Source organism: Manacus candei, unplaced genomic scaffold, assembly GCF_025592945.1.
Source record: "Manacus candei isolate 608988 ecotype Guabito, Panama unplaced genomic scaffold, ASM2559294v1 h1tg000126l, whole genome shotgun sequence".
NCBI lineage: Eukaryota > Metazoa > Chordata > Aves > Passeriformes > Pipridae > Manacus > Manacus candei.
In genome coordinates, this window is record NW_026138174.1 from 599,073 (window position 1) to 660,020 (window position 60,948).

Consider the following 60,948-nt stretch of genomic DNA (forward strand, 5'->3'; position numbering starts at 1 on the left):
GAGTTAAAAATCAGATTGAGACATAAGAACTTCCCCCATAATACTGCCCCAATCTCGGCCTTGCCATGTCGTTTTAGCAGTGACCTGAGTCCACTGCTGCACCCAGTAAGGCAGATGCTCCATTGAGGCCATTCAAAGTCTCTGGTCTAGAAGGGATTTGTGAATGAGCAACAGGTGTGATGGAAATTACTAACACATTTTATACTGTCTGTTGCTTTGGAGTTTTGATCTGTTTTACTGTGGAGCTTCAACAGATACTTTTTCCTATTAAAAAAAAATCAAAATAGAACATTTCATAATTATTTCACTTTGAGAGAATACACAAAATGACACATTTTCATACGATATGTTCTTTCTTGCCATAACTGCAAAATGTATTTTCAGAATGTATTTATTCAGAAACATGGTTATATATTATATTTTTATTGATACATCATTTCTATTTTTTGATCTTGGCTGTTTATGAATGTTCTGCAGGCCAAATGAGATTTAAAAATGACCACTGAAAATTTAAAAGCCAGACCAAACACCATTTTACAAAAGATTGTTTTGTAGGAAATTGTGGAATAAAGCATTTGTAATTCCTGACTTTTCTGTGGAATTGCAATTCCAAGTTTGGGCAAGCATACCTCTTTCATCTGGGAAGGAGAGGCTGATGCTATCAGAGATCCCTGGTAAACTGAGCTGAGTTTGAGCTGATGCCATAGTGTCATTTTCTCTTAATGTGCCTGTCAAGTGACATCACAATTCATTTTCATTTCAGCCTTCATGTAATCTTCCACTTTGCACTCATGAAGTTGTGAGAACAAGTTCAGAGATACTCACACAATCACAATGATTTGCAATCACTTCTCAGTTCCTTTGAAGAGAGAAACTTTCCTGGAGTACTGCTGTGCCTTACTGACTCAGACTGCTCAGCTGTGGGCATCTGAGAATAACAAGCAAGTGAAATGGTGCTTCAGTCTAGAAAATATCACCTCCTTGTCACAGAAGCATTCCCTAAGGTGCCACCATCTCCAGTTTCAGCTGGTTTTCTCATAAAGTTGCAACCACTTCTAAGTTCTAAGATGCTGAACTAGACAATTATGGCTCATGGTTAGGCTGTGATATTTGGTTGCTTTAAGGTAACATGTGCTTTAACTATTTTACCTTGTCCCGAGATTACTCAGGCATTTCTTCAGTATAAACACTAACTTCAGTATTTCTTCACCTCTTCTCTTACATGAAACAAGACAATATCCTCACGCCTCACTGGTTTCAAGTTAAGATCAAGACAAGCACATCACAAAATAGCTGACTCAGTCCTGCAAAGATTTCACTGTACACGTGGAGGCTGCCCCACTGACATCCACAACAACTACTCATACATCAGGCATATGTGTGTGCTTTTGTAGGATAGAGAGGCACAGGTTACTTGATTGCCAAAGAAGTTCAATGCATCAATACATCCCTTTCTCTCAGTGTTTCTGGCCTCGGGGCTACTTGTGCAGGTACCAGCCTGAAAAGTTGAGTCTTAACTCAAAAAGTTAAATTAATTTTAAGTTAAAGCTGGGATTTTGCAGCTACACTGAAATATACTGCTACACTGACCTGGAAAGGCAGCATTCTGCACTCTGGAAGATGATATGCCCCCTCGCTCTACCTCTCTTTGTTTAGTGGAAATTAGATATCAGTGGTGGGGAATTATTTTCCACCTAATCACAGTCTCACGTAGGAGCTGTAAGGGAACTCAGAGTTCAGCAACTACAGCTGACTGCTGGCTTTTCCAAAGAGGAGAAACAGGCATTCTTTCAATTATTCCCTTCAGTCAGACGCACGATATCATTGGAGATGTAGTAGCTTAACACGAAGCATTTATTACTATACATCTACATTTACAACTAATGTGATGTAGTCAAGGAGACAATGATTTTCTTTCCTTTTCACCCTTGGTTAAAACCACTGGGAAACTGATTAATTTCTACTTACATGTCTCATGATTCACCTTTAATATGAATATGATCACATGTCTATGTGTTCATGTTTTCTTACATGTGAGTATAAACCACACAACCATCAGCAGGAGGATGTTTTGATTCAGTCCATCAGATGATAAAAAAATGTGAGGACTTAAGTGGACACGGTGAAAGTGCAGCCTTGCAGAAAAAGTGTGGAGAGTTTCTCTGTTTCTCAAAAATCAATAGTAGTAATAATAATAATAACTGCCAAAAGATCCCTCTACACAATGGGACAAAGCTGTCCACGTAAAGGGCAGTTTGGCTGCAGAAACATGCAGGTCAACTTGTGCCTGTTGCTGTAAGGGGTGTTACCAGGGAAGAGACAAGGCCTGATTCCAGCCTCAGGACACAGAGGAGTGTCAGGAGGTGACCAAACCCCATCAGATTTCCCTGGCATTCAGAGTATGTTGAAGAGTCTGATGTCAGATACCATAGCAGGAGAAACATGTCATTATTGTAGCTCAGAAAAATATAAAAAAAAAAGTAGGACACTGCAATACGATGGTTGGAATGGAGCAATTCCACATTACATTTTTCTTTTGAGAGAGTATTAGCAAGTGATTTGTTTCATTGGTCTTCTTTAACCATGAGTTTTTCTAAAGGAAATAATGTCTGTCCACACCTACTCAAAAAGCATGTAAGACTTCTCACCTCAGGGGAGCAGGACCTACGTGTTGTATGCATGAAATCCTGAATTTGTCTGGCTTTCCTAGATATTCTGAAGTGAAAATCAGTTTATCAGTCTAATTGCATGGTTTGAAAAGTATCATGAAACAATCCTATATCATCTTAACTTACTTGTCAAATAGCTTATGGGAAAGTCTTTTAGTCTGAATATATTGTTTCCAGATACCCCTGTCCAAGATTCCCCTACTTCTCGGTGACTGCAAGTGCAATTTTTTGCTTTATGGATGTCCAAAGCCTTTCAATTTTCCACAACTATCCATGTGGATAGATTATTCAAGAGTATATATGAACCTTCTTTATTTATTGACTTTTCTCTGAACCCTACTTTGTGGTTCATAAAGAGTTCATAGACAAAATGCTGAATAACCATGGCACTAGAGAAAAGAGTCATAGCTTAAGAAATCTTCCATTAAAAAAATGAATAAAGCAAAAGACTCTTTTTTCAGGAATGAAAGTGGAGATTTTCCACATTCGAGTTTTGTGGTTTAAGAAAATTGCCTCCTTCTTTATTATTTACATTAGATTAGCACTTACATTCCTACTGACATTGGCAAAGTCAAAGAGATGATGAATATTTCTTCTTATTTAATATAGGGTTAAATACAACCAATGTCCAGAGCATTTCACCAGCTGAGAACTGGACTTACCACACCGTTATCTTATCCACTCTCGCCACCAGAATCCAATTAATTAAGAAAATCCTCCCTTGAGAGAGTAACACAGATAAACATAAAGTGACTTTTCACAGACAAGGAAAGAATCAGCATCTCTGAACTCCTCACTTGGCTTTGGAAGGCAGAAACCAATGGCTAGTAGATAACTTTTGTTTTTTCCAATGACAGTAGAAATGGGCAGACGAACAATAAGCTACATTTTAGCCTCTGGCCTTACTTGCTGGGTCTCATCAGGAAACTATCTAAAACCTACAACTACATATTTTCAAAGACCCACTCTCTCCTCTCTTGGAAGGGGAAAGCATTGATTAACAGACAAGTTACCATGCTGTATATACACTGTTAAAGAAACAGTGTATTGTATCTTTCTTCTTCTCTTTTTCTTTTTTTTGTTTTTCTTTTTCTTTTTCTTCTTCTTTTCCTTTTTCTTTTTCTTTTTCTTTTTCTTTTTCTTTTTCTTTTTCTTTTTCTTTTTCTTTTTCTTTTTCTTTTTCTTTTTCTTTTTCTTTTTCTTTTTCTTTTTCTTTTTCTTTTTCTTTTTCTTTTTCTTTTTCTTTTTCTTTTTCTTTTTCTTTTTCTTTTTCTTTTTCTTTCTTTTTCTTTTTCTTTTTCTTTTTCTTTTTCTTTTTCTTTTTCTTCTTCTTTTTCTTTTTCTTTTTCTTTTTCTTTTTTTTTCCTTTTCTTTTTCTTTTTCTTTTTCCTTTTCTTTTTCTTTTTCTTTTTCTTTTTCTTTTTCTTTTTCTTTTTCTTTTTCTTTTTCTTTTTCTTTTTCTTTTTCTTTTTCTTTTTCTTTTTCTTTTTCTTTTCCTTTTCCTTTTCCTTTTCCTTTTCCTTTTCCTTTTCCTTTTCCTTTTCCTTTTCCTTTTTCTTTTTCTTTTTCTTTTTCTTTTTCTTTTTCTTTTTCTTTTTCTTTTTCTTTTTCTTTTTCTTTTTCTTTTTCTTTTTCTTTTTCTTTTTCTTTTTCTTTTTCTTTTTCTTTTTCTTCCCTCCTTCCCTTCTTCTCTCACTTCCTTTTTGCCACAGTCCTTTTTGTAAGATCACAACTGGTGGCTGTGGAAAATGACTCCAAGATCACTGGAGAGTTATTAGGACATCCTAAATGGAATATTCCAAATAGTCAGTTCTTCCCCTTCTCCTCTTTGTAAAGAATTGTATACACAGAAAATCAGAAGGACATTCAAAACACATTAACAAAATTTGTCTCCAACAGCTTCAACAGATGTATTTTCCTATGAATAAAAGATCAAAATAGGACCTTTCATAATTATTTCCCTTTGATAAAATAACCAAAATGACACATTATTATAGAATGTCCTTTCTTGCCCATAACTGTAATAGGTATTTTCAGGATGTATTTCTTAAGAAAAATTGTTATTTATTATATTTAATTGTTACAGCACTTTACTTTTTGGAGTATTTTTAATCTTGGCTGTTTATGAATGTTCTGCAGGCCAAATGAAATTTAAAAATGACCACTGAACATTTAAAAGCCAGACCAAACACCATTTTCCAAAATGTTGATTTGTAGGAAATCATGGAATGAAACATTTGTAATTCCTGACTTTTCTGTGGAATTGCAATTCCAAGTTTGGACAAGCATACCTGCTTCACCTGGGAAGGATAGACTGATGCTATCAGGGATCCCTGGTAAACTGAGTTGACTTTGAACTGATGACATAGTAATGAAGGTTTTAAATTCCTAAACCATCCAACTGTCTATTAACAGCTCTTTAAACTTACTACAGACACACTGATACTGATCTGCTTATTACTGCAGAAATTCTAAACATAAACATTATTATGAAATCTTGTTTTAGCCACCAACAAAGGAGAGAGACTGAAACACTAGACAGTTTTTCTTCGTCTTGTGTTCCATGTGTGAGATTGGAGTTAGACATAACAGCCTGGTAACCTACTCTGAGAGAAAAATAAGTCCTTATAGGACAAAATGACCAGCATTATTCAAACAATTTAGACTGAAAAGGCTTAGGAAAAGGTACCTGAGACAGAGGGAAGGAGAAACATCGCAGCTGAGGAATATAGAGTACAGAAAAGTGTGGTAAGGACACAGATGTGTGCTTTTGTCAAGAAGTGGTTTCTTTTTGAGAAGGTTAATTAACAGGATAATGCTTTTATGATGTGTGTTTGGTGCTATCAGCCAGAAAAGGGTTGCCAAAATGGACAACCCCTTCATACTATGGGAAAGAAGACAAACCCTTCTGACTATAAGCAATTTTGTACCATTAAGTGTTCCTATAAGGCTCTTTTTCCTACTTTGAAGCAAAGAACAATTACACTGTCTGTGTGGAATACATGCCCGCTTTCCCTGGTGTGTTTAAATTGCTAAATGTGACTGCCTTCCCTCTTTCAGTTTTTGTTTCTGGAGTGATTGTACTCTGCAGCCTGATTTCCAGTTGAGTCCACTCAGAAATACAGTGCTGAAACCTGATTTTTTCCACTATTGGAGGCCGTCTTTTTTTAATGCCTCACACTGCCCTAATGAGCTTCACCCCGAGTGCACGACTCAGCTGGCAGTGAAAAACAGGAAGCATTTTGGCACACATTTTCCCTTTGTGGGGTGAGAGAGGAAGCAGACACGAGCCCTGGCTAACAGTAACACAATTAAAATGGAAACAGGGAGCTGCCTTGCCCTTGGTGCAGCCTGAGATCAAACCTGGGTCACCCCTCTAGGTTGTCTCGCTGCCAAGTCCCCCGGTTTGGATTGGAGATCTACGAGAAACATCCACGATAAAACTCACATGCACATGGTCTCCAGGGGCCTGGGCCAGCAAAGCTGAAGGGAAGTCTGTCTGCAGTCAAAAAAATCTGGAACCAAAAGATTTTCCACAAGATCTGGATCAAGCCCTATCTCCTCTCTTCTAGTGAGCAAGGAACCTTTCAGTTAAAGAGGTAGAAAAGTTTGTCAGGTGAAGATTGCTGCCATAGGTAGTCCTACAAGAGTCTTTAAATACCTATAGCATTAAAGAAACTGTGGTGTCTGTATTGACACTGAGCCACCTGTATCGTGCAATTTGCAAGTGCAGGTATTCAGGATTTGACAAAGCAAAGTGTCTTTTGGTGGTAATTCCTGTCAGTGGGCCCATTTCAGCTGTTGACAAACTTAGGATCTAATTCTCCCAGCTGTCTTCATAGACTTCAAGGACTTTGGAGTCCTTCTCATAATTGTGTCTGAGAGCCCCTACTGTTAATTCATCTTCATCCTTGCTCTCTGACAGTCAGTTAGGCTAAGCTATACCTAGTGATGATGTGGGACATAAAACTGATTGTATTCATAAGGAGCAGAGGGGTTGACTGGTCTAACTGACCAAATTAATCCTTTAGGAAAATATCCAGGAAAATACCATGTAAGTGGACCACTGGACCCAAAAAGTTCCTTTCAAGGTTGTATTCCACTAGAGACCAACAAAAAGAGAAAGAGGTGTGTCCCACTGGGCTGCACACAGATTTCACTGACTGTCCTGATCTACACATGGTCACGTACAGCCTGCTGGAAAACCCTGCTCCTTTATCCAAATGGGACCACTCAGGTATGTGTATGTTTGCAAAGGCCTCTCCGGCAGTGCCTGAGTACCTGGATGAAGGAACAATCTTCCTCTGTGACCTACTTTATTAATAGTTCATAAAATATCCCCCTGCTCTCTCACAGATATCATACCTGCTGCTCTGACCGCCTCTCCAAAGAAGGGAAAGTTGATGCTCAGTGTCAGGAACTGCTGTGCACAAGGAATGGAAGCTTCTGCTCATGCTGCTCCCAGATGCCTACTGCAGGCAGCCCGAGAACAGCTGCTTTTTCTCCTTTTAGCTTACAACAGATAACACTTTCCCCTCTATAGCCACTAAGGGCCTAAGTGGCTGTTGGGAATTTTTGGTTATTAGATTTATTTCTTCATCTGGGGTATTTTGCAATAGCAGGAAGCATGGGGGCAAGGGGGTGGGAACAACATTAACCTTCCTTTCTTTCATTGGTAAATAACACTAAAAGCAGTTTGGAAGTTATGCAGTTGTAAGAACAAAATGTAATCCCATTCTACACCTTGAGACATTTTTTCTTAATGCACACTTAGCGAAGGTGCATGAGAGAACGTTTTAGCATGACAGTATTAATCTATGTTTCATTATGTCTGTCAGAACAGGATTCATGAGGATAAAATCTGTGCTGAGCAGGAGCATTCTCCTGAAACCTCAAGTATGATGTTTCTGCAAGATGGCAAGGTGAAATTTGTACCATGTTCATCAAAAGCCAAATCCTACAGTCCTCACCACTGGCCAAACAAAATTTCTGAGCTAGTGCTAAAGGGACCCTTAAAAAAAGATAGAAAAATGCAGACTGATATTGGTGTTCAGCACAGTCAAGATGTCATCTCTTTCTAACAAAGGGATATACTTTCTGTCATAGTATCATGGACAGTGCCTATATAAAGCAGTGTCATTCCAGTAGCCAATTATTCCCACTTAGTGAGCAGAAACTGTGTAACGAGATGTGATGGCATTTCCTGAGATACAGAGGAAGAAGTAATTAAAAACATCCCACCGGGTAATGCTCATCAGCTTCTGCATAGTGTTCAGGTGAACTGCTAAATTTTATGGAAAACTTCATCTCTCTCATCCCAGTAGTCAGCCTTCATCTGCTCTTCGTGCAAGAACTGAACACTCATCAAGAACTGTTTAGGGCTTTCTCAGTGTAAGTAAAAGAATAAAGCAGTTTTTTACAATAAAGACCTTTGTCATCTGTAGAACTCCAAGTAATTTACAAATAACTCAATATCTCCATCTTGCAGATGGGGAAGCAGGTGACCAAGGATGATCTGGTCAACCCACGGTCACCTGGAAGCAAAGCCTGGAGATCCCTAAAATCTTGACCCCTAACAGAGGGGCTGCATTCACAAACCCAGATGCAGAAAGGACATTTCAGGGAATAAAACCCAGCTCTGTTTTCCATATTGTAACAACCATCTCCTTAAAAACAAAACTGACACAAAATAAGACAGTTGGATGACTGGTGGAAAGATGACATTTGATCACCTTAAATGGAAAATCCAAGCAATGTAGACAGTCTGCTCATATGTCATTCACAGGTATGAGTCTCTACAAGCCAGTTTTGCAAGAGTTTGTAGATCTTCTTTTATGATTGTGTTTCAGCTTCAAATCTTATTGGCATCTGCCCACAAACTTGTCATCTCTGGAAACCCCAGCTTATGCTAAGTGAAGGCCCTTTGAGGTCTCTGAAAACACATGGAATATGAAAAAAGGCAGAAAGGAACTGGGAAGGGAAATGAAGCAGAAGACAAAGCATAAAACGTAAAGTAAAAAATAATAAATTTGAGAGAAAGGAAGCAGGAGAATGAAGAAGATAAAGAGAAGGGAAGAGTCACGAGAAGAAATATAGGAGGAGAGATAGGGAAATTTGGTTTTAATTATGTTTGTTGTAGTTCTTCATGCATAGAATTACAGAGTGAAAACAACATAAACAGTTCTGCTGCAGGCATGCTAGGAAACAATCCATAAAGCAAGAAAACGTTACACAGGAGCTTGGAGTGACTTGCTGCATTATTCACTACGTAGTAATTGCCCTAAAGAAATTAATGAGACTTTTTTCAATTAGTTCGGCTGATAACTGGAAAGACGTGTAGGATTCTTTGCTGTAGATTCTTTACCCAAGTAACAGATAAAAGATAACCAAGACCTTTAGAAGCTGATTGTAAAAATAAAAATTAGATATGCTCTGTGCAAGAGAGGCACCCCTGCCCCAGTGCAGGACCTCTCATACCAAAAGGAGGATATGTTAATACAGCAGGAGACAATTCCTGCTCGTAGAACTTGCAGAAAACATTGGAATGAAGAAACAAACTGTGCTGAAAAACATTTGAATAAAAGATTTTAAAAGCCCAAACCCTGAGCCCCAACAAATTCACAAATCCACCTGTAAAGCTGGCCCATCTTTCAGCTACTTGCATGGTACAAGGGAGAAGTGTAACAGGAACAATCAATAATTTAGGTATGATGAGTTTTGACATGGTAAAGTCATTCTGCCCAAAGCACTGTATTCTCTTCCCCACTGATTAAGGCCATCAAGGTCCCAGATGCCACATTTAGGGCTTCCCCCCTTATTTCTAAACCTCTACTAATTTTATTTACCCTCTTGAATGTAGGAAACTTCAGAAAACTCTTTGACCTGAAGGGCTGAATGGAGAGAACCTGCTACCCACAGCAGTTTTCTTTATTTCCCCCTGGAGTTTGGATGATGATCACAAAGATTTTTCTTTTCATTCCTTATTACCCATTTCTACCTTTGAACTTTTCTAATTTAGAAATCCATGATTCTTCATCTTCTTCATCTCAGGTCTCTAGCTGCTGGATCTTCCCTCGTAGCAGCTAACAAGGCTGGGATCATTAAGCAAACAATCAAGGAGAAAATCTAGATATGTTTTCATAGGAGGATATTCTTTCTTGTTATAACACTGACAACGTATCTTAAAGTTTCCTGTCAAAATGTCCTTGAAATCTGCTGAGTGTTATCCTTGCCAAACACATTGTCACAAGAATTCTGCTCGTTTCTAGCAAAATCCTCTGAACTGGTTGGTACAACTTCTGGCTAAAAAAAAAAAAGATAAAATCAGCGAACTACATACCCAGCAACAATGCAAAATTATAACAAAGTGTCCACACTCCCAAAGGATTTATGTGTACGGGTCTACCTGTGTGTGCACATGTTCTGCACGGTGTGACTTGGCACCTGGGCTCTGAGCATCTGGCACACCTGCAATGTCAAGGGAGCAGCTCTTGTCACAGGAGGAGTTTTGTGAGTCATCCCACCGATGGTGATTCATTGGCACAGCACGTCGGCAAAGCTCGGACCAGCCTCGGACTGCGTGGACGGGCATCCTGCACAGCTTTTGTCCTGCCAGCTGCCTCCAGCACTCATTAAACACTCCTGCCCCACTGGCCAGTTGAACATGACTGATGCATGCTACTCTCTGGAACAGTCTGTCTTCTCTTATGCCCTTAACCCACCACACTCATGCTGTATTTCTCTCTTAAAACCTCCCAACAGAGCAAAAGTGTGTCCATGGAAACCTTTCTTGCTTTACACGAGCTATGCAGTCTGTTGCTACACTTTTGCATCGGATTTGTTACTGGTGCTTATTCACTTGGAATGAAACTGTAAACTTGTCTGGAGATGTCCTGAATTATTCATAGGCAACATGTACAAAGATAAGTCGGGGCATGAGATATACAACATCTCATGTTGAAAGCAACATGGTGTGTAAGAGGGAATGATGCTTTGTGGGAGAGCTGCATCCCGACCACTGGGAATGACTTGGAATTGAGTAATGGCCATTAGGACCTGAAATCCAGTTTGCCTTTGACAATGGAAGTCGGGGGAAGTTTTGACACAGCAGTTGCCTTTGCCTCACTCTGGTTGTGAACACAGCATTGAGGCCTGAAGTCACTTCCACGTCCGTATTTAGAATTTCATAGGAGCACATAGAGGCAAATATGTCTGATAGAGCTTAGGTGGCTAATTACTTCTTTACACCTATCAAGGAAGTAATTAGATGACCACACACTGACTATGGCTCCAGAGCTGAAGTCGGAAAACTATACATGCAAGTTGGATAAATAAGTCAATTTCAGATTTGTCATCCAGCATGTTTTGAGCTCTTTTTTCACACAGTGAAGGTATATTCACAATAAAGTATTTGTACCTTACAAATAATTTCTACCTTCCTCCAAAGTCTGGTACTGAAACAGCCAGAAGCCACTGTTTGTGAACTATTAGTGGACCCTCTTTAAAAATATTGGGTCCAGTTCTGGTTGCACGCCACTCCAGTATATGTTGTACAACTTTCATTTCTACTCTGAGTCTGCAGGATAAGAAATGGGTCCATCTATAAAACCATCACCTAATCAGGCAGTCATGCTTTTCTAAAAAAAAAAAAAAAAAAAAAAAAAAGACATATATCTATTACTCTGAGAAAAACTAAATGAATTTTCCAATTGGCAATCTCCATCTGGGAATATGTGTACTGGGTTGCACAGAAAGCTGACACCAGCCTTCACAAGCCACCCTTGTCCATCAGGGTCTCATCAGCACTGCAGTGACAGTCTGAATTGTGGAAAGACGTATTTCCACAGTAGCAAAACTTGGGAGATGAAGTGATTCCATGCTGAAAACACTTCTGTAGGCCTTGGATTAAATAATCAGTTGAGCTCTTGTGCTCATCCTTGTCCAAAATCGGAAAATTTATTTGAAAACACAAAATCTTTGAGAGAAGATAAACTTGGTTCTGACGCAGATATAGCCATTAGCAGACTTGGGGAATCATCCAGATTTGAAGATGTTAGTCACCAAAGCAAGGTGCCACATGCCACAGCACAGGCTAACGGATTTAAAAATAAGAAAGCTACCTCCCTAAGCCACCGCTGGTTGACCAATTTGACCACTGGGAAGAGACATGTTCCTATTTAAATTAACTCAAACTTCCCTCTGTGCTATCTTTATTTTAAAATCAGATTTGTACCAGTTAGCAATTTTTCCCTAAAGCACTTTACAGATCTGTGCCATCACAGTTGGTGTCTGACTTTCAGCTGTCAGTAATGTAGTACTGCAAGATGTTTTTAACTTAAATTATATATATATATATATCTTATATTTAAATTACTTCAGAACTGTGTATAGAGCCTTGTTTTTAAACATTTGTTCTCTTTCTGGAGATTGTGTACACGTGCAGAGTTTGTTAGGAATCCAAGAATTTTCTGATTCTAATACTCCTACGGAATATGACTAAATATTCAGCAATGCTTCAAATTAAGTTAATGCCCCACCCTAGCAGATCAGTTCTTCAAACAGCCTACATTCCTTCACCTGGGAGTGGAAGGAAATAATGAAAAAAAAAAAGTAAATAAAGGAGTGAGATGGAAAGCATTTTTGCTGTGCAATTATCCTGATTCTCAGCTTGCACTCCCTGAGAAATAAGATGGAAGAGCAACCCTTGAAATGCCCCTTGGTCATGGCAGGGAAAAATTTCTTGTGGATCAGTACTACCATCCATACTCACCTTGACCAGCATCTTACTCTGACAGACCACTGAATTTAGAGAGAGATCTCAATGCCTTATGTTTTAAAAGCATAATAGATATGAGTGAGACATCCCTCGCAGCACTGTTTCTGCCCAGCTCTCACTGTGGGCTGGAGCAGAGAGGAGGAAGAGTGTTCAGGACACCTCCTCTCCCGTTGTGCAGGATACCGTTCTTTTTACTCAGCCAGTTTCCCCCAGCTACTCCATAAGGCAGCACTAAAGCTTGAGTTCCTGGCTCCCAGTGTAATTTTCACACATAACCAACCTGTCTGGGTTGAAGAGCTGGGGAGGAGCGTATTTCCACACACACATGTACTTGAGAGTACACTCATCCACCTCCATAGACCATTTCATACTTATTAGGCAAATATCACAATGACACCAGACCTTCCTTCCAAACCATCTGGAGGGAATAACTCAAAAATTTTGCAAGACTTTTCCTTTCTTCCCACTGTAATGATTTCATTGCCATAAACCAGCCTCCCAGCAGAAAAATCAGTGAATTATGCACCGTGCTGAGCAAAGCCTTGGTGCAGGGTCCATATTTTGCCATTTAGCTCATGACAAAACTCACATGTTTATCAGTCATGCTTGGGAGCATTGCTGCTCTTCAGCAGAGATTTTTGCCTTCTGAGGAGGCGGTTTGTGTTCCATACACCCTCTGAATCACATTCTGCTTTTTAGATTTTGGTATGCAACGATGACACAGCAAATTACACCCTTGTAATATGAAAAGATAATATTTTTCTAGCAACAGTTCATAATGCTGTGACCAGCTAGTCCAAAATGGTTAGCAACGACACATACTCAAATTCTCAAAGGCCTGCTGGTACTGCAGCTCCTCAGAGTCTCTCATTTCCCAGTTTTAGGCTTGAAATGAATGGAGTATCTTGCATGAAGGCATTCCACTCTGGATCATACAATAGTGGGAGTTTCAGAAGAATCTAAGCTTTCTTGACTTTAAGAAGCTCATCTTATATCTTGTGCCTTATTCTCATGATGAGACAACATCTTTGATGACCTTTATGTATATATGTTCTTGATAAGGGGAGATAGGGTCATCCCTAAATCCTCTGCACCTCCAAAAAAGAGATAAATGTGAGCAAGGGAAACTCCATTGCACAGCATGTGCTGCTACTTACTTACTTTGACTTGACATTGATGGATGCATTCAAGTATTTACAAGCTGCCTGATGAGATGACTCAGAGAAAGTTTGAAAGAAACAGCACGGCTGACACCCCTGCTTGAAGGGGGAGGAAGTGGGAGGGAAAGATTGCCTTGAGATCAGAGTTTGTGGTTTTTTAAAATGCTGCTGCTTCACAAGCCCACTCTTTGTGCTGGAGTAATTATGTGGGTGTACAAGAAAAAAAAAAAGCTAAGCAGCTTGAGAAAGGTCTGGCTGTGGGGAAACCCAAATTTAAAAATCTCGAAGAAGTAGAGCAGCTCAGTAGTCCTGGAGGAGGACATGCAAGCCATCTTTGCAAGAGCCCAGAGTAGTTACTGGGTCAGTCCTAGGACAGTTTGGGGTGCAGGTCAACCATTTTTCCATCTTTTCCATCATCCTGCCTGTAGAACTCCTCCCTCCTGGGGTTGCCCCCAGTCTGTGGCATTGCACACAGATCAGCACACTTCTCCCGTAACTTGAGGACTTCTTTAACTGAAGGCTTCCATGACCACATGAGGATGCAAAGAGGAGTAGGGATTGGAGGGCCAAAACTCCATCCAGACCTCTTCCTTTCTCCCCTAGAGTGTGTGTGGCTAGGCCCTGGAGCTGTGTCCTGGTACCCACCAGCACCAAGCCTCCTTGCTGGGAGTCAGGCTAAAGCCATGGCAAGGCACAGAACTGCCATTCTGGAGATTGTGTCTGTCATCACTGACTTTTCAATGAGCAGAAAGAGAAAGAAATTGCATCCTGTTCTGTGAATTACCATTTTTGAGCTGTCAGGCAGGAAATACCTGCATCAAGCTGGGAAGGCATTCCCATAAGCCATCACATTTAACTCTTCCCATTTTTTCAACAGCTTGTGCAGGTCACAGAGCTCTAGCATAGAAAAAAAAGCCATGGAAGCTGGTTTTCTCCACAGCTCCATAGGGTAGTGATGAACCCCCACCTGTCCTTACACCATCTCCCTATGTCACGGCCCAGGGAGGGGAAGTGCCTTTGTGCAAGGGAAGAGTGTGGTTAAAACTTGGACCTCATCCCCATCCTCAGGACAGCAATCCTCATATTGTAACCTGCATGGTAGGGAGAACAAGCCCCTCCAGTAAACACTTGGCACTTTTCCCCAGCATGAAGGAAGAGGAGGAAAATTTAAACACTTGGCACAGTTCCCCAGCATGAAAGAAGAGGAGGAAAAAGATCATTTCATCTTCAGAGTGTATACTACCCCTTACTGATTCCTAGCAGGGATTTTGTAACACACCTTTGTACAAACCAAGGATGTGAGCTATTTCTTGTATGCGTTGCTGTTTTAATTCATCAGATAAGCTGCCTTCAGATTCTGGTTCAGGCAGCTCCAGAAACAATCTGGGAATGTCTCGAGCATCCTCTGCCTGCAGCTCAGGTGAGCTCCTCTCCAGCTGTGGGGGCCCGAGTAGAGGTGCTGCTCTGGAATTGGGAGCTTGGCATGGGTTACCCACCTCAGGACCTACCCAGGCACTGTAGCAGAGACATACTCTGACTTGCAAAAGGAATGTGATGTATAAGAATTAATCTTCACCCAAGGAAATATCCAATGTTGCTATTTATATTTTGTTCATATCTTCTAGGGGTTTGAATAGTTCTGGATGTTTCCCGTTCCTTAAAATAAAAAAAAAAAAAAGAAAGAAAAAAGGGGGAGAGATTGAGAAACTACTGGAAAATCCTAAAATGGCTGTCTTGTTCTGAAAAAAATGAGAGTTTATTTCTCTCAAAAGTTTTTTGCAAAAATCTCTAATTGCATTACAAGATATTTTATTTCCTTGGAATTTCGTTTTTCTGTCAGACTTTGCTGAAAGGGATATTTTTCTTGTCAAATCTTGTGTAATTACAAAAATAAAGGCACATTTACAGCTATGGTGGTGAAATTTCATTTGGAATGAAAGACATTAAAGAAATGTAGGTGTATTGATGTTGTTGCAAATAGTATTATGTAACAGAAATTTGGATGAAATGGACTCGTAGGTCTTTACTAGAGGTGAGATTACTCATTTCCCAGTGCTCAACAGAACTAGCTGTCCCTGCTAACACTAATGGAACAACTTCAGTGGAACAACTGCAGGGGGAACTGGTTTGGGATACTGGTACCTCAAATTAATTCCTCCTTTCTTTTAGGAGTCTAAAGGAACAAAACTCCGACTTGCAGAGTGCAGTGAGGAAATTAACTTAATTGCTGAAGCAATAATGCTTAATACAAATCATGACACACAAATAAAATCCAGGAGAAAGGAGCCTCTAGCTGCACAAGGAAAAAGCTCTATGAGATTTTAAAATGTTCCCTTGCATGCATATATGCAGTGTTTTGTACAGTAACCATAAAAATGACATGGCTGTTTTATACCTTTCAAGCACAAGCAACCTGTTTTGACTTTGTAGCACTTGGTGAGTCATTAGAGAAACTGATCTTACTAAGAGCTTTGCTATTTCTCTTGTTCTAACTGAGATAGTTAAAAAAAAAAAGGCTTGGGTAGGATACATACCGCAAAAACAAAATAATGTGCATGTTCATTGTCTCCCAATCCCTGCCATGTGCAGGCTTGGGTATCCAGATTGCTCTTACTTTGCCATCCAGGATAGGCACCGGCTCCAGAGTCGCTTATCAGAGGTGGAGACTCACTGGATATCCTTTCCTCTTTTCCTGCAAGTGCTTGGGGAGAGAAACAAAGGTATCTTTTTGCTCAGTAATAGACTTAGGCATGGGGTAATCTGGCGTAGCTGGTGTCTGTGATGACACCTGGCCATCCACCAGGTCTCAGCCATGGATCACCTGGGCACACTAAGCCTTGAGTTGGAGCTACAGATCCAGGCACTGCACCCCTCACAGGTCTCTTGGTTCATCCCCTGCCTGGGACCTGCCCACTGAGCCCTTCTGCCCTGCAGATCCCCTGCTCTGTGCCATCCTGGCCTCCACCTCAGCTGGTGCAGCCGAACTCTGCACAGGGAACAGCACAAATGAGAGCGAGAAGACAAAGACACCACAAAGACTTTGCCCAGTGTCCGTGATCATACCTCTGCTCTCCTTAATAGTCAACCACCTGAACTCAAAGCACTTTACAGGAAGAAAAGCAACAACTAACCCATAAATAAAGCATTGCACTCCTTCTCGATGTATTTTTTCCCCCAAGCAATCAATGTTTCTGCAACAAAGAGATTAGCAACTCCTCTGAGTGGGAAAGGAGGGGTCTGATGTGAGTGTGAGGGGGCTCTTCTGCAGATGACACACTGCAGAAAGAAGCACCTCTCCTACAAGATGCAGCCCATCAAATCCAAAAAATGGAAGACATCCCTGCACTATGGAATCATCTTATCTCTGAATCCAAACATCTGTGAATGTTATTTACTTATTTTTGAAGGCTGAACAAGCAGCTTTGTGTGCAGAGAGGCATCAGGGTGTTCCTTTGCTTCACTGTTCATACCTTTAATCTTACTCTGGCTGGCTGTGTATGGTATTTTGCTGTTGAGTACCAGTGGACTCTTTCATGGTGTCTGAAAGCTTGTCAAAGAAAATAACTGCAGCAAGAACAGAACAACTTTCCTATCATGCAGCACTTTCAATTTATCTCTTGATAGCAAGTGGTCAGGTGTCACCACTATAAAACCACAGCATTCTGGGATAATGTATAACCCGAACGATAAATCCAGTATTGTATTCCTAGTCTTTAACATCCTAGTCTTGCATAGATATGCAAGGCCCAGTGTCACTGCTTTTCCCTTCAGTTTAACCAAGGTTGGTCTGTCTGCTTAAGCTGAATGTTCTTCTGACTCCTACTCCTTTCTAAAACTAACCCACTTCATCTGCTGCCTGAATAAAAAGCTTCGTGTTAGTCACGACATCTTCCTGCACTGTTTTATTCACAAAGTTTGACAGAAAAATACATGTTATGAAACCAGCTTTTAATGCTTGATGGGAATAGGTCCAAAGCTGCCTGGGCAGCTGTCCTTCTGTGAAGCTGAAGGCAGCATTAAGGGCTCTGATGCATTTTCACCCTACTTGATACATTGCCAGCTTTACCCCCTGATCAGACCGAAAACCATCAAGTTGGGTGGTCCAAAGGCCCATCAAATCCAGTACTTCCCCTCTGACAGTGGTCAATAGTAGGTGTGTCAGAGCAGAAGAGGACAAATAAACTGTGGTGATTCCCACCACAGTATGTTTTTACCTTGTCTCAATCTGCTACCTGCAGAATACTCAAGCCAGATGTTGTACTCACAATTTTAATAGCTCTGGAAATTTTTCTTCTTTTAGTGTTTTGGTCATCTTGTGAACCAGTTCAGACTTTCCACCCTATATCATCCTATGAGTAAAACATATCCAATGACCATGCAATGAATAAAACACTTTCTTAACTTGCTTCAAATCACTGGAACAGGTTGCCCAGATGAGGTGTAGAATTTGCATCCTTGGAGGTATTCAAAACCAAGGAAGACAAATCCTTACCTAAGCTGGACCTGCTTAAAGAGATGTTTGGACCAGATTACCTCCAGGAGTCTCTTTTAGTCTAAATCATCCTATCTTTACAACTTCTCAGGGTGTTCACCCCCCTTTTTAGCAAGAAATAGTGAAATGCAATGAAGATGGTGAAGGGTCTTGAGGGGAAGGCATGTGAGGAGCGGCTGAGAGCACTTGGTCTGTTCATCCTGGGGCAGAAGAGGTTGAGGGGAGACCTCATGGCAGTTACAACTTCTTCCTGAGGGGAAGGGGATGGGCAGGCATTGATCTCTGCTCTGTGGGAACCAGGGACAGAACCCCAGGGAATGACTTGAAGTTGTATCATGGGATGTTTAGGCTGGATATTAGGAAAAACATTCTTCCCCCAGAGGGTGGTTGGGTATTGGAACAGACTTCCCAAGGAAATGGTCACAGCACCAAGCCTGACAGAGTTCAAGAAGCATTTGGATAATGGCCTTAGGTGCATGGTGTGACTCTTGAGGATGATCCTGTGCAGGGCCAGGAGTTGGACTTGATGATCCTTGGGGGTCCCTTCCAACTCAGCATATTCTGTGATTCTGTGAAATACTTCTTTCTTTTCACTTTCTTCTTAATCATTGACCATGTCATTCACAATTCCATGAAATATCACAAACCAACATCTCCTCTCTGCCCTTGCCATCTCTCTCTTTTCCAGACCCAGGTGATTTTTCTATTTAGCCTCTCCCCTTAGAAAAGGGTGAGGTGCTCTGTACCTTTGCTCATCCTTGTTGCTCTTCTCTGAACCTTTATTAATTCTACTTCATGCCTCCTTAGGCAGGGAAGAAGGACCAGAACTCCCCGCACAGATTAAGAGGTGAGTAAACCACTTTCTACTATGGGAAAGACTATTAGATAAACTTCTCCTAATAATCCCAGTTTGGTCAACTTTGGGAGAGCCATGAAACAACATTTTCTTCATAATAGTCCTGAACTCCTGTTTCTCCCACTTGAAGTTGTTCTTTATTGTAGTCTCATCTTACAACATCCTCACTTCTTTCCCTATGACTACTCTTCATCCTTGCACTTCCCTACCAGCTGGGGCAACACTGGTGTTTGTGGGGCTGTACAGAAGCCAGACAGTTTCAGCAGCAGCTGTCATTGCACCAGAAAACTCCAGCTTGGAGTGAAAGGCTCTGGCTCCTTGGCAACCTCAGCCAGTGTGGCTTCAGGCCACCAAAGCCACTTCTGCTGCTCTACCCCACAGCCCTGCCCCTCTCCTGCAGCACCTCCAGGCTCCCTTGAACAATGTCCTGGCACACTTCAGAGCACTTCTCAGTAGAAACTATCTTCACAACAACAACAACAACAACAACAACAACAACAACAACAACAACAACAACAACAACAAAAGGTAACAGGTAGTTTTTCTTCAATGTTAACACCTCAAAATGGCTCTTCAAAGGAGCAGAGAACATCTGAGCCAGCCTAGGGGATGGAGTGGGTCTGTGAGAGAGGGGCACATGGAGGCACTGCAGTGCAGAGGCAGCTGTTCCATCAGCTGAGGCTGCTGTGGGATGCAGCTGCGCTCCCTCTTCCAGAGAGGAGTCCCTGGAAGCTCATAGCCTGAGGAAGGAAGCTGCTAATGAGCATTTTTCCTTCTTCCCTTTCTCACATGCAAAAGTACAATTCTTTTAATGGCAAATGATAATAACTGTAATATGTCATGATTACACTGCACTTTTTTTTTTTCCCAGCAAATCTTTGCTGGTTTTATGTAAAGTCTGTCCTCACAAAGCTGTGTGAGGTATCTAACACTGAAAGCAAAAGGCTGTCTGACAGATAAATAAGGTGAAATTCAGGGAACTAAAACTATGTGATTGAGTTCACACAGTCTTTTAGAAGCAGTCAAGAAGCAGGACTTAGAGGTCTGTCTCAAACTTCATTAATGGCTTTAGCCACTGGAAAAACTGCTTGTACAGAAGGAAGAATTCCTCCAGGTAATACTGCTGGGTAGGTGAGTGAGGAGAAGCCTGATGAGTGTCTGAAGCAGACACCTAATTCCTTTTTGTGCTTTTCAGGCACCTTATCAACAGTCTTATCTTTTAGTATCTGTAGCCTTTCGTTCAGTTTCTCTTCCCTAAGAGGGATGGCTCAGGTTTAGATGCCTCACACAGATTGGAAAAACAATTTTCTGTCTGGGTCAGACTACTCCTCTTTTATAGATTTCTCTTCTGAGATCCCTCCAGACCTCTCTTTCTTCTCTTCAGAAATCTGAAAAAGATAAGCCCTGCTCTTCTAATAGTAAGGAGACATCCTGGTCCCAGCCGAGGGCCTCTGCTCTCCAGCTATTGGCCCTGCCAGCAATCATCATGGGCTTGAGTCAGGAAAGCATTTCAAAATTTTAATACATCTATCCCTGTCCAGGAGAGCACTGCAGTCAGGAACATTCGAACTCACTTGCAGACCCCCTGTACTGTCAATGAACTCTTGTAGAAAATGAGTATCATACCCACAAGACAACAAAGCAGAGTAAATGTAACATAGTTGGTGGGACTTTCATGTTTGTCTAAGGTTTTAAGTAGTCCATATTTTTATATCATATGACTTCGAAAATGGTATTTGTTCATGTAATTAGAGACTGTACTGTCACAAGGCAGCCAAATGCAGACTCTGTGTGCAACCTGAATATTGTCATTTCCTGGTATCTGTTTAAAATATATTCTTCATGCATTCTTTTATAGGTTTCTTTCCCCCAACTCTTATTCAATATTCTAAAGTATTTTAAATGATAAAAAAAAATGAAGAGAGAAAAAGAGAAAACTGAATTCCTAAGAACTATGGCAATGACAATGCTACATACCTCTAAGGAAAGGTCTTTTTCTTTGCATACTCTGGGAGCTACAACCACACCAAAGACAACCATGCAACAACCATGTCTAGCTTTGCAGAACCAGATCACAACCTGAACTGCCATCAGAAACTTGAAGTGTCCCACCAAATGCTTTTCACCTGTCGATCTTGAAGTGGGTTAAGAAGAAGGGCAAATATTACTGTATTCATTTTGCACTCACACAAAGGCACTGTTTCCAAAGAATTGAAGGGAGATATCTTGAGGGGAGAGGTCAGGAGCAGTAAAGTCATGGAACAGCACAAGGCTCATCTAAATCCCAGACCAGAGCATGACCCTCCCCTCAAATATGTTGCCTCCTTTGGAGTTTTCTTTCATGAAAGGATACTCTGCTATCCCATTAGGGCACTCTATTCCATTACAGTAAAAGCAAGAAGAATAAGATGGAGGCACTTCTCATTGCTAATCAATCTCTTTCTGCTGTCATTGACTTACAAGTAAACCACAGCCTGCCTTTGCACCAAATATTACTGAAAAGGAATAGTGCCGCTTGCACTCTGAGTGCCACAGCTCTGACTCAACCCAGTCCCACTGGACCCTTAGACCATGACAGTTCCCTAAGGCAAGCAGGGCCCAAATCACACTGCAGCACCTCTTTCCCTGTGCACTGAGCATGCACTGCAACAGGGTGATGGCTCCCATTACTACCCCAAAATGACAAAGATAAACTGAATTTCAATTTTATTTTGATTTCAAGCTGCCCCGTATATTGTACCTTTGGTAAGAAAAAGCAAGAGCTCAGGCTCTCCCAGGAAGACCTTGTCCTGAAGCTGTTGCAGAGGAGAAAGCTGTACAAATTGTTTTTCTTTTACAGGAACATGATGTGCAGAACAACATGCTTGGCTCCAGAACCCAACGATAAGGCAGGATGCGGGAATTGCCTCCCACTCTGGCCAGAAACCCAGAACCACATCCTCTCTCTCAGGAACAATCCGCTGTTTTTTCCTCTGTTGCCTACTACTGACCACGAGGATGGTGGACATCCCACTCCAGCCTGAAAGGGATTGTTTACCCTGTTATGAATACCATAGCTAAGAGCCCACAAGTAGTCGAATCACAGCCCCTGTAACCCGAGTGCAGAGATGCACTCCTGCTCTGTGAGGGCTCCTTTCCCACCCTGCAGCAGATTTCTGCCTCTGATAGTTCAAAAACCTGCTCTTCAGAGCAAAGAAATACTAATGCAACTGCTTTCCTGACACTCTTGTTTTCAACTAGACAATGGTCTTTTCATACCCCCCATATTAAATCTGATGAGATGGCTTTGCTTAAACCTGTATGCTCATATACATATTTTCATGCTGAGACAATGTTTAATAAGCTCAGTCCTGCCTAACTAAATAACTTCTATCCAGCAGGCATTGCTTAGGTAGGTTCACAAACCTTGAAAGGAATTACCTGGATACCCTTCATTTTTATGGCAGCATCCCTAGTAAATAGGGAATCATGGTTGGAGTTCTAACAACACTGTGATCATTCCCATCTTCCTGTATCAGCAATCCCACTAAAGCCCAGGACAACTTTACCCTAAAGTGAGAAAGTAGTGAGCATTCAATACCACTAGCATTCAGCTAGAATCTTGTACAAGCTCTGGAGGGGCTCGATTTCCACTGTGAGCATTGTTCTCCCTAAAATAGGACAAAACTCCATGAAGAAAAAGCCTTTTTTCACAGTTGTGATGGAATCATATTCTCATCTATTCTAACAAAAGGATAAAACCCGGAACAGTCAAAGTTGACAGGATAAATTAATCCCTCTTAATATTTGTCCTGCACTTTAATCTCAAGTGCCACTAACCTACGTTGTTTAAAAACAATCAACTGGTCTCTGTTTCAATACTGGTTTTGTGTGCTCTAGAATCAATTTTCCCTATTTGTACTCTCTTCCATCCCTTCACAAGTTTAATTTCCTTATTTAAAAATGAGCAAGAACTATAAATATCAGAAAAAGCAAACCTTTCAGCCATGAGGCTGAGTGGAGACATGTATATCAGTAAGCACATTTCCTGAGTAATAGCACACTGCACAGTATGTAAAACGCAATTACGCTGTAGCAACTCTTATCAGGAAACATATTTACACTGATTTCTTGTAGCAATAGATCAAAGAACCTAATTTACTGACCTATATCTGTATTTAATTGTACATCAGTTTCTTACATAAATAAGCAAATTGTCTTCCTTTTTCTGAATAATTTCCTACTAATGGACAGCATTTTTCCTGACATAGAAGCTTTGCAAAGATTAATTTTTGAAGACTAAAACTGGTGTCTGAACTTAATATTAACTCTGTTGGAAAATTGCAGACGTCTGAAACGTTCCCTGCCTGTAGAGGAAAAGAAGAGCAGTACACACAACAAGGCCACTATGCTGAGTAGCAGGTGGCCTTGTCACAGAAATAACTAGATTTTTTTTTTCTCCTGTCTGTTTTCTCTTTTGTCTCTACCCACCCATAAGACCATCTAGAAAAGTGTAAATAATATTTATCCAGAAGAGGAGGACCAAGGAGCATGTAAGGCTCCCAAATCCTGGCTCCTATTACTTTAGCAGCCAGAGGTGTGCAGAGTTTCTCTAATTCCCAGCCATCCAACCGAACTTTCACTGAGACAGGACTTTCAGTACAGCTGAGCAGCTGATGGCCACTCCTTTATGGGGGGTCTAAAACATTCTCTTTCCATTCCAATCCCTACAGTGTAAAGACTCCCCATATGGGACACATCACCTCTGGGCTGCTGCCCTCCATGCAGCCCTGCTCATTTAAGGGTCTTGAATCATTTGGTTGCTTCAGCAGAGACAGGAATCCCTACAAGTGCATTTGAAGCCATTAGCAGCAGGCTCCAGACAGCATCAGCTGAGGGTTTCTGTGATTAGTTGTGCCAAGAGCAACTGGGCTGGGAAGAGGAGTCACAGGGATGAAGCTTTATTGAAGACTGAGAAGGTCCAAGTCTACAGAGCAGCCCAAGGACCTGGTCCTTCCACCTCTTATTCTCTAGAGATGCTATGGAGATTTCTATTAAATAATTTTTGTTACTAAATGCTGACATGTTAAAAACCAGTCATTCTTATGAAAATATAGATGTTAAAGTGAAACTTTTGGTAAAAATCGCAGCTTCTGTTGCTCTAGGAGCCAAAATGTGTCAATGAGTTGGTCCAGGGATTTCAGTTTCAGGCCTAGATGTGCTCCTGATCAGCATTATTTGAAAGAAAGCAGAAAGCATCTTTTCCAACCCCACCCACTGGGGCAGTCTCCACGTTTTTTAAATAAAAACTGCTTGAAGCAGGAGTATGCATCTGAGCGTCCCTCATCCCAGGGGGGTGCTCAAACCCACACAGACAACACCTCTCAGAGAAGAACAATCAACTTATATGGCCAGAGGTATTTAAGGAGACCCATCACAGAGCAGCTGATGGACTCATGTCAGGGCAATCCCTCCTGGCATATGAGAAACCCAGCTCAAGCCAATAAAGGGTTTAAATTTGTTTCTCCAGTAGTCCCAATGTGAACAAGCACCAGGCTACCACCTAGTCCAGAGCAAACTCACTCTTTTCCCTATTTGGAGAATACTTTTAGAGATCTGCCTCATTTTAGAACAGCATGGGAACATTTCCCACCCAGCTCTGTTGCCTAAATTTGTTCTTGAAAATGGCAGAACCAGCTGCTCTCAGGTTTCCTTTGACAAATTTAAAAGCAGAGTGGCAAAATGATAAATCTTTGCATTATCTTGCAATAATTACAGCTAATTCATTACAGCTAATTGAAATTGCAGGTCATTTATTTGTGCTAACTCACCTTTCAGGCAAGGAGTTTTCTATGTCTGTGACACAGGCTTCATATAGGTGGAAAAATAAGTCATCCGACTTGTTTAAGTTAGTAACATCAGAGGAATAAATTAATCAATGGAAGTCAAATTTGTGATGGAATTTTGTGGATTTGAAATAGTCTTACATGCCAGAAAAACCAGAAGATCACGTGCAAGCTTCACAAAACCCTGAACTCAACTATCCCTAGCCTGTGGTTGTTACAGGGGAAAGACAGGATACATTTATCACTTGAACTGTGTGTGGAGGTAGATCTGTGTCAGCAGACACTGCCATACGTGTCTGGCTTCCCTGTCATTTCCTACAGAGATGCTCACAAGTCTCTGAATGACATTTATGGAGCTTTGCAGGAGAGCGTCGCACATGTCCCATTAATTCTGAGAGGAGATGTGTGGCTGTACTTTGTAAAAAAATATTCCATCATAACTTACGTTGTCTAAGCATTTTGCATTTTCAATGAGTTATGACACAGGAGTAGGATAAAAACTGCTTGTGGTTAATATATGAGCTTGCAGAATGTTTGAAGAAGTTATTTTTACTTGAAAGAAGGAAAGAATGCCAAAAGCAGCCATGGTTGGGATGAAGAATAGGTTATGTCTGTATCTACCTATTTCAAGTGAAGTTCCTTTTTAGCTTTGCTCTGGGAGGAAGGTTGGTTTGAGAGGTTGGTTTATTGACTGGTTATTTTCTCTATCCCAGGATATTTCAATGTTTGCATTATGGGCTCAGAAACATATACCTTGGAGGGACAGGAGTAATTTCCTAGTTCAGGGGTTCTGCAGCCACACAGGAAAAGCACTGAAGGTCGGTTGACAAGGAAATAAAATCTTTTGGGCTCAATTTCCCTGAGAATAAGGAAAGGCACATATTCTGGAAAATGTGGGCCAGTGGATTTAAGTAAGTGGAAAAACCCGAAAATATTTAAGACATGGTTTAAAAACACTTGCCAAGTTGTTTGGGTTTAAAAACAGAAAAGCAACCACTGTACTTCACTATCTTAACACAAGTCAGGCTGTCTGGCCATGCTCCCTTCATGCAACACCTCACAGTAGTCTTTACTATTGTTATTATTAAACTGAGTAAAGGTATTTTTCAGGTAAAAAAAAATTATATCCCAGCTACCAGAACATTTAAAAAAGTGTTAGTTACTACATTTGACAAAAACAGTGATGTTTAAAATCATCTGTTAATCCATATGTGCTTTGAAAGGTGTTAACGTGAGTTAACTAATGCATTTTGAAAACACCACCATTTCTTTTCTCAGTCCACATGTGTCCTATGGGACCTAATGAAAGAGAAAGGAGGAAGCCCAGGATGTTAAAAAAAATCCAGTGGATGCTGACAGATATAGTGGTCCCGAAGAACCCACTGTTGTACACACTAAATATGACTTAAGTTTCCTTTTACATTGAGACTGTGGGGAAGGAGAGGGTCTCTGGTGTGCTGTGCTACATAATGTCAGGCAAACTGCAGCCTTTTTTTGAGACCAGCACCCAGCATTTGTGGTAATCAGGTTGTTCATTTAACATGTACTGGCTTACTAAGTAAAGTAAATTAAAGACTGAGGTGGCAACAATGATAAGCAGCAAATTTGTTTGTTCAGTAGGGAGCTGAAACGTGTCGGCTCATGCTTTGATCAGGTTAAATTGAGAGGTTTCAAAGTACACACAGGAAATGCTCCAACAGATTAACTTTGTCCCTGGAGGTTCGTCCAAGCCACTTTTCAGCCTTCTGCACTCTGTTATCTGTTTCAGCAATTCTGTAACTTTAACCTCAGAAAATCCACAGAGAAAAGTGACAGTGTTAAAGGTCAAGGGTTGACTTCTAGGGTGATGGGCATAAAGTCTTGGGCTTAGGAGACAGACTATTGGGCAGTTGTTGGTCCTTTACAAAAAAAAAAAAAAAGAGAGAGAAAGAAAAGGAAATGGAAAATTAAGTGGTTTTAAAAATCATTTGCTTTAAATGCAGTTGAGGTGATAAATCACTACTGCAAGTCAGTATCCCCATGTGCTGTGGAGATCAGTACCTTGAAGCCTGGCTCCTGAAAGACCCGAGCCTCAAACTCAATTGACTTCAGTTCAAAGAAGAAGTAAGCTTTCCCTGAAATGCTCCCCCTGGACAGGTGTTTATAAATAAACACTTCCCTACAAGTGGGTTCTCTGGTGTCTGAAATGGTGCCTGTTCACACTGCAGCCCACCTCTCCGTGAGCAGGGTATTTTCACAAAGCTCGTAGGAACTTGATTTTCTTTGAGAGATCAATTGGCTGAGATTTGTCAATAGGTTCAAAAGATTTCAGGGGTGTGGAAGTGACGAAGATACAAGCGCACGCAGCAGGATTGCATAAGCCTCATTTCTGCAGGAATCAGGATAAAAAGTTGCAGCAATATAAAAATAAATAACTGAGCAGGCATAATTACTAAAAAATGCCAGTAGCTGGCCAAAATTTCACTTCTGCTGAGGGCAAAAGGAAAGGGGAGAGCTGTCATTTTCCTCAGTGTTCAGGTACTTCAGCCTGTGATATCTGCTTTTTGAGAAGTCAGGACATTTCACACGTAAAAACATCTCTCTCTGAAATAAAGAACATGGAATCTTCTTATCCTATAAGGGAACAATAAAATCTACTGAAATTGGTAGATGAAATGGCATTTTTTTCTGTTGCTAATAATTCATTTAACTCATGGCAGCAATACAGATCTATTCATGGAATTCAGTGCTGCCAATGCTGCCTTTCATCCATCGTATGAAGTGTTTAAAGCTGACAAGTTATTTCACTGTTAGGGGGATCAATGCAAACACAGCTATACAGATCAGAGAGGCATCTACATCTGCATGATGAAATAGTCTCCATGGCCTTAACACTTCTGAGTGTCCAAGAGTGATCCTAAAGGGAGCTAACTGGTAAAATCCCACTCGAGTTGCTAAATCTGAATTAACTACCAGCACAGTTAGTGCACAGCATCTCACGTGCCACTCAGAAGATAATGTCTGTAAAATCCCTTGCAAAAAATCTTTGACTGAGGTGGGGTTTTGATATACTTGGAAAATATCTAGTTTACTTGAAAAATAATCTAACATTCTAAGGATACTAAAGTCAGAAATTTTGCACTACTGAAGAGTATAATCATTTCTCATTTTATTGATGACCTATGGCACCACAGAATCAGAGAATTATTTTCTCATCAATATAGAACCAGCTAGAAAATCCTGCTGTTTGGCAGAGCACAACCCCTAACCCAGGGAAGTGACCTATTGACTGAAAAACAACAGCAAATCTAAGTGGTCTGCTAGCCCAGTTAATTTGTTCTGATACATTTCCCTTTTGTAGGAGTTAAATATTAGAAACTTCAATTATAACCCCAGAATCCCACAAATACCTGATTTTCTCAATTTTCAGTTCAGCTTTGTGTTTAAAGAGTGTTGTCTTCTTATGTATCTTGTAGATTTTAAATCCTGTCACATGTATTCTCTTTAAAGAGATTTAAAGGTATTTCTCTTTAAAGAAGAACACATGTACAAACAAGGAATTTTCATTCTCTCTGATAATTTGGGATGCTGACCAGGAGCGCTGCTGATTGCTGTGCCCAGGATAATACGCCGTGGCAGAGAGGGTACATATTTGTCACTGAAGGGACAGGTTAAAATCAAATGGTTGCTGCACATTTCCTCTCTTATTTAATATTTTTATTTGCTCTCCTTTCTCTACACAGTCTTCTGGACAATCCCTTTGTGCTTATGGTTTTCCTGACCCCTTCATTATCCTACATTAACTTCTTGTTAAAGACTTTCCTGCTGTGAAACCTAGAAACTTTCTTCCTTCCCCCAGTGAGATCTTAACTTAGAAAGAACAGTTATAGCAATAATTCAATTGGGGGAAGAAAAAAATAACACAGCTGCTTAGCCATGCTATTCAGCACTAATTTTTTTTTCCTTTCAACCTTCTTACTTAAATTTTTCACCTTTTTTTAGGAATGGAAGCTGTCTGGAGCACAAATTTTGTTCTCATCTTTGTTGAAAACACATAATACTAATTATTCATGCGAAAGTAGTTCTAAATTTAAACAAAAAGTAAATCGCAACCTGAAATACATTTTTTTAAAAAGGTAGCAATCACTCCAGGTAATTCAGCTCAATTTTGACTGTTAGCACACAAGTTTAGCTTCTTGAGATAGATCAAAAATGCTCCCAAAATAAACTTTCCTACAGCATTTCCAGCACAGCCTTAAAAAGAGCTGGAGACGAAAAATCTTGGAAGTCTGCTGCACCAAGGCAAGAGGTCAAAGTGCTTGTACAAATTGGTAAAGAAGTCATGTTTTATCAGTGACACTGCAATTACAGACGTTTGATTTCTGTTTGTAGGACAAGGTCCTCTCACTGATGGAGAACCCACCAGGCAGGGAAAGAAAGGGATCTTTGTCTGAGCAGCAGCACATGACAGGCATCCCTGTGACTGCTCGACTGACGCAGCCCAGGCTGCCGTGGCTCAGGCTCTCCCAACTCTTGCTGTGTTCCACTCCTATGAGCTGGAGCCTGCCCAACTCTTCGCCAAAAAAACAACAAAAAAACCCCAAACCAAAAACCAACCCACGACAACGGCCTTTGAAAGAGGTGGCTGTGTTCATTGTCAAAATAAATAGAGAGAAGAAGAACAAACTACAGCCCCCTGGGCAGTGCTTGGCCTGGCTGTTCCCAGAACAAGCTCGCTTCTAGATTGCAGCAGGTATCTTTCCCAGAGCTGAAGGGCTCTCCAAGGAAGTGTTTTCTTTTTTTTTTTTTCTTCCCTCAGGCGTTTCAATGGGAAAGTTAAAAATAAATGAAACAAATCAATGCCTTTTGGCTGCTGCTGTTTCAGCTGATGCCTCCTCTAGCAAAACATAAGCTTGATATGCCTGAGAGCTCTTCATGAGAGGAAAATGGGCTTCTCCACACAAGATTTTACAACTGCAGACTTCCTTCCTTATGACTTTGAATAATGTTTTGCTTCTGAATGTTTATGTTTCCCAGCTAACAGTGAATATATGAAATAGCTCTTCTGTGCAGTGGGAAGCAATCTAACAAGCCTGAGCTACACAAGGCCACTGGGGGAGTTTACAAATGCTTGGAGAGCACATGATGAGCAACCCAGGTGGATGGCATCACTCAAGGGAGTTCTCTGACAGACCAGGGACAGTACTGTGCCTGGAGAGGAGCAGACAACCAGCCCAAGCAAAAGGGGCACCTTAACCTCAAGCTGAATGTAGGTACCCAAATTTGTGGTCTTGGTTGCGGGCTTGCTAGCTCTGTGGGAAAATCTATAAGCAAAAGAAGGCAAGCTGGGCTGATCTGGGTTTTGCAGGGCCTGTCTTACCCTAATTAGGCACTGCGGGAAGTGAATGAGTGGAGGAATAAATAGCATGTTGACCCAACAGAGAGTTGGGGAAGAAAATAATCTCCTTGGGGTTAAAATTGTATGAAATTCTTGGGTTTATGTGGTTTTATTGACTGGGACAAAACAACATTGGAGGAAACTGAGGGGACTGAAGATGACTTTCTAGAGAAGTGCCATCAGTCTGGGAATAGAATCCAACCCCATCAGTATCCCCCAAGAACTTCAATTCAGCTCTTGCAGGGAGCAGAAATCTATCTCTCCCTCCAAGGCAGAAGCTAAAAGAGGGGCTGGAGAGGTACACTGCTGTGTTAGGTACAGAGACATCAGGAAAAACTAGTGTGTGCATCAACTTCCCAGCCACTACAGAATGACAAGGTGAACTCCACATTTGTAAGTGACCCTAAAAAAAAAAAATAATTTTGTGGAGGAAGCCACTGGCAGCAGAACGTTTTAAAAATCCTCTCATACTAGGTATTTTTCTGTGTTTTTGCAAGCATGGAGTGGCACAAGTGTCACTAACAAATAGCCCCCTACTATCAGAGATCTCGTAAGGATGAATTCAAAACTGCCCTTAGGCATTTCACAGGAAGCCAGAAATCATATTTGATGGTATAAGGGGTAAGAGGATTTACATACAGGATATTTTAGTAAAAAAGAAAAGACAGAAGAAGAGTACAGCCAGAGGCTGTTGCCCTACTGGTCAGGGTGAGGGTACAAAGTTCTTCATTCCACAAAATCTATCTCACCAGCCATCATTTAGTCTGAGATTACTCAAGTCTGTGAGTGGACTGTGCAGGGATAGCAGTCCACAAAGGATGCAACTCTTAACAGACTGCCTGTGAAACAGAAGTAGCTGACAAGAGCAGGGCAGAGAGCCACAGCCCAGCACACAAGACATGGAGCACTTTATAGTGCAGTACAGGGACTTGAGAGGTAACACCTCTGCCCCATGGCCTCTGAGTCCAGGTGACACAGTGCCAGCACAGCACAGCACCCCTACACAGGCAACCAAAGGAGTCTGGCCTATCCTTTGTGTGTGGGGACTCAGAGGAGGGGCTTCTTGGGCACTGCTCTGTTCAGGAAGACCCACATCCATTGGAGGAGGCAGCTGAGCCTGGCAAGGGGATGCACCAGAACTAGAGCCAAGTGGTCTTTAGGTCACCATGAACACTCTCCAGACTGGATGTCCCTCAAACACTTTTAAATTCCCTTCAGAATTCTCCCCTGGGTTCATGCCTGTTGGTCAGAAGGGGAAGGGAGATGGGCCCAGTTGTACCCTGTGAAGGCCATGCTGGTCAGAGATGGGTGCTGGGCTGGGCTTCTTCTCCCACAGCACTCAAACCTGTCAGGCACAGAGGGACTGACAACCAGCTCCTCACCAGGACACACTGCTTGACCATCCTCTAGTGGCCACTGGCTCCCCCTGCTTCATCACCTCCTGCCCGGCTTCCCAACCACGGAACTCAGCCAGGCAGTGCCCAGGGCATGGAGCCAGCCCTTCTTCTCCCTGTGTCTCCCTCCAAAATCCTACAGTGGTCTAGCAGACAGGGAAAGCAGCATGGGGCTGGCTAGCCCCAGGCTTCCTGGCCCTTCAAGAGGAAGGCGGCAGGCTCTCTTACACCATGCTTCAATAATTTACTAGGCAGGCACTAACAGCTTCCCCCTCTGTTGCAACAAGCAAGTCAAAAACAGGAGAGCAGAAGCATCCATCTCTGACATTCCTGCAGGTTTTCTGTAATGGATCACTTTTGATTAATTAGCAAAACAAGTTTGAAACAGCCTGCAGGATACTTGGTGTGTGCTTGTGTCTCAAACTGGAACAGGAAACTGATCCTCTCTCTATAAAACATGAACATAAAAAATCTGCACTTATTGTTTCCACTTTCACAGGGGTCCTCTTTTCTCTGCCGTCCATGCAGAAAAGACAAAATATCTTAAACATTTTTGTTATCGTGCTAGACAAAAATGCAAAAAAATATTTTTTGATTTGCCTTTCCCTCTCTGACCTGTGAGCACAGAGCCATTGCTCGACAGAACGTAGCACAAACACACAGGGTGCCATTTCTCCTGTAGGTTTACTGTCTAGAGTTACGTCAGTTAAAAACTGAGTCAGGGACTGGCTTCCTACAGCTTGTTACCAGTTCAACACTTGATGCTCAGCTTATCTTTGACACAGTCCCATGATGCTGAACGTGCTACCAGTCTCAGCCTGGATGGGCAATGCTTACTCTGGAGTCTCTTGAACAGCAGCACGCAGTGTGAAGCAAATGTCTTAAGATGCTCACTCAGAAACTTTTTGTTAATTTATTATATGTTGCCTGAACCACCAAAAAAAAACCCAAAAAAGCACCAAACACCAAAATACTGTGAAAGACAGCAACTTTATCCATTTTTTTTTCCTGAAGAATTAGTCTAAGGCCCTGCACGCTTTCCCACGCTCGCAGATTGCGGGTTATAAATGCGTGGGAGTAATGCAGTTTCGATCAGTCAGGTAGGCTGGGTTTCTGTTAGCTGGCTGCATACCTTTGAGCCCTATCAGCACACAGTGATCAGTGGAATTCCTGGCATTTTTGTCATAGCATCAGAGGCAGTGCTTTACAGAGTAAATACCAATGACCTGCTGTTCTGTCAGGGCTCTGTACTTACCTTTTATTTTCAAGTCAAAGGTTAGGCCTATTTATGTAAATCCTCAGCCATGGGCCAAGTAATCTGACCTCCTGGTTTTCATTCTCCTAATTGTTTCAGGTATTTTTCTTGAAAAGTTTGGTCAGTTAAAGCTAGGGATCTTTTTTTTTAAGGCGCCTTTGAAGGGCTCTAGGGGCTTTCATAGCCCACCCAGTTTGCAAAGTGGAAACATCAGTGACCTGATGCCCTGGGCACTTATTTAAAATTCATTACCAGGAAATAAGGTTTTGATATATAGCCCCTCTATGCTGAAGAATATCTTAGAGAACATATGCATGCCATTTTTTACTTTGGATTATGTGATCTCTGAAGCTGCATAGAGAGGCAATAATAAATTATACTCCTGTTTGCCCTTCATTTCTAATAAGAACGTTATTCAGCTGTAGATAGTTTTGACTTCCCACATGCTGGCCACTGCTTACAATTCCTTTGTTACTTCACGCTTGGCCATGCCATTTTATTCATAAAAGGGTGTCCAAAGCTGTGTAACAAGAAAAAGAAATTTACTGTTTTTTCAAGCCTTTTCTCTGAGATTCAGCCCTGCTTATATTCTAAGATTAAAAAGCAAGATGAATATCTTCTGAATAAGAGAGAAATACAGCCATTTTACTCATACATAAAGGAGTACAGCTACTCTAGATTTTGTCCTATCACCCATGGGTATAGAAGCTATGTATTTCCCATATGACCAAGAATAGCCATAGATAGCTCCATTGTGGTTGTTATTCTCTCCTCTCTTCAGGTATATTAAAACTGGAAACCCTTATCATATCATGGCTTCCACTTCTGACCATGGATAAGCCACATAAAATGCATGCTATCGCATTTCAGCATGTATTTCTGCCCTATTCTTCCTCCTGTTAAGTCTCACTTTGAGGTATGCACTGGAAAAAAAGAATAATTACATATACAAGAATAATATGTTCTTTAAATGGTGATGATACCGGAGCTCATGCTACTATTAGAAAGCAGCAGCTCTAAAATGGAATTTGGCTTCTGCATTTTAGGCCTGTGGGGACTGAAAGCACATTCTGAGAGCTGAAGTTTCAACTTCTAGGGCATTCATTATGCAGCCAATTCTCCAGGTGTATTCCTTTTAATTATTGGAATAGCCATTTGTCTGCTCCTGAAAAAAAGGGAATGTAAGAAACCAGGCTAAGTGAGAAGCACCATTTACATTCTTCACTGCTGTGTGCTATTGCCTTGAATTAAAATGTTCATTTTTTCAACCCTCAGGTAACTACAGCCTCATTCTGGGGAAAAAAAAGTAATCCTGCATCCTATACCCAGAAACAAAGGAACACTGAGGAAACATCAAGGAAATAAGGTCAAGTCCCTCCATCTGAAAGCATTAGTAGGTAAAACACATAGGCTGGGCTAGAGTTAACAGAAATTGCCAAGGCAAACAGATGAGAGATGGAGGCATAAAATAATGACAATGGCTGGCCAGTGGAAATAGAAGTCAAACTGTCAGAAAAGGTGAAATTACAGTCAGGCTCCCAGGCCTTCACAAAATGTGGAACCCACACTTACGAGAGAAATTGTATGTTGGGACTTCTCCCCACCTTTCATGATTTCACAGGCCACTTCCCACACTCAGCTACAATTGCTCAATATCTCTGCAGCAACTGCAACTATTACTTACATGCCAAATTTTGAAAATACTTTGACTTTCTTTGAACTGAAGGAGTCGTCATTGTTTGGTAAGGCAAGTTGCCAGGGGACACCATTTGAGACCATGCTCTGAAGCCGTGCTTCCTACTAGTAATACCCAAGTGCACATTTCTATTGATACTTCTGGACCCCTTAAAGAAGAAGACAGGACCAAATCATTACCAGACTGAGCTCTATTTCTTTTCATACATAGCTATCTTCCTAACATTAAATGGACGTGACTGCACAGCCTACCCATGCCCAGATGAGTGATGTTAAGATTCACCACAAGCATTTTTAGCACGTGCAGTGAAATTCTCCGTGCCTTCACCAGCACTGAATGCATCGTGCACGCTGGGTTACAAAACACATGAGGAGAGGGCATAGAATAAAACCCATGAGTTTGGGGACAGTGAGATCTTCTCTCCTTGGGGCCAACCAGCATAGGATGAGGCCAAGGCACCGACACCAGCTCATTTGCTTTCCCAAGATATGCCCAAATTAAGCCAGCATCACCCCAGGTGCATGGCAGGGAGCCTTTGTGCCTCTCTATACAGCCTATATGCAAAGTCTGGTTAAAAAGCCCACGCTCAGATAAACTGAGATATAACATACAACAGGGGACCGAAGGTCTGTGAGTGGATGCAGTGGAGCAGCAGGAAGGATAAGCTTCTGTAAGCTGTGGTTCCCCAAGAGTTTGACTAATCCAAGTCCTGTCACTCCCTTGTCACTCCAGCCACAAATTCCAGCCAGCTGTTGCGTGCCAGAGCAAGGCCTTGCTATGACCCTGCCCTGATGAGCTGGTTCAGGGAGTTAAACCAGGTAAAAAGTAACTCTGCAGGAAAAAGCTGAGGTCTTCAAGAAGTTCAGTTCCCTGGAGTGGCTCATGACAGCTTCATGCAAATATCAGTGCTGGCAAGGAGAGAGGGAGCAAGGTTCAGGACCAAACTATGATAGCTCCGACTTTAGATAGGCCTAAATCGATTTGGACACAAGCCCTTACACAAAGAGCTAAACTACTCTGTGTAACGTCACAAGCATGAAATAATTGCCCAAACTACTGCTCACATTCCTATTTACACAGCAAGTCCCTGCTTCAGAAGAGTTCATGAGGACACATTTTTCTGAGGCAACATACATTTTTCTTCTGTGCAGAAAAAGAACCATCTTCTTCCACACACCTCTCAAATGCATCTGCCAGCTAAGCTGCTTGACCCTTAATTTTTCTGCTGGGTCCCTAACCAGATATAAGAGCTGAACCCTGTGGGCTATTCAGCAGGACTTGAACAGCTGATCAGATCTCTGCCAGCTTTTACAGGCTTTTTGAAAGACAAAAAGAGCATTCCAGTTCAGCTCAGTTGGGCTAGCTAAACCACAGCATTCCCAACTGAGTCCAGCAGGTTTTGACTCAGCCCTATTGTTCTTAGGCACATGGTAGACACAACTCTTATTGCTTCCTATTTTGTTGTTTTGTTTTGTCCTAAAGCATTGCCTCTCGTTCCTCTCTCATTCTTGGCAGTGTTTCATGGGATTTTGTGTTTTAAACACACGGCTCTCAGAACCAACAATTCTTCTACAGATATTTCCACTTCCCTCTGCAGTCATCCCTTTTCTCTTTAGAGACAGCATGATCTTATATCACTTTTGACTAAAAGATACATGATCCTTGACAGCTTCTTGGCCTTACTCCAGAAAAACACACTATTTTATTTACTGTCCATGTAAGCCTGCCTGGAAGTCATAGAGACATAAGCCATTTTCTATTGATGTTTCATTTACCCGTAAAAAGTTTTTAATATACTTACCTCAGATGTCCACCTCTACAAGTTAACTTATGTTTTCCTACTTACTCTTTCACAAGGCTACTGATATTGGGATGTACAAGACCCTGACAGTAGCTCAATTGGTTAGAACATGTTGCTAATAACACCAAAGTTTGTGGATTTGATCCCTGTACAGGCCATTGTTAAGAGTTGGACTTGATGATCCTTGTGGGTCCCTTCCACCTCAGAATATTCTGTGAAAACTAGTTATACATATGATGCACACAATAGCCAACCTACTCAGTGACTGGGTTGTCTTGTTTAAAACACCGTCATGATCCTCAGTGCTTTATATGGTGCTTACTAGTATGACACGGCCAGTTTTGTCATCTTGGTCAAAGGCACAGAAAACCTACCCCATGTTTTAATGCAGCTTTAGCATTTTGCACACTTCCTCAACACAGACCAGATCCCAAAATTACCATAATTTAGCCACGGGATACATATTTGTGCAACTTTAAGAGCACTGCCACAGGGCCCATTTGGGCACAGATGCACACACATCCCTGATCCCCCAGCGGGACCTGTGACTGTGCACCATTTGGGCCTGGTCCCAGAGCTATCCCAACCAGGGCACTCCTTCCCTGCCCACGTGCACCCGGGTTTCCCTCTCCAGGAAGGCAGGGTACACACACTGGTTTGGTGCAAACTGGCATGTCCACACAAGCAGACGTGTGGCCAGGAGCCCTGCCTGTGTGGTGCGTTGCAATGTATCCCACGATGTACAAACAGTCCTTGTGCTTGGGACAAAAATCCTCCCTCAGAGAAGGTGTGAGGACAGTGAGAGTGGAAATGCCTGTGCAAGCTTGCATAGCTGCCTTAATCCTGTGACACAGTCTCTCTCATTTCTTGACTTAAACACCCTCGCTACATCCACATGCTTTTCCTGTCTTTCACTCTCCGCCAGTGGTCTGAAAACCAGTCTGGGCTTTAACCAGAAGTTCACACACAGGAGAAATGGAATGGTTTCCAGCCCTGTCTTCACGCTGCTTGGCTGGGGTGTGAAATGAGGCTTCATTCTCAGGGGAAATATTTGGGTCACAGTCAGGGATGGAGATGACCTACTTCAGTATCCTTGGGAATTACTTTTACTCTCCATTTCTTACTCAAGAGCCATGCCCAGACAGATGTATTACCGCAATATCGCAACTGTCCCAGTAAAACCTGCCAGCCCTGGCTGATCTTGGCACCCCTCCTAATACCCCTGGAACCATTCACCCCTTCTGGCTGAGCTGCTGGCATGGGAATAGACAGAGGATCTCGGCAAGCCGCACCAGCCCATCCTTGCCCTTTGGTAAATGCGCAGGATCGGCCCTTTACAGAGGGATGTTTCAGCAGATGCAACACAATTATGTCAATATCAAGACACAGCAGATTTCTCTCCGACATAATTTCGTCAAATCAAGAAAAATGTCCTAATTCCTACAGTGGTAAATTGTCTCCCTTCCCCCCCCCAGATACAGCATTAACCTTCTCTACTCAAGCAACCCACTCACCGGATTGCTGATAGCTACTAATTAAAAAGGTTTTCAACTGACTGCAAAACTGGACTGAGTGAAATGATGAGTATCACGGCTATAGATATGAATTTTAATTTGGATTTCTGAAGTAGGCAATCACAGTTTATATGGATATGTATATATATTTGTATGCATCTTTACTTATATGTTTCTGCGTATTACACAGAGCATGGCCCTCCCGTGTGTGTGGGTATGGAGAGAAAGACAAAAGTTGTGAATTCAAATTTCAGATGTCGAGTGGAAGATGAAGAATTTTTAATCCCTTAGAAATGTTCCTTCCACAGGCTAGGAAGAAGTCCACTTCCCAGGACTGCCCGAAGTCTGCCTAAGGGCAATTTCTTCCATCCTGGCTTCTGTTGACAAGATCACAACTCTGGACCCTGTCAGCTGAGACATCGAAGTTGAAAGTAGCTGTAGTTTTGAAGCTCAGAGCCAGAGGTAATAAGACTTTGAAAAGAGGAGTGGTTGTTAACTCTCGCTGGATGACTCAGGACATTTCAGTTTCCTCCCGAAGAGCTTTGGATTTAATCTGTTTGTGTTTTCACACCCCAAAATGAAGCAAATTCAGAAGCTGAAGTCTGATCTGGATGGCTGCAAAAAAATGCTTGAAATGCGACTTGAGTGAACCCTAGAGGCTCATTATATGGAAGGTACCCTCCTCAGCAGTAACTGGAAATATCATGTTCCTGTTACAAAAGATACACAGTCCTTCTTCTTTGAAGACAATTTCCAAAACAGTTTTTCACATAAGAAAAAAATGAGAAATTTTGTGAAAAGAAAAGAAACAGCAATTTTCTGGGACCTGACAGAACTAGCTGCAGAGCTGCACAGACATAATCTCTCCTGTTTATGAAGAGACAAAATGTCTCTCCAAAAAGCCTTTCTCCATTCATTTCTACAGAAGCATGGCTTACACCCCCTTCTAAGGACTGAGCTTCGTTTCCCTAAGATGTTGTTCTGCCTCCTCACAACTGAAGTCCTTCCCCATTCATTTCCCTCTTAAACAACAAACAGACATATCAAAGAGGCTTTTTTTTTCTACATTTGTTTTCTGTCCAGCTATAAATTAATTGATTTAAACTGATAGGCCAGAGGCAGATTTTTGGTTTTCTGAAATCTAACCATTCAAATCTTAGTTTATAGAAAATGAGCAAGAGAAGTCAACTGTGCCTCAGTCATCAGGGTTTTCAGGGAGGAGGGAGAAATGGAGACGGCTTTCAAAAATCTGGTCTTTATTCATCCCAGGGGCAAATTAGTTTTCATTCACTCTAGCAAAGCAAGGTGTAGAACCATTCCATCACTAGTCTGTTTTTAAAAGGATTTCAACAAGAGATATGAACTGTGCCTTCATTTTCAATCTATAGAAGCGTTGTGGAAGTGTTTCTTTAAAGGAAAGAGGCGTTAAGAAATGTTATTGAAATGTGGGAAAATAAATAACTTTTATCCCTCATGATCAATATCACTAAAGGCAAGAAGACTGTCAGAGGCCTAAATCTGAGACAGAGCTGAAACTCCCCCTGTTGGCACCTGGTGAGCCATGCCTGAAAACCGTCCTCCCCCTGTCTGCACAAATGTTTGGGAATTTATTTCAAATGAACAGGTACAAATCCTCAGCTATTTGCTCCTTAATGCCATCCAGGAGAGAAATTATCCAGATCCTCTAAAATCTGTGCCACTGCTTCTCACTGTGCCTCCTGCTTGGCAAGCTGTGAGATCTGAAAGTGGAATATCCCCACATAATGGTGCAGGCTGGTGAGGAGAAACTGCAAAGTAAGAACGAAAATTAACCACAGGGTGCAGTTCAGCAAAAAATAAAACATTCAAGGAAAAGGAGCCTCAAGCCATCCTGAGAGTCTGGGGAGGAGGGAGATGACAGGTATCAGGTAGAGCTTTTGCTATCCTTGGGTTCACAAGGTGGTGATGACACTATCAGTTGATTCATCTATCTCCAGAAAAAAAAACCCAAACAAAAACAAATAAACAAATTGATCTAAAGAGGTGGACCCTATCCAATGGCAGAAAAAAAAATTAGAAAGAGGAAGAATTACAGGTGCTAGTCTGGTTTTGGGTAGAAAATGACTGTAAATTGCTGAATCCAACTAATAAGCCCACTCACTTTGTGTCAGGAAAGCTACATATCCTGGAGGGATTCTTCAGGGACTGAGTTTCAGTCATCCTGCCAACTGCATTTGCTGTCATTTGGAGCAAATTCTTACAGTCCTTTCTCTTTTTTTTTTTTTTTGCCTGTCATAATTAACTTCCCAGACCATCTTTATACACATGGATTAGGGTTAGCACAGGCAGTATGGTTTGCCTGCAGACTGAACATATGCTGTGGGTCTTCTTGTTCCTGCCTTGTACCTAATGGTTCTTCTAACTCTTGAAATTCAGAGAAATGCATCTGAGGATGCCAAGGACAAGAACTAACAAGACTGTTAGCACTGCAGAGACAATACAACTCTGAGAAAACCAAGCAGCACCTATTCTGCCATGTGGACCACCAATACCTACATCTGCTAACCTACTGAGTGTAGAAACATTACTTTTGACATTGATGTCAAAGCCTTGCAGATACTATTTGCTGGCTGAGAGTTCCCAGCATTGTTTGCCACACAGAAATGTAGGCAGATTGCTGTTCCAAACATGTTGTGAAAATTACTGTATAGAAGTCCTCTTTATATAAAATAACTTCACCATGACGTGGCTGAGTGAGGGATTTGTGTGACTATGGAAAGGGCTGCACAGCACAGCCTTGAGACATGAGATCTGGGAGGAGACATCCCACCCCTGTCTCAGAGAAAGCAGGAGGTAGAGAGATTGCCTTAAGCCGTGCCCAGATTATTCTTTTCAAGGGAGGGAGCATTTTGCAGCTAGGGTCAAATTCTGTTCCTCAATGCACACTGAATGTGTCCTTTCCTCTACAGAGTCCTACTGACCCAAGTGCAAACCCTCAAGGAGTGGAGTGCTGTCCATGATGACTACAGATGGCGGGATCTCATTCTGCTGTATCGACCCTGCAGTTCTGCAGTTCCTGCTGTAGCTGTGCTACACTAGCAGGAGGTCTGCTCTGATCTTTCCCTTCTTGTGAAATCATTATCCCAAGAAAAGCTAGCTAGTCATTAAATATTAAACAAAATTAAACTCAGTACATGCAGTTGTTCTGACAATTCATTTTACTGACAGCAGAATTTTGTTCCTGCTTTTCAGATAAAAATGTGAAGAGACTACACAAGTGTTTTAGCACTGCACTAAAAAGCAAATATGGTTTCTGTCTGTTCACCCATGACAGGAAGAGTTAACCACAGGCACACTGCCCCACAATGTACCACATCATGAGCAGGAAGCCAAGTTCAGGCATCCTTTATATTGCCACTGTTCTTACCAGCACAGAGTTTCTCACCTCTGTGCAATGCCCCTCTGGCCTTCCCTCTTCTCAGTTCTTGCTTGTGAGCCAAGTGGATCACACACATGCTTCTGGCAGAGCCCTAAGGAGCTCACTCCTTGCCCCCCTGCTGTGGCATTTCTGAACTGGAGCAAACCCCATATAGACCTGGACCATGATGGAAATCATATTTAAAACAGTCTTTTTATGATAAATCATTTGTGGGGCTCCTTGGAGGTCTTACTAAGCCCTCACAGAGTACAGGGGTGACAAAGGCACAGGAAAAGAGCCAGCAGATGCCAGCAGGTAATCAGTGCTGGATGTGGGACCACCAGTGGGAGGTCTCTCCAGAGCAGCCCCTGGCAGCTCCATGTCCTGAGTGGGACATCCATCCTGAGTGTCCTGCTGGAGGCCACCATACACAGGTGTGTTACCTGTGAGAACATTTGTCAATCACCTAATTTGAATTCACAGGCATTAGCACTGGCTGTCCCAAGACACCGATGTGCTGGAAGGATGCCACCCACAGCACCGTGCATCCCAATGCTGGACAGAAACAGATGTGGAGGGTCCACGAAGAAGAGCAAGGCTGTGGACAACATGTAGAGCAGGCCCTGTGGAGGCTGCTGGTCAGGAGTTTCCTTCCTGGGTGTCAGCTGCAGCTCAGCACTTTGACCCAGAGCTTACGCAGACGTGAGATGCTCCCCCAGCCCTGTGACGCTGCTTCCCTGAGAGCAGCAGTGAAGAGCTGAAAGCAGCAGCTTCACAGTCTGTTTTGCTGTGGTCACGAAGGTCTGCTCTGAGCACCAGCACTTCATCCCAGGAATAGCAACAAAAAGTTTGAGCACGGTTTCACGCCTTTTCATGAGCTGCACACAATGAGCAAATTTCCTTTGAGCATCCCTTACATCCTTACACAGGAGTCCTAAGGCTACCACCAGCCTGGCCTTAAGGCCACCTGGGGCATCCACTGTCTTTTCTCAAATGTGTTTACAACGAAATATCTACTTTTACTTTAGGATTGCTTCAAATTCTAACACGTTCTTCTTTATTTCTTTAGAACAAACTGTTCGTAGTTTTATAGGTTTTGTTCTTTTCTGAACGTGCAATCTGCAAATGAATTAACTTCACTTTCAGCCTCAAGTGCTTCTGCGGAAGCATTTCAAAGTGAAGGAACTTTGGAAAAATAATCTTCTAGAGTGCTTTGAGAAAACCGAAAATCACATTAAGTGACTTTGAATTATTGCAATGTGTTAAAGGACTTAAATGCCTAAAGCTGGAATTTTTTAAGGTTCTTCTGAATGTTCAGAGAGAGAAATATATAACATAATACACCTTAATGTTTTCACTAGTTCTTTAGTCTCCAATCGAGTTCTCTAAATGATTACAATGCTATGCTTTATTCATAAAAGGTGAAATTCATTCATTCTACGTGAATCCTTACTCATCAATCAGGGCAACAAGTAGGATATGAAGGGAAGATAAACTGCACTGTTCAAAATAAGTAGACTAGCAGAGTGATTCAGAGCACTTAAAATTAGGCTCCTGTTCTGAATCATCCTCTAGAGAAGTCTCTCTTTCTCCAGTAAGTACAAGGGGAGTTTAGAAGACAGGTCTCCTTTGACTGAAATAAGCCACTGTGAATTAGCCCTTTCACTCAGACCATCATTTTCCTCACAGATCCATGATGTTGTGCTTCTGGATCCTTTCTCTACATGGCTTCACTGTGGGGTTGTCATCCCCATTTACAGTGAATTCTCATTTTCCTGAATGTTGCAATCATCCTTGAAAGATGTAAAACACAATCAGCAGGAAAAAAAAATTTGCAAACAAAGGAAAAAGAGAGAAGAGCTGAATAAACAATAAAAATATCAGTGCCAAAGGACATTGGTCTTTGTTGTCTGTAGCAGCACAACACTTGGGACCTTTCCCTTGTTCTTACTGCTAAAAGTAATGAAGAAAAACCTGCCTGAAAATATTTATTTATACTTGAAATACATTAGTTGGACCATATTTACAGTCAGTATGTATCCACTTTACTTGATCGTTTCAGCACCCACATTCTGTATATTTAACAGTAAAATTCACAATTTGCACTGCTTGGTGTGCTACAGAAGCCATTCAATCAGAGAATAGAAATTATTTGACCGCAAATTTGCAACTGTAAATATTTATATCTAAGCATTTGTAAGTGATGTGCAGTACAAGAATAATTGCCAAATCAATTCAAAAGGCAAAACTGAATAAATTAATTTGCCTATGAATTATTCATGATTTTTACCTTTTCATATTGCAAGTTCATTATTTCTCTGTGTAACCAGTAAGCAGCTAATATGACTGAGTGAATTTAAAATATCGATTAGTCTTCTGGATACACTATTCAGAGCTTTTAATCAGCAGAAGATTTCAATAAATATTAAACTTGCATTTGGGGAAAATATGAGAAATCTCGATTCTAGGAATAACGCATGCTTATCCCAGAGTATAAGGAAAAAGCATTTGCAATTAATCCAAAATATCCAGAGAATTTTCCATACCTATTTAGCTCAAATGAATGTAATAATAAAGTGCTCAAGAATTAATTGGCCAGGAATCTTGCAGGCTGGAAGGACCGAATTTGAGATATTTGATTGATCTCGGGAAGATCCATCTAAAAGACAAACCCTGAGAATATCCCAACCAGTTATACACTGTGGAGAGAAGCCATAATTTTCTCCAAAGGTCAGAGAAATCTCACACTTCTTTTGTAAGGAAGAAAAGCCACAAGACACACCTCTTATACCTTGGCAAGCCTGGGAAACCCTGTGAATGGCTTGGAGGCAGGAAATGAGAGCAGCTCCTGGGAGGGTTTGCAGTTCCATTGTGAGATGGGGCTCAAGGACAGACCAGGGGTGTTGGCTTGGCTCCCACACCTCCACAGCTGGGCATGGGGGTGACCCCACAGCCCCCCACGCAGCACAGCCTTGTGGACACCCAGGTGCCACAGTCCAGGCACAACATCTGTGCTGGAACTGCCCACGAACCCAAAACATCTCCAGAGCTGCCCACACCTGCCTCTGACCTTCCTCGGGTCCGTCACGTTGTGTTTCTGACCTCAGGCAACGATTTGGAACAGAAGTGCTGCAGGTCTGTGTGATTTGTGCTCTAGTGGTTGGAAAAACAAGAGCAATAGTCTCTCTGGGAGACATCTTCCCAGTTACTAAGGTACAAAACAACAGGAACAAGATTTGGAGTGATGGGGGTTTGTCAGCTAAGTCAGTCAGAAATGCTTTTAGAGCTTTGCAGAGTCTGAGGCTGGTGATACAGATTTTATACTAGATTGTTTTATCCCAATTATTTCCACTTGTTTTCTCATGTTTTGTTTAGCTGTGTATGTGTTTGTACGAGGGAGAGGAGATAAAAAAAGTATCGCCAGGCACATTTAGCTACAGCTGCAGAGATGGTCCAGTCTCAGATCTTATCTTCAGAGGGAGACACCACTCTACAGTTAATCCATGCAGCAACTTCAAAAAGCAGATTGCTGGTGACAGATTCTGGTTTATGAGACCAGATAGTCCAACCTTACAGGTTACTTTACAGTATGAGGAGGTGTGTACATCTGCTCTGCTTAGAAGCTTCAAGTACAGAGATATTTCCAGATAAGACCAACTTGTCTCTGTAAGAAAAGCAGTGAGCAGAGGCTGCAGCACAGAGGGTGTCTGCAGACAGACAAGATGTAGTAGCTATTAGATTTTGAGTGCTCTATTCAGCTAATCTGCTTCTCCAGGCTTTGCTTCGTTTTGGTGAGGCACTCAGAGTAGCAAAGGAAACATTTTTCAGTGTGCGGAAATCTACAAGGAGCTGGAAGACATACAGCATTACTGTGAGCAACAGAAATGAAGAAGTCATAGAAATTAAAGCTCATGAGGGACTTCAAGGCTGTCACCTAGCTCAGCCCTCCTTTTATGAACCAGGACCAAATATTAATAGGTTATACCTAAAAGATGTTTGTGAAGATGAAGGAAGAGGTTAGTGTTGAGAAGGACCCCAGACTGCCCAGCTGAAGTCATTCCACTCTTTCATCATGCAGGTTGTTCTACCTCTACTGAAATCCACCTTAAATTTCCAAAGCATTAAACCAAGCTTTGAGAAGCTAAAATGAATAGCTAAACTATTGGCAAATTTGTGCAATACACGGTACACAGGGAAGAAGCTTTTTCTGTTTCAGTGTGTACCAGCTAAAGATTTATGTACAGATAAGGAAAGCCCTGGGAAACAAAGGAAATTGTCTGTATTCCTTGTGCTTTAAGAAAAAAGAAAATTGGAGTCTATGTGCAAGACCATTCTTAGCTGGTCCACACTGCTGTTAATAAAGTGCAGAATTCAGATGAATTCAACACACAAATCATGTATTTATCAATCTATGCCAGTCAAGTTAGTTGCATAGCTGCAGCTAAAAAAGATTACCTTAGCCTGGGTGGGTTTTCTTGGGCTCCTCCAGACTACAAGAGTCTTAAAAAGACTCCCTGGATGTCCTCTGCAGCATCTTGTCTCTCTCCGCTGAACAATTTACTCTCACAGAGCAAATGCAAGGAGGCAAGGCACTCCATGTTACACATGGGCTTCATGAGTTCTTACACTGGACCAGTATCAAACAATTCAAAATAAATTTGGAGGTATCTTTAAATTGACTACCATAGGCCAACCTTCCTAGCTGAATGCTTCACTTCACTCAGAGCTAGCTATAATGAATGAGTTAGCTTTGTAAAAATAAATGGAGCAGCTTTGCAAAGGATAAATGGTCATCAGACTTAAATGAGGCATTTATCACAGAATTACTGGTAAAGAACTTCTAAAACTACCAAATTATTTAAAACTCAGCTTCAGCCTAGGGTGACATTTCTATTTTTTGCAATACCATATTGCTAACTAAAACAGCGTTGTTCCACCCTGATCTCTAAATCTTCCTCTGCCATACTGCTGCTTAGCTGACACTATCCACCTGGCATTTGTATTCCCCTTCCTAAATGTCACAGTTGGTACATCGAACATTCTTTTGTTTATTCACCTATTCATCTCTGTGACAAATTCTCTATTCATCTCTCTGTCTGACCAAGTTCATTTTAAACTCTGATCATGTCCTCCAGAAGATCTTGCAACACCACCAACTGAAGTGTCAAATTTTAAAAGCATCTCTTCCATCAGTCAAATTGTTTGTAAAAGAAAGAGGTAGTTCTGCATCCTATTGTACATCAGAAGCAGCATAAGTTGTATTAGAATCCTTCTTGCTTGACAGCCCTGACTGTCTTTGAGAACAACTTGTAGGCATTTGCAAAACTGGCTGACAGTGATCATCATTTGGCATTGCCATGCTCATATGGAGTGCAGACCAGTTGTATTTTTCACAGAGTCTGGAGACCATTCAGGGCAGGAATGTGAGGAATCTCCTGACTGAACTTGATTTGTGAATGTGTTTGAGTTTGCAAATCCCCATTTAAAAAGTGGACCATGTTCTGTCATCACTGGCTCAGGGAAGAGCAAGTGTGGGGAACGGTCGGAGCCAAATGTTTCACATGTTCACTTGAGGAGGGAACAGAGAAAACATTCAGCCATATATTCAGAACTTTAAAAGCCCTGTACAATCACAGAAATAAGACTTCAGGTTAACTGTCAATCACTGTTAATGTATGTTAATGACAAACCACATACGTGAAATCAGTGCAGACCCTTCACTGGCTTCTTCCAGTGAGGAATATTTTATCCAAGTGCCCTTGGCAGGGGGAATAGTCACAGTGCAGGCTTCTCCCTCCTCATCTTCAGTGTAAGCAGCTAAGGGGCAGGAGAAAGCTCCAGATAAGCATTTGAAAAGCATGAAGGTTTCTTAAAGCTTTTTTAAGCTTCACTTTTGTTCAAGGGAGAAGTTTAGCACAGTAAATTTCTGGAGTACTTCCTCATTTTGTTCAGGCTGAGCTTGGCAATACAGGGTTTCTGGAAACTTGCAGTTCCTGATGAATGGCAGGAAGATTTTCAAGTTTCCTATCAGACATGTATTAATTTGATTCAGTCCAAGCTTGGGGGAAAGCTTCTAGATACAGGAGGAACAGCTGCAGCAGTCACGCACTGATTTTCCCACTGGCATGTCCAACACTCTGGGCTAACCCAGGTTCTTGCTGGTCCCATTGGCACAATGCTCCATGTTCTCCCTTGTGTAGGATGGACAACCAAATTTTTCCCACTCCACAGCTGTCAAAATTGAGAATATTTTTCGCTTGCTTTCCAAGGTGTTTCTTCTGCACACCATGCTGTACCTTCTGCCTTCCTCACTCCTTTCCTTTGAACGTGTCCATGGGGACACTCTACCTTTATAATTTGCCTTCTCCCCATAGTTCCATCTTTTTACATTATGTTTGTTGGTTTTTACCCCAAAATTTCCAGTTTGCACACCCACAGAAAAGAGAGAATGATAAACAAACCCTAAGTATCTTACCAGGAGCAAATTACTGTGAGATATTTACTGAAGCAAGTGTTCCTCTGATTTATCACTCCACTCCCTCATTCCTATTGCTCACTCCTACTACTGAGGCTATATGGAGCAAGTAATCCCTACAAAGAGCGAGCTTGACCTTTATATTTCCCAATAAAGGATGTAGCAAACTTTGGTGCAATATCATCAGATTTCCTTCAAATAGATTATCTTATCCCTACAGACACAACACAAGAACCCAAAACACAATGAAAGGGTTTGCTGCTGCAGGTAGATTGTTCCTTAATAATTTGGGCATGCATGCCAATAACTGAGCCAAAGCTGAGACTATTTGATTAACCATTAATTTTTAGAATTACTGGAAAGCAGTTTCAAAATCACTAAGAATCACAACACTGATTTGAAAAAGAATCAGAACAAGAGTCTTACCATCACCATGGATACAACTAATGTGGACTCAGGATTTAACCAAAAAGCCTGGAACTTCATACTTACGGTGTTGGACAGAGTAGCTTATTTAATATCAATAATATTTTTAATATGCTCTACTTATAAAACTGTAATCAATGTACAAGGCAAATCTTGCTCTGTTTTTTATTGGACTACAAGAATCATGGAAGCACTCATCATTAGTTACTTCATGTTTTTGGTTGTGTACTACCTGTGACATCAGCACAGTTCAACACAACAACCAGGAAAGCTGATAGTGACGTTTCCAGTTCAAGATAAGCATTTTGAGAGTAACTATTGCTTTCCTGTATTCCCATCGAGTCTGAATGTCAACCAAGTCACTCTTCTGATGTAACACAAATGCTATTCATTTACTCCATTATGACCCAGATCATAAAAATATTCAGATACTTTACTCCCAGAGATTTTGGTGAGCTTCAGGTATTTGAATGCCTTTAATAATCTGGATCCCTCACTTGGGTTTACTGTCAGTGATGGATCAAAAACAGTGGAATGCTGATGGGTATTTGGTCTTGTTCCAGCCTCAGCACTCCTCACGACTCTATTATCATTTTTCCTTCACTGACACCTTCAGAACCTTGTGGAAGATCTCAGCTGCAAAAGCCAATGCAGCTACAGACACACAGTACCAATTGCAGAGAGCAGGCACAGCTGAAGGGGGGCAGGAATGATTTTCACTGGTGCCTTCACATAAACTTTCTTTAAAATAGCACAAAACACCCAGTTGTATCAGACTGAACTAAATGTGCATTCAGCCCAGCATTCTGGCTTGGACAGTGACCACATGCCTAGAGAAAAGTTTAAGGACAAGGTAAAGATAACATGGTTTTACCCTGACACGCCCAGTTTCCAGCAATTTCTTAAACTAAAAGCAGTTTTTCTGACACTTCTTTACAAGACCTTCTTCTGTGATGTCTCTAACTGCCTTCTGAGCACTGAATTGACATTGTGCCCTGTGACAGGGAATGTCACACTTCATTGTGATGTGGAATGCAGCTCCTTACAAAAAGAGTGGGCTTAAATGATGCTTCTACTTTCCTGGGATTGATGGCCCTCTTAACTCCAGCATTATTTTTTATAACCTGATGTAAATAGGAACATTTAGTAATTACACATCACAAACATAGATACTTCATAGAGTCACAGAAAGGTTTGGGATGGAAGGGATCTTTAAAGATCATCCAGTCCAACCACTTTCCTATCTTCTTTCAGGTGCCTTCCAATTTAGACCCGGAATCAAGGGCTAAGTCCATCTGCTCAGATATGTCCAGACAATTGCAAGCAATTCTAGCCCAGAAGCCATGGTAGCTACATTTGTTCAACACAGTATTACAGATAAAAAGTCTTTTTCTTCTTCCTTTTCTCCCCATAAAATTTCACCTGGAACTCAAAAAATAACCTTCCAGATAACAGAAATTAGTACATTGCCACAAAATGTTTCCGTTTCAGCGAGCCAGTATTTCTGGCAAAAAATCAAACTCAAACCTATTTGGTGAGGAATTTCAAAGTAGCTGTAATGAATTACTTAACTAGGCTCCCCAGGCCTTGCTCATCGTTCAATATATGTGCTGATCTCTTCCTGATGGCATTTGGCTCAGTTTTGTATCCCTGAAAAATAAACAGAAGGATTTGCCAGTGGCTTCGGTGAGAACAGATTGAGGCTATAAAGAAATCAGGACAATTTTCTTCTGGAAACTGGTAGCTTTCTGTTAATAGAGGAATCAAGAGGAAGAGAAAGCAGCATGACCTGTGGAAACATTTCATTATCTCAAAACATCCAGCCTTTTTGAAAAGGAGGATGTGCAATTAAAATGCAGAGATTGAAAAAAAAGTATCTCGTAGTGTGCAGCCCTGGAAGCAGCTTCTGTGAGCCAGGAGAGGAAGGCAGGGAAATGGCAGTGGGTACTCAGCCACTAAAGTCCTCTCAGAGGTGGGTGAGAGAGGACTGAGCTGCCTTCTCTGCCTGGTGTCCAGCAGGATCAGTGTCCAGCACCAGCTTAGCTCACACACACTGGCTGATGTGCATTTTCTATGGAGAGTCTGACGAGGAAATGAGAAAAGGATATTTTCTGAAGTCCTCTGCATCCATCTTCAATGAAATAAGGAAGCAAGAAACCTGCAGTTGCTGAATGTTGGATGTATCAAATCCAGGACTGATGGCACAGCTTTTTGCAACTCTTTTCTAGCTTCATTTTACACTAAAAATACATTATGCCATTTCCTAAAAGATTTCACAAATGCTTCTAGGGCACTAGGAAGCGAGTAATTCTCTTTATCCTGACACAAAAAAAAGTCTCAGTTCCTCATTAACCTTTTTACAGGATGCGATCTCCTGTAGTTCTGCAGAAGAGACACTGCCTAGCTGGGGTGTTCTTGTTTCCTGTTATTTCATAGCTCTACGGGGAAATAACTGGTGGTTTCGAAGAAAAAGAAAGGAAGTAAAAATGGCAAGGGAACAACAGAAGCATCTCTATTATTTTTCTACACTAGGTTATCTCTAGATTGCTGTGCCATTGCCTCATATTTAAAGAAGTCTAAGGGGAAATCAAGCAATTCACACATCGTCCTGTATTAGATTGTATCTGAATCAGATGGTATTTAAAGTCCATTATAGATAGAATATGATCACACATGCACAGGCATCCATATCATTTTTGCAGCAACACTGATCTGTATGATGGGAACCACGAGCTCATGAGTGGAATCAGAGCAGGGGCAAGGTGACCTCAATACAACATCACAGAGCTCTAGACAAGGCCAGCTGGTCTCACCACAAGGCAGATCTGCACAGAGGCCAACCCTAAGCAGCCCCCTTCTCCTCACAGATCCTTCACCATGCACCCCATCTCAACACTTCAGCAGCCCATGAGAAGAGTTCAGGCCTGTCAAATCCTCCCATTCAGCCTATGAACTGCACATAAACCAGGCAGATGCTGTCTTTCACCTATTTCTTGTCTTATCCTCAGTCTTCCTAACTCTTCTGCAAAATGTGCCTTCACCACCTATTGAGATCCCCTTACTCAGCTACAATGGGGTCTCAGCTCACCTCCAGGCCCTCTCTCATCCTCTCAGAGACACTTTACTGTCAGCCTACCACATCTCTGATTCCCAGAGACATAACCATGCCCAGGACCTCTGGCAGAGGTGGCCTCTCCATGTCACTACCGACCTCACTCTCAGCTCTCCACTCACCCCCAGCAGCTCACGGTCACTCGGCTTCTTCCCTCCAGCATCCAAAGCAGCTTCATAAGCCAGTTTGGGAATCATTTGTAGAAAGAAATCACTCATGATTGACACACAAACAATAGTGTTGTTCCCCAAGCCAATTAGTGGCTGTATGAAGTGAGGGAGGTGACAGAGGCCAAGGCAGCTTGTCCCTCATCTGAGCTACACATCTGGACAATTAGCCAGAGCACGCCACATATCTTTAATCTGCACACAAAGGTATTTTACCTCACACCTTAAAGTAAATAAACCAAATACATTAAAGCACCGTAAACAACCTTACCATTAAAGTGATTTTTCACATTTTTTTTTCACACTCTCATCAAATATTTATAAAATGGATCCAAGTGATTAAAAAAACCCAAAAAACTTCCAAAATGTGCCTTTAGGAATGGGTGTGCAGGGAGGATGCTCACGAGCACCCAGCAGAGCTGCCCCTTGCTCTGTAGCTCTTACCCAGGGCAGGCTGACAGGATGTGCAGCAACCTGAGCAAAAAGCTGGTGGATAAATCACAACAGAATCCAACCCAAACATTTCACACTCTATTCTTTATGGCTGTAGTTCATTCTTGCTGCCTAGCTCCAATGTTCTAATCTTTTATGGCAGGACTTTGCCTTATATTATAAATACCTTTTTACCATCCACAGGCAAAGGTAGCAGTGGATAAACGTTTGATTTCCTCTCCAGCCAATGGGCAGCTGCTGCCTAGGAAGTGATAAATGAAATGATAAAGCCTAATCAGTCTTATTGCATATTATGAGAAGAGTCATATATCAAAACTGGGTTCTGAGGTTACCAATTTGAGTGATTTACTTGATTTTATGTCTTTCCTGATCATAAAAGGAATCCCCCAAAGCCTAAATCTTACCAAGCTCTTCGCTTTATTGGCATCCTATAGCATTGTGTGATTTTTGTATAAATAAAAACATAAAACCTTGATAAAAGACTGTAGATGATGTCCTGTAAAATCACACAGAGCATGTGGAGCCAAATTCCAGAAACAATGAGAATATTTTTCAGAAGGGAACTCTTGAGGTTTTTTTTCACTGAACACACACATATAAAACTGAAATTTTTTTGGTACATTTTGAATACCACTTAAAATATATTTTAAAAAAATATGTAAGCAACCAAACTCCTCATCCATTGCATATACTTTTAATGAAAGCAGTATCTCATCCTGGTTGTTCTCTAATGTTGTTTTTGAAAAATGGAAATAATTCTTGCTAACGGGCACAACTGAAAATGAACTGTTCAAGCTGAAATGTTTCCTAAGTGTGCCAAGAACAGACCATAAAGTGGGGAAAAAAAAGAGAACTAATTAGTTTATTTGTCTCCTAAAACTAAACTAACAAGCCAAAGCCTTTAAAGAACACCGGTCAGAAATACTGATATCAAAGGAAAAGACTGCTGATAATCCTGGATTCTTTTGCAATGATTTATTCCATATTTTATTGCACAATTTATGAAGAGAATTGCAGCAACTGGAGTCTTTACACTACTACGAGAGATTAAAAGATTTTCTTATCAGGCAATTCAGAAATGTGATGATTCACACCTTCATTATTTCTTGAAACGCTCCAGCTTCCCCCACAAGGTACAGCAAAGGTTTTGCATGACTACGTCCCTTAAACTAAACAGTGCTCATGTCATTTTCCCACGGTGCTCGGAACAAGCTAGGGGTGAAAGAGTAACCCTTTTAAGCCAGTTAAACAACCATCATTATTTTAAAATAAATGAAGAGGAGCCCGGTTATTTACAACTATGCGCTCATGTTTTATGCATGCCTTACCTTGGAGACACTTGATAGCCCCCCAGAACACTTTGTTAGCTGTAGTCTTCAACAATCGTTTGGCAAGAAGGTCACATTGGCCTGTTTGTGCCGAAAGAGTGGGGATTTGAAGACATGGTATAGTAACAGAACAAATGGAAAGACACTGGAAAATTATTTTTGCTGACAGGGTTTGCATGCAAGCATAAAACCTGGGTCAGGGAGAGTCACTTCAGTTAAAAGTATGTGCCAGTACTTCTCACTGCCAGGTTAAATTAGGGATACACCCAGCCTTGCTCTGCAGGGAGGAAAACCAGAATGAGAATGAGCTGCTTGCAAGGAATTACTTAAAATCAGCAAAGAGGAGCCATCATACTAACAAAGAGTTTTGTGGGATGCCCCAACAAAACATCAGCACAGATCAGACTGCCCTTCAGGTCTGCAAAAAAGGTGGAAACTCAGACCCAAGATAGAGGGTAAAGCACCTGAAACTAAGAGAGGAGGTCCAGGGAAGACTTTTCTGGTTTGTATACATTTTTCTGGTGTGTGAGAGACCTGAGCAGCCGTGCTTGAAAACCAGCTGTACCCAAATGTCTTATTCTACACAACTGCTCCACAGCATCCTCATATGAAATTATGTTTTGTAACATATGAAATTATGTTTCTGTAACAGGTAGGTATCTTCTCCACAGAGGTATCTCTTATCAGGGACATCAGTGCTGCCTTGGTAAAGTCAGGGAAGGGTACCCATTCGGGCTTGTAAAGGTGCTGTGTAACAAGTCCTGACTTAAGGACCATGTGTTTTAATCCTATATTTCGCCCATTATTAACTTCAAATTATGACACCAAAGAAGCTGAGGAAGGAACATCTCTTTCTTTTTGTAATATCTCCCACTAAGTAGTACTGGGAAGAATTTCATTTGGATAGTGGAAGCAACACAGAAGATGCCAAGGCTGATGCCCTTACTCAGATGGTATGCTTTCTTCTGCATTATAGTCTTGCAGTAGGAAAGGTGAAAGGTCTCCCTATTCCCTACAACACACACACAACCTTCATTCAAGAGGTTGCAGTTCTGTTTTGAACACAAATTGTACCCAATCACACGTGAATTGTTGTCTGCTGGTACTTCACCTATTGTAATCTCAATGAGTTGTGTGTCTTAGGGATGCTTGGAGTGCAGCAAACCAAAAACACACCTTTGTATCACCTTCTGTCTCAAAAAGCCTTAGAAGGGCCCTTCAGTGACTTTCCAATCTCCATTTAAATGTTCTTTTTAACCGAAAGTTTCATGGGTGAGATATTTAATAGAATGTGACCCCCATAGCTCATTTAGTTTTGTAGACAGTGTATTGTGCTTGAGTCTCTCATCCATTCATGCACTTGTATTACCTCATAAAGGTATTTTTTAGAAATAAAACATGAATAGGGAGATATTTTTTTTTCTCTAACCTTAGCGATTAGCTGGAGATTAGAATTCAATTGAACGGTTTAGTTAAATAGGTGTTTGTGTGTGTTGATACAGCTCCCCATTGTCACAGCAGGTATGAGATGTTTGGCAGTTTCCCAGCTTGGCTCTCCAGTGGGGGTTTGTAGCAATGCAAAAAGCAGTGTCCCACCTTTCAGTGGAATAAAATGAAATGTTTCTCAGAAAATTCTTATTGAAATCTTGCCAGTATTAAGGGAGAGAAATTTGCATGAAACTATTATTGTTTGTTTGTTCCAAAGCTCTAAATTTTTTTGACAGAAATGTCTGGTTTTACTGGATTATTTATATATAGTTGGGGTTTGTTCCCCCTTCAAGCTAGCTCTGAGGAAACAATATTAGAAGAAGAAATAATTAGGGAAGCCAACAGTCAGCTGCTTTCTCTGAAGAATATTGGGCAGATGACAAACCCACTACAACATTTGGCACACTATTTATGGGCAGGAAATTTTAATAGAGAAATGACACTCGCAAATCATGCTGAAGTTGTCTGAAAGTTTTTCTTACTAAAACTGAAGGACCATAATGACAGACAGACAAAAATGAAGCAACTTCTGTGCTTTTTCCTTGTCATGGCGGTAACTCATAGCTTTCTTAGTGTGAGATATCTTTTTTTCTGAGCAGTGACAACATTCATAAGTGGCACTTCAAATGAGACAGATCTTTGAAGTAATCTTTTCCAAGTTACCTTATCATTACCAATAAAAAACTTGTGATTTGCACAAAATGTGTAATTCGAGTGCTTTTTTTTTTCCCCCCACTGATGTAACTCTTTTCCTCTTTTAACTCTCAAAAACACAAAAAATGCTCTCAGAAGTATTCCCAGCTGCTCAGGTCATGTTCAGCTGTGCTGATACCAGAGTATGGCAAACACATTTAGCACATTAAGTCTTGATTACAAGGCAAAATTGGAGAGTCAAACAAACTCTAACATCTCATTCATTAGGAAACTGCACAGTAATGGTAAGTCCTGAAGCATGACAGCAGCAGTGCCACTTGCTAAAACACAAAGTAGAGGCAAAACCACCCAAACCAGCTGTCTCTGTCCCCCATGAAACAACCAGCACATGGTAGAGAGGGACACCAGGGTGTGGTGAATGCTCCAGCACCCGCCTCAGCAGGTGGCATGCCAAGGGATGGCACCACAGCACTTCCTCGTGTCCTCTGTGATCTCTGCTTTGCCCCTGGAGCTCTGACCTTGTGCTCATGCAAGCGGGAGTAGAAAAGAAATCTCCATTTCAGCAATCTCAGGTCAAACTCTAAAGGCATGTGATGAAGGAAATGCACATTCACCCACAGAGCTCTGCAGCCCATTGAAGCCACAGTTTCCAAAAGATAGGGATCACACACTGGTGTAGTGTTACAAATGCTGCACCAAGAGATCCTTTCTGCCAACATCTAAGCAATGGCAAGGAAACACAGCGATGCAGGTTCAGCTCTGTGTCCTGCCAGAAACCTGACTTCACACCCTTGTCTCCTCTATGACCTGGCTAACCTAGCAAGTGACAGCCTTGTTATAAATATCCAAGAATCATGAGGTGGTCACTTTCCCACTGTCACAGCTAATTAACTTCTAGGAATAACTATGGGAACTATTTTATTTTGCCATCCCAAACATGGGCCTGCAGTGAATGTGTGTATCTGCCCTCGCTGAGCTGGCTGAGAAAAAACACCCCTCTGCTAAACACCAGGGCAGCGGGTGTGTGCTGTGTATCCAAGGCTCTGTACTGGCTAGAAGCTGCACAAAGATTTACACCACAATTTTCAATCACTTGTACATGGTGACACTCGTGGACAGAGGAGAGCTAAAAGAGTTCATCTGCGTAAAACCTTTGAAAAGTGCACGCTTACCTCAGAAATAAAAAAGTCTATATAAACTGTCATTTCAGCTTAGAAAAATCAAGGCATAACCTCATAATTAGGAGCAGTTAAATTGCCTGTTCTTTAGTCAACAGCACAAGGAGAAATTTATTTCATTTAATATACTGCTCTTAATGATTACTGTTTGTTTGCTTCCTAAATCTCAAAGTAATCACGTACTGCAAGTGCAAAATGCTGGTGAGGAGGTTTGTCTCCTGAACTTAATGACAAAAATATCTCCTCAGTTTTCCAGTTTGAGGGTAGCTTTTCCTCACAGCCCTTTGCCACTGACCTGTGAGCCTCCTGCCAGCTCCTGGTTAAAAAGAGGGACCTTGACTTATGGGGTGGAGGGTTGCCAAGAACATGAAAGCAACACCTATATCTTGGGGACACCAGAAAGCTGTAAACTGGCTGGATATAGAGCAGCAATTGTTTTACAATAATTGTCTGCCATACCTGCATCCTGTTCCTGTTCCAGGAGTTTACAATGGATCAATGTACCCAAAGTGTTTACATCCAGATCAACCTGTGGCAACACGGTTTAAAAGACCTTTTCTTTCCCTCAGCTGGACTGCCCCCAAAAAAAGCAGCCCCGCAAGGAATTTGTTCTCCCCTCAAAAAAAAGGATTACAAAAAAGGAATGATCTCTTTCTCATTCTGCCCACGCACAAGTGCTGGAGCTCAGAGAGGATGGCACAGGTAGGGATGGCAGCAGAGAGATCATGTCATTCATGAATTCCCTTTTGCAGTAGCTTTTGGGGCTTCACCATGACTTTCCATACTGCTTTCCAGGAACTGCCAGCTGGAATGCCACTGTAGAGAAGCCATGCTGTGCACTCACATACATACACAAAGCCTCTGAGCTCACTGCAGGAAAGGTTTTAACCAAACAGCAGGATAAGTAAGGTGTGGAAATTACCTTAACGCAAAATCCTTGTGAAGATCAGCCCCTTCCATTTCACCGCGGTAGCAAGGTGATCCCACCCACAGCTGGGACAAATGCTATTGCTTTCACTGCACTATCTGGTGGCATAAAACTATTTTAAATTCATAGATAGAAAAAAATGACAGAGCTGAGAGGTTGAAGTTAGAGTGAGCCAAGAGTAGGAAGTGCTGTACATTGTATCCTAGAAACAGCTTCCAGCTCCTTGGTCCTTTTTAGTTATTCATTGTAGAAAGAAGGTTGGAAGAACTGGTGCAGACAAAGTAGATACCAGCTGAATTTTTGCCAAGTGGTCGTTAATCCCTAAAATTTCAATCTTATTTTCATTAAACTTTAACAGCAGAGAAATGCCCTGAACTATAGAAGCATAAGTGAGTTAGAGCTACAGGAATGTGTTTATGTGTACATGGGTGGGAAAAACAAAAGCTGGATGGAATAGCCTGAAACATTCCCTCACCTACAGTCACAATAAATAAGGCCACACAAATGATGAAATTGTATCACGTGCTTTTTATCTGCAGTTTGCACCAAGAAAACATGTATGTGAAAGACTGAACACTTTATGGTCTCATGAAACATGAGGGGATGAGGATGGTTTTCTCCAAAAAGACACTGAATTTTTTTCCTCATTATGAAAGAGTATCTAGTCATGATTTAATGGTCCTATGAGAAAAAGAACTTTGCCTTGGAGAATTAAACAAAGCTGAGTGTGAATCCAGAAGATTTAAAAGCCACCTTGGAATGATATGCAGATGATGGTTAAGATGTAGACATGCCTGAAAAAAATATGCAGCCCCTCCTTATAAATCCACCTTCCAAAACCTATATCAAGCTTAAAATGGAACAAAGGTTTTTGCATATCCTTAGTGAAATCTAAAATGACAAGGAATTCACCTGTTTTCAGATTTGTCTCCCTTTTGGAACCAAGTCAAGATTGCTTGGGTGAGAGGAGTTAGCGTGATTTGCAACTTTAAATCATATCCAGTGGGGAGACAGTGATTAAAAACACATCGTTGTCTTTGAGTTTAGCTTCATCCAAGGCTGAACCTTCAAACAGAGATTCCAGCATGTAGGAGGGGAGGAAAATCTAACTGGGGAAAAGGAGAAGAATGTAGCTTGCAATTTCAGAATTATTCCATCAAAGATAACTAGATCATCTTTTTCATAGCAGGAATTAGAAGTGACAGATGGTCTTGCTGCTGAACCAAAGGTGTAGAAGCCCTGAGATTCAATCTGTATTTCTGGCTCTGAAATAGATTTCCTGTGCAAGATAGTGTAAAAAAAAAAATAAATAAAAAAATTACAGTAATGGCCAGCTTCTGCAGACTTGATCTGAGACACCTAAGACCTGATTTTTAGAAAAGCAGTCTGTGAGCCCCAGTTTACATTTGGCAGGAGGGACAAACGTAAAGACACTGTGAAAAGACAGTTTCTTTCTCTCAGTGTCTTTCTGGATAAAAAAAGCTGAAAATTTAAAAATGTAAAAGCGGTGCCAAATCTTGAAAACACTGACCAACAGTCTTGCTGAGTGGTGGTTTTTTCCATCTGTGAAACAGACACATTTATCCCCTTTCCGTATTCCTGTGTGTCCACAGGGCAATATGACCTCAGACAAGAGAACCAGAACAGAGGTAACACCGATAACAACACCCACAGGTAAGACAACTTTTACATTTTCAATTACATAAGCCTGCCTTCAATTAAATCTCACAAACTTTCCTCACATGAACTGAAATTGCCTATTATGGTGCTGAATTGCATTAAGCACTGAATTTAAATTTTATTTCTCTGTGCAGATATATTTTTAGTTAGCTTATACATTTCACTCGTTTCTGAAAATGGTAAATCAACTTCACTTTTCTTCTAAAATAAATACCACCATAACTCTCCAGCAACTCTGTGCTTTTGACCAGAAATGAAAAGTTCAGCAAAGATGTGGGTGAAACCAGTGCTGGTATTTACAGCCCATGCGAAAATCTGCTCAGGTTGTGCTGTACAAGCCTCTGAGGTCCCAAAATACTCACACACACTCACAGCTGACGGGGCTGAGCAGGGTGTCCCTGCTCCTGACACCTTCCAACCAGCTGAGGATGCTGCAGCACCGAGCAGAGGAGTTGAAGGTAAAAGTGCTTTCTGATGCATTCTGGTTGCTCCCACCCTTGTGCTTCAGCAAGGAGGAGGAGGAGGAGAACTCCTGCTGACATGTAGAACGAGCTCAGAAGAGGATTATGAAGAGAGGGGCTGAGAGGGAGCAGCCCAACCCACAGAATGGACAAATGGAAAGTTTCAATGAGGATGGAAGGTCTAGACAGGGAAGGTAGCAACTGGTACAAGAAAAGGTGCAAAATGGGTCAACCGAGGAAAGGTGGTAATAGGAAGAAAGAAAAAAAAATAGATCGAGACTGGCACTTCACCATCATCAGATTGTAAAGCACAAAAAAACCCCATGGGCTTCTCCATCAAGTTCCCAAATAACCCCATGGCTGATCAGTCCTTTACCCTGATTGGTAAAGATCTCTACTTTGCATCTAAATTCTAAAGCTGTTAGCAGAACATGAAGGCACAAACCGAGTTCCAGATGATGGATTGTGTTTTATCATTTTGATGCATTTTAAAACTGAGCATTTTTTTGGAAAAAGATATGGTTGTGAAATCAAGTGCTGTAAGAATTTAGTCTATGCTAGGATTAAAGGTTCTTGTGCAGATTTAATCTGACATCTCAAATGTGTATTTTGACACTGTCTTCATTCTTTAGGTATCTGAAAGTTACATGATCTCACACTATCATTTATGTTGAAAAAAATATTTTTTTCAACTTCATATGTTTTTTCTGCATTTTCTAGCGGGAAGATTTTGCAGAAATGGCATAAAACATTCCTAGGGCATATTTGGTGAAAATGAGCTTTTGCTGCTGGACCCCTTCTCTGACACCTTCAAAAAATTTCCAAGCACTGTCATTTTTACTGAATTCCAAAGCAAAAATAAAAACCCAGAACAAAATTACTTTTTTTGTTGTTGTTTTCCCACCTTTTTCTTTGGTTGCTTTTTTTTTAATATATATTTTATTTTATTTTTGCAGCAATAAAATATATTTTCTTTCTCTCAGTGTAATTATTTGGAAACAATGCTCTTTGTAAGACAAGTCAAAAATTACAAGACAAATGAATGGAAAATAAAAGTAGTCTCATGTCTCTTCATGGTACTTTGTTAGATCATCAGAGAGAAGCTGAGCATTTGCTGCCCTCAAGTGGCGTCCTATTTTTTTCTTTCGAGAGGCATTCACAATGATGCTTCATCCTTTTTATAGCTTAAGTTCAGGGCTGCTTTTTTTTGAAAGAAAATGGAAAGCTTGGAGCAAACAGAATTCAGCTTTCATTCAGAAAACATTGGATTTTAAATATATATATATTTCTCTTTAAATACTAAAGAGATCTTTGACAAACCTGGTTTTGGATATGCTTCATCCTTGCATTGTGGAAAAGAAAGATGTTGACATACACAACCACACAG

General features: G+C 41.3%; 1 long non-coding RNA gene across 4 annotated transcripts; it reads right to left on the reverse strand.

The window, feature by feature from the left end:
- Positions 1-14,169: 14,169 nt before the first annotated feature.
- On the reverse strand, positions 14,170-57,601 carry LOC127462350 (uncharacterized). 4 transcript variants are annotated; one of them, XR_007900419.1, is made up of 6 exons: positions 57,415-57,601; positions 52,011-52,085; positions 46,909-47,028; positions 17,819-17,953; positions 16,219-16,296; positions 14,170-15,260 (listed from the first exon to the last, which is right to left on the reverse strand). It is a non-coding gene; the product is annotated as an uncharacterized LOC127462350 (long non-coding RNA). The 4 variants fall into 4 exon arrangements; XR_007900420.1 differs by lacking the exons at positions 46,909-47,028; positions 52,011-52,085; XR_007900417.1 differs by lacking the exons at positions 52,011-52,085; positions 57,415-57,601 and having other exon boundaries at positions 46,909-49,468.
- Between the last annotated feature and the right edge of the window lie 3,347 nt (positions 57,602-60,948).